Below are 72,089 nucleotides of genomic sequence, written 5' to 3'. Positions count from 1 at the left end.
TCACCCCGAAAAATCGACCCAAAGTTTTGGGGTGGTCGAGTTTGCAACGCCAAATGACTCGTTATACCCCCTAGAACAATCCCCTAGAACATCATACCCACCTCAGAAGTCGATTTCCTACCTAAAAAATCACCCCCCAACATCACCCCAAAAAGTCCGAAAAACCCCCTGAAAATGATCGCCTCACTAAAATCCGACCCCCCCAACACCACCCGTACCCCACACTGCTTGCATGCAAGCTGCCGCACCCAGGAAAAAAAAGTGTTGAATTCGCCCAAACTTGCGCGAAACATGCATGTTTTAACATTGTCATTTTTCACCCACTTCCGTAAGTCCCCGCGCTTTGGGGTCTTCAGAGCTTTTGTTCGTCTCGACCAGACGCAACTTTTCTTCTTTGACACCAACTCTCCAGGACCTTCATTTCACCCCGAAAAATCGACCCAAAGTTTTGGGGTGATCGAGTGCGCAACGCCAAATTACTCGTTATACCCCCTAGAACAATCCCCTAGAACATCATACCCACCTCAGAAGTCGATTTCCTACCTCAAAATTCACCCCCAAAACTTACCCCAAAAACTCCGAAAAACCCCCGGAAAATGATCGCCTCACTAAAATCCGACCCCCCCCAACACCACCCAAGTACCCCACACTGCTTGCATGCAAGCTGCCGCACCCAGGAAAAAAAAGTGTTGAATTCGCCCAAACTTGCGCGAAACATGCATGTTTTAACATTGTCATTTTTCACCCACTTCCGTAAGTCCCCGCGCTTTGGGGTCTTCAGAGCTTTTGTTCGTCTCGACCAGACGCAACTTTTCTTCTTTGACACCAACTCTCCAGGACCTTCATTTCACCCCGAAAAATCGACCCAAAGTTTTGGGGTGATCGAGTGCGCAACGCCAAATTACTCGTTATACCCCCTAGAACAATCCCCTAGAACATCATACCCACCTCAGAAGTCGATTTCCTACCTAAAAAATCACCCCCCAACATCACCCCAAAAAGTCCGAAAAACTACCGGAAAATGATCGCCTCACTAAAATCCGACCCCCCCAACACCACCCGTACCCCACACTGCTTGCATGCAAGCTGCCGCACCCAGGAAAAAATGTGTTGAATTCGCCCAAACTTGCGCGAAACATGCATGTTTTAACATTGTCATTTTTCACCCACTTCCGTAAGTCCCCGCGCTTTGGGGTCTTCAGAGCTTTTGTTCGTCTCGACCAGACGCAACTTTTCTTCTTTGACACCAACTCTCCAGGACCTTCATTTCACCCCGAAAAATCGACCCAAAGTTTTGGGGTGATCGAGTGCGCAACGCCAAATTACTCGTTATACCCCCTAGAACAATCCCCTAGAACATCATACCCACCTCAGAAGTCGATTTCCTACCTAAAAAATCACCCCCAAAACTTACCCCAAAAAGTCCGAAAAACCCCCGGAAAATGATCGCCTCACTAAAATCCGACCCCCCCAACACCACCCGTACCCCACACTGCTTGCATGCAAGCTGCCGCACCCAGGAAAAAAAAGTGTTGAATTCGCCCAAACTTGCGCGAAACATGCATGTTTTAACATTGTCATTTTTCACCCACTTCCGTAAGTCCCCGCGCTTTGGGGTCTTCAGAGCTTTTGTTCGTCTCGACCAGACGCAACTTTTCTTCTTTGACACCAACTCTCCAGGACCTTCATTTCACCCCGAAAAATCGACCCAAAGTTTTGGGGTGATCGAGTGCGCAACGCCAAATTACTCGTTATACCCCCTAGAACAATCCCCTAGAACATCATACCCACCTCAGAAGTCGATTTCCTACCTCAAAAATCACCCCCCAACATCACCCCAAAAAGTCCGAAAAACTACCGGAAAATGATCGCCTCACTAAAATCCGACCCCCCCAACACCACCCGTACCCCACACTGCTTGCATGCAAGCCGCGGTACCCAGGAAAAAATGTGTTGAATTCGCCCAAACTTGCGCGAAACATGCATGTTTTAACATTGTCATTTTTCACCCACTTCCGTAAGTCCCCGCGCTTTGGGGTCTTCAGAGCTTTTGTTCGTCTCGACCAGACGCAACTTTTCTTCTTTGACACCAACTCTCCAGGACCTTCATTTCACCCCGAAAAATCGACCCAAAGTTTTGGGGTGATCGAGTGCGCAACGCCAAATTACTCGTTATACCCCCTAGAACAATCCCCTAGAACATCATACCCACCTCAGAAGTCGATTTCCTACCTCAAAATTCACCCCCAAAACTTACCCCAAAAAGTCCGAAAAACCCCCGGAAAATGATCGCCTCACTAAAATCCGACCCCCCCAACACCACCCGTACCCCACACTGCTTGCATGCAAGCTGCCGCACCCAGGAAAAAAAAGTGTTGAATTCGCCCAAACTTGCGCGAAACATGCATGTTTTAACATTGTCATTTTTCACCCACTTCCGTAAGTCCCCGCGCTTTGGGGTCTTCAGAGCTTTTGTTCGTCTCGACCAGACGCAACTTTTCTTCTTTGACACCAACTCTCCAGGACCTTCATTTCACCCCGAAAAATCGACCCCAAGTTTTGGGGGTGGTCGAGTTTGCAACGCCAAATGACTCGTTATACCCCCTAGAACAATCCCCTAGAACATCATACCCACCTCAGAAGTCGATTTCCTACCTAAAAAATCACCCCCCAACATCACCCCAAAAAGTCCGAAAAACTACCGGAAAATGATCGCCTCACTAAAATCCGACCCCCCCCACACCACCCACGTGACCCCCCCCCCCTACCCCACACTGCTTGCATGCAAGCTGCCGCACCCAGGAAAAAAAGTGTTGAATTCGCCCAAACTTGCGCGAAACGTGTTCGGTTTTTCTTTCCCATTTTTGACCCACTTCCGTAAGTCCCCGCGCTTTGGGGTCTTCAGAGCTTTTGTTCGTCTCGACGAGACGCAACTTTTCTTCTTTGACACCAACTCTCCAGGACCTTCAGAACACCCCGAAAAATCGACCCCAAGTTTTGGGGTGATCGAGTTTATAACGCCAAATGACTCGTTATACCCCCTAGAACAATCCCCTAGAACATCATACCCACCTCAGAAGTCGATTTCCTACCTAAAAAATCACCCCCCAACATCACCCCAAAAAGTCCGAAAAACTACCGGAAAATGATCGCCTCACTAAAATCCGACCCCCCCCAACACCACCCAAGTACCCTACACTGCTTGCATGCAAGCTGCCGCACCCAGGAAAAAAAAAGTGTTGAATTCGCCCAAACTTGCGCGAAACATGCATGTTTTAACATTGTCATTTTTGACCCACTTCCGTAAGTCCCCGCGCTTTGGGGTCTTCAGAGCTTTTGTTCGTCTCGACGAGACGCAACTTTTCTTCTTTGACACCAACTCTCCAGGACCTTCAGAACACCCCGAAAAATCGACCCCAAGTTTTGGGGTGATCGAGTTTATAACGCCAAATGACTCGTTATACCCCCTAGAACAATCCCCTAGAACATCATACCCACCTCAGAAGTCGATTTCCTACCTAAAAAATCACCCCCAAAACTTACCCCAAAAAGTCCGAAAAACCCCCGGAAAATGATCGCCTCACTAAAATCCGACCCCCCCAACACCACCCAAGTACCCTACACTGCTTGCATGCAAGCCGCGGCACCCAGGAAAAAATGTGTTGAATTCGCCCAAACTTGCGCGAAACATGCATGTTTTAACATTGTCATTTTTCACCCACTTCCGTAAGTCCCCGCGCTTTGGGGTCTTCAGAGCTTTTGTTCGTCTCGACCAGACGCAACTTTTCTTCTTTGACACCAACTCTCCAGGACCTTCATTTCACCCCGAAAAATCGACCCAAAGTTTTGGGGTGATCGAGTGCGCAACGCCAAATTACTCGTTATACCCCCTAGAACAATCCCCTAGAACATCATACCCACCTCAGAAGTCGATTTCCTACCTCAAAATTCACCCCCAAAACTTACCCCAAAAAGTCCGAAAAACCCCCGGAAAATGATCGCCTCACTAAAATCCGACCCCCCCAACACCACCCGTACCCCACACTGCTTGCATGCAAGCTGCCGCACCCAGGAAAAAAAAGTGTTGAATTCGCCCAAACTTGCGCGAAACATGCATGTTTTAACATTGTCATTTTTCACCCACTTCCGTAAGTCCCCGCGCTTTGGGGTCTTCAGAGCTTTTGTTCGTCTCGACCAGACGCAACTTTTCTTCTTTGACACCAACTCTCCAGGACCTTCAGAACACCCCGAAAAATCGACCCCAAGTTTTGGGGTGATCGAGTTTATAACGCCAAATGACTCGTTATACCCCCTAGAACAATCCCCTAGAACATCATACCCACCTCAGAAGTCGATTTCCTACCTAAAAAATCACCCCCCAACATCACCCCAAAAAGTCCGAAAACCCCCCGGAAAATGATCGCCTCACTAAAATCCGACCCCCCCAACACCACCCGTACCCCACACTGCTTGCATGCAAGCTGCCGCACCCAGGAAAAAATGTGTTGAATTCGCCCAAACTTGCGCGAAACGTGTTCGGTTTTTCTTTCCCATTTTTGACCCACTTCCGTAAGTCCCCGCGCTTTGGGGTCTTCAGAGCTTTTGTTCGTCTCGACCAGACGCAACTTTTCTTCTTTGACACCAACTCTCCAGGACCTTCATTTCACCCCGAAAAATCGACCCAAAGTTTTGGGGTGATCGAGTGCGCAACGCCAAATTACTCGTTATACCCCCTAGAACAATCCCCTAGAACATCATACCCACCTCAGAAGTCGATTTCCTACCTCAAAATTCACCCCCAAAACTTACCCCAAAAAGTCCGAAAAACCCCCGGAAAATGATCGCCTCACTAAAATCCGACCCCCCCAACACCACCCGTACCCCACACTGCTTGCATGCAAGCTGCCGCACCCAGGAAAAAAAAGTGTTGAATTCGCCCAAACTTGCGCGAAACATGCATGTTTTAACATTGTCATTTTTCACCCACTTCCGTAAGTCCCCGCGCTTTGGGGTCTTCAGAGCTTTTGTTCGTCTCGACGAGACGCAACTTTTCTTCTTTGACACCAACTCTCCAGGACCTTCAGAACACCCCGAAAAATCGACCCCAAGTTTTGGGGTGATCGAGTTTATAACGCCAAATGACTCGTTATACCCCCTAGAACAATCCCCTAGAACATCATACCCACCTCAGAAGTCGATTTCCTACCTAAAAAATCACCCCCCAACATCACCCCAAAAAGTCCGAAAAACTACCGGAAAATGATCGCCTCACTAAAATCCGACCCCCCCCAACACCACCCAAGTACCCTACACTGCTTGCATGCAAGCTGCCGCACCCAGGAAAAAAAAAGTGTTGAATTCGCCCAAACTTGCGCGAAACATGCATGTTTTAACATTGTCATTTTTCACCCACTTCCGTAAGTCCCCGCGCTTTGGGGTCTTCAGAGCTTTTGTTCGTCTCGACCAGACGCAACTTTTCTTCTTTGACACCAACTCTCCAGGACCTTCATTTCACCCCGAAAAATCGACCCAAAGTTTTGGGGGTGGTCGAGTTTGCAACGCCAAATGACTCGTTATACCCCCTAGAACAATCCCCTAGAACATCATACCCACCTCAGAAGTCGATTTCCTACCTCAAAATTCACCCCCAAAACTTACCCCAAAAACTCCGAAAAACCCCCGGAAAATGATCGCCTCACTAAAATCCGACCCCCCCAACACCACCCCTACCCCACACTGCTTGCATGCAAGCTGCCGCACCCAGGAAAAAAAAGTGTTGAATTCGCCCAAACTTGCGCGAAACATGCATGTTTTAACATTGTCATTTTTCACCCACTTCCGTAAGTCCCCGCGCTTTGGGGTCTTCAGAGCTTTTGTTCGTCTCGACCAGACGCAACTTTTCTTCTTTGACACCAACTCTCCAGGACCTTCATTTCACCCCGAAAAATCGACCCAAAGTTTTGGGGTGATCGAGTGCGCAACGCCAAATGACTCGTTATACCCCCTAGAACAATCCCCTAGAACATCATACCCACCTCAGAAGTCGATTTCCTACCTCAAAATTCACCCCCAAAACTTACCCCAAAAAGTCCGAAAAACCCCCGGAAAATGATCGCCTCACTAAAATCCGACCCCCCCAACACCACCCGTACCCCACACTGCTTGCATGCAAGCTGCCGCACCCAGGAAAAAAAAGTGTTGAATTCGCCCAAACTTGCGCGAAACATGCATGTTTTAACATTGTCATTTTTCACCCACTTCCGTAAGTCCCCGCGCTTTGGGGTCTTCAGAGCTTTTGTTCGTCTCGACCAGACGCAACTTTTCTTCTTTGACACCAACTCTCCAGGACCTTCATTTCACCCCGAAAAATCGACCCAAAGTTTTGGGGTGATCGAGTGCGCAACGCCAAATTACTCGTTATACCCCCTAGAACAATCCCCTAGAACATCATACCCACCTCAGAAGTCGATTTCCTACCTCAAAATTCACCCCCAAAACTTACCCCAAAAAGTCCGAAAAACCCCCGGAAAATGATCGCCTCACTAAAATCCGACCCCCCCAACACCACCCAAGTGACCCCCCACCCGTACCCCACACTGCTTGCATGCAAGCTGCCGCACCCAGGAAAAAAAAGTGTTGAATTCGCCCAAACTTGCGCGAAACATGCATGTTTTAACATTGTCATTTTTCACCCACTTCCGTAAGTCCCCGCGCTTTGGGGTCTTCAGAGCTTTTGTTCGTCTCGACCAGACGCAACTTTTCTTCTTTGACACCAACTCTCCAGGACCTTCATTTCACCCCGAAAAATCGACCCAAAGTTTTGGGGTGATCGAGTGCGCAACGCCAAATTACTCGTTATACCCCCTAGAACAATCCCCTAGAACATCATACCCACCTCAGAAGTCGATTTCCTACCTCAAAATTCACCCCCAAAACTTACCCCAAAAAGTCCGAAAAACCCCCGGAAAATGATCGCCTCACTAAAATCCGACCCCCCCAACACCACCCGTACCCCACACTGCTTGCATGCAAGCTGCCGCACCCAGGAAAAAAAAGTGTTGAATTCGCCCAAACTTGCGCGAAACATGCATGTTTTAACATTGTCATTTTTCACCCACTTCCGTAAGTCCCCGCGCTTTGGGGTCTTCAGAGCTTTTGTTCGTCTCGACCAGACGCAACTTTTCTTCTTTGACACCAACTCTCCAGGACCTTCATTTCACCCCGAAAAATCGACCCAAAGTTTTGGGGTGATCGAGTGCGCAACGCCAAATTACTCGTTATACCCCCTAGAACAATCCCCTAGAACATCATACCCACCTCAGAAGTCGATTTCCTACCTCAAAATTCACCCCCAAAACTTACCCCAAAAAGTCCGAAAAACCCCCGGAAAATGATCGCCTCACTAAAATCCGACCCCCCCAACACCACCCAAGTGACCCCCCACCCGTACCCCACACTGCTTGCATGCAAGCTGCCGCACCCAGGAAAAAAAAGTGTTGAATTCGCCCAAACTTGCGCGAAACATGCATGTTTTAACATTGTCATTTTTCACCCACTTCCGTAAGTCCCCGCGCTTTGGGGTCTTCAGAGCTTTTGTTCGTCTCGACCAGACGCAACTTTTCTTCTTTGACACCAACTCTCCAGGACCTTCATTTCACCCCGAAAAATCGACCCAAAGTTTTGGGGTGATCGAGTGCGCAACGCCAAATTACTCGTTATACCCCCTAGAACAATCCCCTAGAACATCATACCCACCTCAGAAGTCGATTTCCTACCTCAAAATTCACCCCCAAAACTTACCCCAAAAAGTCCGAAAAACCCCCGGAAAATGATCGCCTCACTAAAATCCGACCCCCCCAACACCACCCAAGTGACCCCCCACCCGTACCCCACACTGCTTGCATGCAAGCTGCCGCACCCAGGAAAAAAAAGTGTTGAATTCGCCCAAACTTGCGCGAAACATGCATGTTTTAACATTGTCATTTTTCACCCACTTCCGTAAGTCCCCGCGCTTTGGGGTCTTCAGAGCTTTTGTTCGTCTCGACCAGACGCAACTTTTCTTCTTTGACACCAACTCTCCAGGACCTTCATTTCACCCCGAAAAATCGACCCAAAGTTTTGGGGTGATCGAGTGCGCAACGCCAAATTACTCGTTATACCCCCTAGAACAATCCCCTAGAACATCATACCCACCTCAGAAGTCGATTTCCTACCTCAAAATTCACCCCCAAAACTTACCCCAAAAAGTCCGAAAAACCCCCGGAAAATGATCGCCTCACTAAAATCCGACCCCCCCAACACCACCCAAGTGACCCCCCACCCGTACCCCACACTGCTTGCATGCAAGCTGCCGCACCCAGGAAAAAAAAGTGTTGAATTCGCCCAAACTTGCGCGAAACATGCATGTTTTAACATTGTCATTTTTCACCCACTTCCGTAAGTCCCCGCGCTTTGGGGTCTTCAGAGCTTTTGTTCGTCTCGACCAGACGCAACTTTTCTTCTTTGACACCAACTCTCCAGGACCTTCATTTCACCCCGAAAAATCGACCCAAAGTTTTGGGGTGATCGAGTGCGCAACGCCAAATTACTCGTTATACCCCCTAGAACAATCCCCTAGAACATCATACCCACCTCAGAAGTCGATTTCCTACCTCAAAATTCACCCCCAAAACTTACCCCAAAAAGTCCGAAAAACCCCCGGAAAATGATCGCCTCACTAAAATCCGACCCCCCCAACACCACCCAAGTGACCCCCCACCCGTACCCCACACTGCTTGCATGCAAGCTGCCGCACCCAGGAAAAAAAAGTGTTGAATTCGCCCAAACTTGCGCGAAACATGCATGTTTTAACATTGTCATTTTTCACCCACTTCCGTAAGTCCCCGCGCTTTGGGGTCTTCAGAGCTTTTGTTCGTCTCGACCAGACGCAACTTTTCTTCTTTGACACCAACTCTCCAGGACCTTCATTTCACCCCGAAAAATCGACCCAAAGTTTTGGGGTGATCGAGTGCGCAACGCCAAATTACTCGTTATACCCCCTAGAACAATCCCCTAGAACATCATACCCACCTCAGAAGTCGATTTCCTACCTCAAAATTCACCCCCAAAACTTACCCCAAAAAGTCCGAAAAACCCCCGGAAAATGATCGCCTCACTAAAATCCGACCCCCCCAACACCACCCAAGTGACCCCCCACCCGTACCCCACACTGCTTGCATGCAAGCTGCCGCACCCAGGAAAAAAAAGTGTTGAATTCGCCCAAACTTGCGCGAAACATGCATGTTTTAACATTGTCATTTTTCACCCACTTCCGTAAGTCCCCGCGCTTTGGGTCTTCAGAGCTTTTGTTCGTCTCGACCAGACGCAACTTTTCTTCTTTGACACCAACTCTCCAGGACCTTCATTTCACCCCGAAAAATCGACCCAAAGTTTTGGGGTGATCGAGTGCGCAACGCCAAATTACTCGTTATACCCCCTAGAACAATCCCCTAGAACATCATACCCACCTCAGAAGTCGATTTCCTACCTCAAAATTCACCCCCAAAACTTACCCCAAAAAGTCCGAAAAACCCCCGGAAAATGATCGCCTCACTAAAATCCGACCCCCCCAACACCACCCAAGTGACCCCCCACCCGTACCCCACACTGCTTGCATGCAAGCTGCCGCACCCAGGAAAAAAAAGTGTTGAATTCGCCCAAACTTGCGCGAAACATGCATGTTTTAACATTGTCATTTTTCACCCACTTCCGTAAGTCCCCGCGCTTTGGGGTCTTCAGAGCTTTTGTTCGTCTCGACCAGACGCAACTTTTCTTCTTTGACACCAACTCTCCAGGACCTTCATTTCACCCCGAAAAATCGACCCAAAGTTTTGGGGTGATCGAGTGCGCAACGCCAAATTACTCGTTATAACCCCCTAGAACAATCCCCTAGAACATCATACCCACCTCAGAAGTCGATTTCCTACCTCAAAATTCACCCCCAAAACTTACCCCAAAAACTCCGAAAAACCCCCGGAAAATGATCGCCTCACTAAAATCCGACCCCCCCAACACCACCCAAGTGACCCCCCACCCGTACCCCACACTGCTTGCATGCAAGCTGCCGCACCCAGGAAAAAAAAGTGTTGAATTCGCCCAAACTTGCGCGAAACATGCATGTTTTAACATTGTCATTTTTCACCCACTTCCGTAAGTCCCCGCGCTTTGGGGTCTTCAGAGCTTTTGTTCGTCTCGACCAGACGCAACTTTTCTTCTTTGACACCAACTCTCCAGGACCTTCATTTCACCCCGAAAAATCGACCCAAAGTTTTGGGGTGATCGAGTGCGCAACGCCAAATTACTCGTTATACCCCCTAGAACAATCCCCTAGAACATCATACCCACCTCAGAAGTCGATTTCCTACCTCAAAATTCACCCCCAAAACTTACCCCAAAAAGTCCGAAAAACCCCCGGAAAATGATCGCCTCACTAAAATCCGACCCCCCCAACACCACCCAAGTGACCCCCCACCCGTACCCCACACTGCTTGCATGCAAGCTGCCGCACCCAGGAAAAAAAAGTGTTGAATTCGCCCAAACTTGCGCGAAACATGCATGTTTTAACATTGTCATTTTTCACCCACTTCCGTAAGTCCCCGCGCTTTGGGTCTTCAGAGCTTTTGTTCGTCTCGACCAGACGCAACTTTTCTTCTTTGACACCAACTCTCCAGGACCTTCATTTCACCCCGAAAAATCGACCCAAAGTTTTGGGGTGATCGAGTGCGCAACGCCAAATTACTCGTTATACCCCCTAGAACAATCCCCTAGAACATCATACCCACCTCAGAAGTCGATTTCCTACCTCAAAATTCACCCCCAAAACTTACCCCAAAAAGTCCGAAAAACCCCCGGAAAATGATCGCCTCACTAAAATCCGACCCCCCCAACACCACCCAAGTGACCCCCCACCCGTACCCCACACTGCTTGCATGCAAGCTGCCGCACCCAGGAAAAAAAAGTGTTGAATTCGCCCAAACTTGCGCGAAACATGCATGTTTTAACATTGTCATTTTTCACCCACTTCCGTAAGTCCCCGCGCTTTGGGGTCTTCAGAGCTTTTGTTCGTCTCGACCAGACGCAACTTTTCTTCTTTGACACCAACTCTCCAGGACCTTCATTTCACCCCGAAAAATCGACCCAAAGTTTTGGGGTGATCGAGTGCGCAACGCCAAATTACTCGTTATACCCCCTAGAACAATCCCCTAGAACATCATACCCACCTCAGAAGTCGATTTCCTACCTCAAAATTCACCCCCAAAACTTACCCCAAAAAGTCCGAAAAACCCCCGGAAAATGATCGCCTCACTAAAATCCGACCCCCCCAACACCACCCAAGTGACCCCCCACCCGTACCCCACACTGCTTGCATGCAAGCTGCCGCACCCAGGAAAAAAAAGTGTTGAATTCGCCCAAACTTGCGCGAAACATGCATGTTTTAACATTGTCATTTTTCACCCACTTCCGTAAGTCCCCGCGCTTTGGGGTCTTCAGAGCTTTTGTTCGTCTCGACCAGACGCAACTTTTCTTCTTTGACACCAACTCTCCAGGACCTTCATTTCACCCCGAAAAATCGACCCAAAGTTTTGGGGTGATCGAGTGCGCAACGCCAAATTACTCGTTATACCCCCTAGAACAATCCCCTAGAACATCATACCCACCTCAGAAGTCGATTTCCTACCTCAAAATTCACCCCCAAAACTTACCCCAAAAAGTCCGAAAAACCCCCGGAAAATGATCGCCTCACTAAAATCCGACCCCCCCAACACCACCCAAGTGACCCCCCACCCGTACCCCACACTGCTTGCATGCAAGCTGCCGCACCCAGGAAAAAAAAGTGTTGAATTCGCCCAAACTTGCGCGAAACATGCATGTTTTAACATTGTCATTTTTCACCCACTTCCGTAAGTCCCCGCGCTTTGGGGTCTTCAGAGCTTTTGTTCGTCTCGACCAGACGCAACTTTTCTTCTTTGACACCAACTCTCCAGGACCTTCATTTCACCCCGAAAAATCGACCCAAAGTTTTGGGGTGATCGAGTGCGCAACGCCAAATTACTCGTTATACCCCCTAGAACAATCCCCTAGAACATCATACCCACCTCAGAAGTCGATTTCCTACCTCAAAATTCACCCCCAAAACTTACCCCAAACAGTCCGAAAAACCCCCGAAAAATGATCGCCTCACTAAAATCCGACCCCCCCAACACCACCCAAGTGACCCCCCACCCGTACCCCACACTGCTTGCATGCAAGCTGCCGCACCCAGGAAAAAAAAGTGTTGAATTCGCCCAAACTTGCGCGAAACATGCATGTTTTAACATTGTCATTTTTCACCCACTTCCGTAAGTCCCCGCGCTTTGGGGTCTTCAGAGCTTTTGTTCGTCTCGACCAGACGCAACTTTTCTTCTTTGACACCAACTCTCCAGGACCTTCATTTCACCCCGAAAAATCGACCCAAAGTTTTGGGGTGATCGAGTGCGCAACGCCAAATTACTCGTTATACCCCCTAGAACAATCCCCTAGAACATCATACCCACCTCAGAAGTCGATTTCCTACCTCAAAATTCACCCCCAAAACTTACCCCAAAAAGTCCGAAAAACCCCCGGAAAATGATCGCCTCACTAAAATCCGACCCCCCCAACACCACCCAAGTGACCCCCCACCCGTACCCCACACTGCTTGCATGCAAGCTGCCGCACCCAGGAAAAAAAAGTGTTGAATTCGCCCAAACTTGCGCGAAACATGCATGTTTTAACATTGTCATTTTTCACCCACTTCCGTAAGTCCCCGCGCTTTGGGGTCTTCAGAGCTTTTGTTCGTCTCGACCAGACGCAACTTTTCTTCTTTGACACCAACTCTCCAGGACCTTCATTTCACCCCGAAAAATCGACCCAAAGTTTTGGGGTGATCGAGTGCGCAACGCCAAATTACTCGTTATACCCCCTAGAACAATCCCCTAGAACATCATACCCACCTCAGAAGTCGATTTCCTACCTCAAAATTCACCCCCAAAACTTACCCCAAACAGTCCGAAAAACCCCCGAAAAATGATCGCCTCACTAAAATCCGACCCCCCCAACACCACCCAAGTGACCCCCCACCCGTACCCCACACTGCTTGCATGCAAGCTGCCGCACCCAGGAAAAAAAAGTGTTGAATTCGCCCAAACTTGCGCGAAACATGCATGTTTTAACATTGTCATTTTTCACCCACTTCCGTAAGTCCCCGCGCTTTGGGGTCTTCAGAGCTTTTGTTCGTCTCGACCAGACGCAACTTTTCTTCTTTGACACCAACTCTCCAGGACCTTCATTTCACCCCGAAAAATCGACCCAAAGTTTTGGGGTGATCGAGTGCGCAACGCCAAATTACTCGTTATACCCCCTAGAACAATCCCCTAGAACATCATACCCACCTCAGAAGTCGATTTCCTACCTCAAAATTCACCCCCAAAACTTACCCCAAAAAGTCCGAAAAACCCCCGGAAAATGATCGCCTCACTAAAATCCGACCCCCCCAACACCACCCAAGTGACCCCCCACCCGTACCCCACACTGCTTGCATGCAAGCTGCCGCACCCAGGAAAAAAAAGTGTTGAATTCGCCCAAACTTGCGCGAAACATGCATGTTTTAACATTGTCATTTTTCACCCACTTCCGTAAGTCCCCGCGCTTTGGGGTCTTCAGAGCTTTTGTTCGTCTCGACCAGACGCAACTTTTCTTCTTTGACACCAACTCTCCAGGACCTTCATTTCACCCCGAAAAATCGACCCAAAGTTTTGGGGTGATCGAGTGCGCAACGCCAAATTACTCGTTATACCCCCTAGAACAATCCCCTAGAACATCATACCCACCTCAGAAGTCGATTTCCTACCTCAAAATTCACCCCCAAAACTTACCCCAAAAAGTCCGAAAAACCCCCGGAAAATGATCGCCTCACTAAAATCCGACCCCCCCAACACCACCCAAGTGACCCCCCACCCGTACCCCACACTGCTTGCATGCAAGCTGCCGCACCCAGGAAAAAAAAGTGTTGAATTCGCCCAAACTTGCGCGAAACATGCATGTTTTAACATTGTCATTTTTCACCCACTTCCGTAAGTCCCCGCGCTTTGGGGTCTTCAGAGCTTTTGTTCGTCTCGACCAGACGCAACTTTTCTTCTTTGACACCAACTCTCCAGGACCTTCATTTCACCCCGAAAAATCGACCCAAAGTTTTGGGGTGATCGAGTGCGCAACGCCAAATTACTCGTTATACCCCCTAGAACAATCCCCTAGAACATCATACCCACCTCAGAAGTCGATTTCCTACCTCAAAATTCACCCCCAAAACTTACCCCAAAAAGTCCGAAAAACCCCCGGAAAATGATCGCCTCACTAAAATCCGACCCCCCCAACACCACCCAAGTGACCCCCCACCCGTACCCCACACTGCTTGCATGCAAGCTGCCGCACCCAGGAAAAAAAAGTGTTGAATTCGCCCAAACTTGCGCGAAACATGCATGTTTTAACATTGTCATTTTTCACCCACTTCCGTAAGTCCCCGCGCTTTGGGGTCTTCAGAGCTTTTGTTCGTCTCGACCAGACGCAACTTTTCTTCTTTGACACCAACTCTCCAGGACCTTCATTTCACCCCGAAAAATCGACCCAAAGTTTTGGGGTGATCGAGTGCGCAACGCCAAATTACTCGTTATACCCCCTAGAACAATCCCCTAGAACATCATACCCACCTCAGAAGTCGATTTCCTACCTCAAAATTCACCCCCAAAACTTACCCCAAACAGTCCGAAAAACCCCCGAAAAATGATCGCCTCACTAAAATCCGACCCCCCCAACACCACCCAAGTGACCCCCCACCCGTACCCCACACTGCTTGCATGCAAGCTGCCGCACCCAGGAAAAAAAAGTGTTGAATTCGCCCAAACTTGCGCGAAACATGCATGTTTTAACATTGTCATTTTTCACCCACTTCCGTAAGTCCCCGCGCTTTGGGGTCTTCAGAGCTTTTGTTCGTCTCGACCAGACGCAACTTTTCTTCTTTGACACCAACTCTCCAGGACCTTCATTTCACCCCGAAAAATCGACCCAAAGTTTTGGGGTGATCGAGTGCGCAACGCCAAATTACTCGTTATACCCCCTAGAACAATCCCCTAGAACATCATACCCACCTCAGAAGTCGATTTCCTACCTCAAAATTCACCCCCAAAACTTACCCCAAACAGTCCGAAAAACCCCCGAAAAATGATCGCCTCACTAAAATCCGACCCCCCCAACACCACCCAAGTGACCCCCCACCCGTACCCCACACTGCTTGCATGCAAGCTGCCGCACCCAGGAAAAAAAAGTGTTGAATTCGCCCAAACTTGCGCGAAACATGCATGTTTTAACATTGTCATTTTTCACCCACTTCCGTAAGTCCCCGCGCTTTGGGGTCTTCAGAGCTTTTGTTCGTCTCGACCAGACGCAACTTTTCTTCTTTGACACCAACTCTCCAGGACCTTCATTTCACCCCGAAAAATCGACCCAAAGTTTTGGGGTGATCGAGTGCGCAACGCCAAATTACTCGTTATACCCCCTAGAACAATCCCCTAGAACATCATACCCACCTCAGAAGTCGATTTCCTACCTCAAAATTCACCCCCAAAACTTACCCCAAAAACTCCGAAAAACCCCCGGAAAATGATCGCCTCACTAAAATCCGACCCCCCCAACACCACCCAAGTGACCCCCCACCCGTACCCCACACTGCTTGCATGCAAGCTGCCGCACCCAGGAAAAAAAAGTGTTGAATTCGCCCAAACTTGCGCGAAACATGCATGTTTTAACATTGTCATTTTTCACCCACTTCCGTAAGTCCCCGCGCTTTGGGGTCTTCAGAGCTTTTGTTCGTCTCGACCAGACGCAACTTTTCTTCTTTGACACCAACTCTCCAGGACCTTCATTTCACCCCGAAAAATCGACCCAAAGTTTTGGGGTGATCGAGTGCGCAACGCCAAATTACTCGTTATACCCCCTAGAACAATCCCCTAGAACATCATACCCACCTCAGAAGTCGATTTCCTACCTCAAAATTCACCCCCAAAACTTACCCCAAACAGTCCGAAAAACCCCCGAAAAATGATCGCCTCACTAAAATCCGACCCCCCCAACACCACCCAAGTGACCCCCCACCCGTACCCCACACTGCTTGCATGCAAGCTGCCGCACCCAGGAAAAAAAAGTGTTGAATTCGCCCAAACTTGCGCGAAACATGCATGTTTTAACATTGTCATTTTTCACCCACTTCCGTAAGTCCCCGCGCTTTGGGGTCTTCAGAGCTTTTGTTCGTCTCGACCAGACGCAACTTTTCTTCTTTGACACCAACTCTCCAGGACCTTCATTTCACCCCGAAAAATCGACCCAAAGTTTTGGGGTGATCGAGTGCGCAACGCCAAATTACTCGTTATACCCCCTAGAACAATCCCCTAGAACATCATACCCACCTCAGAAGTCGATTTCCTACCTCAAAATTCACCCCCAAAACTTACCCCAAAAAGTCCGAAAAACCCCCGGAAAATGATCGCCTCACTAAAATCCGACCCCCCCAACACCACCCAAGTGACCCCCCACCCGTACCCCACACTGCTTGCATGCAAGCTGCCGCACCCAGGAAAAAAAAGTGTTGAATTCGCCCAAACTTGCGCGAAACATGCATGTTTTAACATTGTCATTTTTCACCCACTTCCGTAAGTCCCCGCGCTTTGGGGTCTTCAGAGCTTTTGTTCGTCTCGACCAGACGCAACTTTTCTTCTTTGACACCAACTCTCCAGGACCTTCATTTCACCCCGAAAAATCGACCCAAAGTTTTGGGGTGATCGAGTGCGCAACGCCAAATTACTCGTTATACCCCCTAGAACAATCCCCTAGAACATCATACCCACCTCAGAAGTCGATTTCCTACCTCAAAATTCACCCCCAAAACTTACCCCAAAAAGTCCGAAAAACCCCCGGAAAATGATCGCCTCACTAAAATCCGACCCCCCCAACACCACCCAAGTGACCCCCCACCCGTACCCCACACTGCTTGCATGCAAGCTGCCGCACCCAGGAAAAAAAAGTGTTGAATTCGCCCAAACTTGCGCGAAACATGCATGTTTTAACATTGTCATTTTTCACCCACTTCCGTAAGTCCCCGCGCTTTGGGGTCTTCAGAGCTTTTGTTCGTCTCGACCAGACGCAACTTTTCTTCTTTGACACCAACTCTCCAGGACCTTCATTTCACCCCGAAAAATCGACCCAAAGTTTTGGGGTGATCGAGTGCGCAACGCCAAATTACTCGTTATACCCCCTAGAACAATCCCCTAGAACATCATACCCACCTCAGAAGTCGATTTCCTACCTCAAAATTCACCCCCAAAACTTACCCCAAAAAGTCCGAAAAACCCCCGAAAATGATCGCCTCACTAAAATCCGACCCCCCCAACACCACCCAAGTGACCCCCCACCCGTACCCCACACTGCTTGCATGCAAGCTGCCGCACCCAGGAAAAAAAAGTGTTGAATTCGCCCAAACTTGCGCGAAACATGCATGTTTTAACATTGTCATTTTTCACCCACTTCCGTAAGTCCCCGCGCTTTGGGGTCTTCAGAGCTTTTGTTCGTCTCGACCAGACGCAACTTTTCTTCTTTGACACCAACTCTCCAGGACCTTCATTTCACCCCGAAAAATCGACCCAAAGTTTTGGGGTGATCGAGTGCGCAACGCCAAATTACTCGTTATACCCCCTAGAACAATCCCCTAGAACATCATACCCACCTCAGAAGTCGATTTCCTACCTCAAAATTCACCCCCAAAACTTACCCCAAAAAGTCCGAAAAACCCCCGGAAAATGATCGCCTCACTAAAATCCGACCCCCCCAACACCACCCAAGTGACCCCCCACCCGTACCCCACACTGCTTGCATGCAAGCTGCCGCACCCAGGAAAAAAAAGTGTTGAATTCGCCCAAACTTGCGCGAAACATGCATGTTTTAACATTGTCATTTTTCACCCACTTCCGTAAGTCCCCGCGCTTTGGGGTCTTCAGAGCTTTTGTTCGTCTCGACCAGACGCAACTTTTCTTCTTTGACACCAACTCTCCAGGACCTTCATTTCACCCCGAAAAATCGACCCAAAGTTTTGGGGTGATCGAGTGCGCAACGCCAAATTACTCGTTATACCCCCTAGAACAATCCCCTAGAACATCATACCCACCTCAGAAGTCGATTTCCTACCTCAAAATTCACCCCCAAAACTTACCCCAAAAAGTCCGAAAAACCCCCGGAAAATGATCGCCTCACTAAAATCCGACCCCCCCAACACCACCCAAGTGACCCCCCACCCGTACCCCACACTGCTTGCATGCAAGCTGCCGCACCCAGGAAAAAAAAGTGTTGAATTCGCCCAAACTTGCGCGAAACATGCATGTTTTAACATTGTCATTTTTCACCCACTTCCGTAAGTCCCCGCGCTTTGGGGTCTTCAGAGCTTTTGTTCGTCTCGACCAGACGCAACTTTTCTTCTTTGACACCAACTCTCCAGGACCTTCATTTCACCCCGAAAAATCGACCCAAAGTTTTGGGGTGATCGAGTGCGCAACGCCAAATTACTCGTTATACCCCCTAGAACAATCCCCTAGAACATCATACCCACCTCAGAAGTCGATTTCCTACCTCAAAATTCACCCCCAAAACTTACCCCAAAAAGTCCGAAAAACCCCCGGAAAATGATCGCCTCACTAAAATCCGACCCCCCCAACACCACCCAAGTGACCCCCCACCCGTACCCCACACTGCTTGCATGCAAGCTGCCGCACCCAGGAAAAAAAAGTGTTGAATTCGCCCAAACTTGCGCGAAACATGCATGTTTTAACATTGTCATTTTTCACCCACTTCCGTAAGTCCCCGCGCTTTGGGGTCTTCAGAGCTTTTGTTCGTCTCGACCAGACGCAACTTTTCTTCTTTGACACCAACTCTCCAGGACCTTCATTTCACCCCGAAAAATCGACCCAAAGTTTTGGGGTGATCGAGTGCGCAACGCCAAATTACTCGTTATACCCCCTAGAACAATCCCCTAGAACATCATACCCACCTCAGAAGTCGATTTCCTACCTCAAAATTCACCCCCAAAACTTACCCCAAAAAGTCCGAAAAACCCCCGGAAAATGATCGCCTCACTAAAATCCGACCCCCCCAACACCACCCAAGTGACCCCCCACCCGTACCCCACACTGCTTGCATGCAAGCTGCCGCACCCAGGAAAAAAAAGTGTTGAATTCGCCCAAACTTGCGCGAAACATGCATGTTTTAACATTGTCATTTTTCACCCACTTCCGTAAGTCCCCGCGCTTTGGGGTCTTCAGAGCTTTTGTTCGTCTCGACCAGACGCAACTTTTCTTCTTTGACACCAACTCTCCAGGACCTTCATTTCACCCCGAAAAATCGACCCAAAGTTTTGGGGTGATCGAGTGCGCAACGCCAAATTACTCGTTATACCCCCTAGAACAATCCCCTAGAACATCATACCCACCTCAGAAGTCGATTTCCTACCTCAAAATTCACCCCCAAAACTTACCCCAAACAGTCCGAAAAACCCCCGAAAAATGATCGCCTCACTAAAATCCGACCCCCCCAACACCACCCAAGTGACCCCCCACCCGTACCCCACACTGCTTGCATGCAAGCTGCCGCACCCAGGAAAAAAAAGTGTTGAATTCGCCCAAACTTGCGCGAAACATGCATGTTTTAACATTGTCATTTTTCACCCACTTCCGTAAGTCCCCGCGCTTTGGGGTCTTCAGAGCTTTTGTTCGTCTCGACCAGACGCAACTTTTCTTCTTTGACACCAACTCTCCAGGACCTTCATTTCACCCCGAAAAATCGACCCAAAGTTTTGGGGTGATCGAGTGCGCAACGCCAAATTACTCGTTATACCCCCTAGAACAATCCCCTAGAACATCATACCCACCTCAGAAGTCGATTTCCTACCTCAAAATTCACCCCCAAAACTTACCCCAAAAAGTCCGAAAAACCCCCGGAAAATGATCGCCTCACTAAAATCCGACCCCCCCAACACCACCCAAGTGACCCCCCACCCGTACCCCACACTGCTTGCATGCAAGCTGCCGCACCCAGGAAAAAAAAGTGTTGAATTCGCCCAAACTTGCGCGAAACATGCATGTTTTAACATTGTCATTTTTCACCCACTTCCGTAAGTCCCCGCGCTTTGGGGTCTTCAGAGCTTTTGTTCGTCTCGACCAGACGCAACTTTTCTTCTTTGACACCAACTCTCCAGGACCTTCATTTCACCCCGAAAAATCGACCCAAAGTTTTGGGGTGATCGAGTGCGCAACGCCAAATTACTCGTTATACCCCCTAGAACAATCCCCTAGAACATCATACCCACCTCAGAAGTCGATTTCCTACCTCAAAATTCACCCCCAAAACTTACCCCAAAAAGTCCGAAAAACCCCCGGAAAATGATCGCCTCACTAAAATCCGACCCCCCCAACACCACCCAAGTGACCCCCCACCCGTACCCCACACTGCTTGCATGCAAGCTGCCGCACCCAGGAAAAAAAAGTGTTGAATTCGCCCAAACTTGCGCGAAACATGCATGTTTTAACATTGTCATTTTTCACCCACTTCCGTAAGTCCCCGCGCTTTGGGGTCTTCAGAGCTTTTGTTCGTCTCGACCAGACGCAACTTTTCTTCTTTGACACCAACTCTCCAGGACCTTCATTTCACCCCGAAAAATCGACCCAAAGTTTTGGGGTGATCGAGTGCGCAACGCCAAATTACTCGTTATACCCCCTAGAACAATCCCCTAGAACATCATACCCACCTCAGAAGTCGATTTCCTACCTCAAAATTCACCCCCAAAACTTACCCCAAAAAGTCCGAAAAACCCCCGGAAAATGATCGCCTCACTAAAATCCGACCCCCCCAACACCACCCAAGTGACCCCCCACCCGTACCCCACACTGCTTGCATGCAAGCTGCCGCACCCAGGAAAAAAAAGTGTTGAATTCGCCCAAACTTGCGCGAAACATGCATGTTTTAACATTGTCATTTTTCACCCACTTCCGTAAGTCCCCGCGCTTTGGGGTCTTCAGAGCTTTTGTTCGTCTCGACCAGACGCAACTTTTCTTCTTTGACACCAACTCTCCAGGACCTTCATTTCACCCCGAAAAATCGACCCAAAGTTTTGGGGTGATCGAGTGCGCAACGCCAAATTACTCGTTATACCCCCTAGAACAATCCCCTAGAACATCATACCCACCTCAGAAGTCGATTTCCTACCTCAAAATTCACCCCCAAAACTTACCCCAAAAAGTCCGAAAAACCCCCGGAAAATGATCGCCTCACTAAAATCCGACCCCCCCAACACCACCCAAGTGACCCCCCACCCGTACCCCACACTGCTTGCATGCAAGCTGCCGCACCCAGGAAAAAAAAGTGTTGAATTCGCCCAAACTTGCGCGAAACATGCATGTTTTAACATTGTCATTTTTCACCCACTTCCGTAAGTCCCCGCGCTTTGGGGTCTTCAGAGCTTTTGTTCGTCTCGACCAGACGCAACTTTTCTTCTTTGACACCAACTCTCCAGGACCTTCATTTCACCCCGAAAAATCGACCCAAAGTTTTGGGGTGATCGAGTGCGCAACGCCAAATTACTCGTTATACCCCCTAGAACAATCCCCTAGAACATCATACCCACCTCAGAAGTCGATTTCCTACCTCAAAATTCACCCCCAAAACTTACCCCAAAAAGTCCGAAAAACCCCCGGAAAATGATCGCCTCACTAAAATCCGACCCCCCCAACACCACCCAAGTGACCCCCCACCCGTACCCCACACTGCTTGCATGCAAGCTGCCGCACCCAGGAAAAAAAAGTGTTGAATTCGCCCAAACTTGCGCGAAACATGCATGTTTTAACATTGTCATTTTTCACCCACTTCCGTAAGTCCCCGCGCTTTGGGGTCTTCAGAGCTTTTGTTCGTCTCGACCAGACGCAACTTTTCTTCTTTGACACCAACTCTCCAGGACCTTCATTTCACCCCGAAAAATCGACCCAAAGTTTTGGGGTGATCGAGTGCGCAACGCCAAATTACTCGTTATACCCCCTAGAACAATCCCCTAGAACATCATACCCACCTCAGAAGTCGATTTCCTACCTCAAAATTCACCCCCAAAACTTACCCCAAAAAGTCCGAAAAACCCCCGGAAAATGATCGCCTCACTAAAATCCGACCCCCCCAACACCACCCAAGTGACCCCCCACCCGTACCCCACACTGCTTGCATGCAAGCTGCCGCACCCAGGAAAAAAAAGTGTTGAATTCGCCCAAACTTGCGCGAAACATGCATGTTTTAACATTGTCATTTTTCACCCACTTCCGTAAGTCCCCGCGCTTTGGGGTCTTCAGAGCTTTTGTTCGTCTCGACCAGACGCAACTTTTCTTCTTTGACACCAACTCTCCAGGACCTTCATTTCACCCCGAAAAATCGACCCAAAGTTTTGGGGTGATCGAGTGCGCAACGCCAAATTACTCGTTATACCCCCTAGAACAATCCCCTAGAACATCATACCCACCTCAGAAGTCGATTTCCTACCTCAAAATTCACCCCCAAAACTTACCCCAAAAAGTCCGAAAAACCCCCGGAAAATGATCGCCTCACTAAAATCCGACCCCCCCAACACCACCCAAGTGACCCCCCACCCGTACCCCACACTGCTTGCATGCAAGCTGCCGCACCCAGGAAAAAAAAGTGTTGAATTCGCCCAAACTTGCGCGAAACATGCATGTTTTAACATTGTCATTTTTCACCCACTTCCGTAAGTCCCCGCGCTTTGGGGTCTTCAGAGCTTTTGTTCGTCTCGACCAGACGCAACTTTTCTTCTTTGACACCAACTCTCCAGGACCTTCATTTCACCCCGAAAAATCGACCCAAAGTTTTGGGGTGATCGAGTGCGCAACGCCAAATTACTCGTTATACCCCCTAGAACAATCCCCTAGAACATCATACCCACCTCAGAAGTCGATTTCCTACCTCAAAATTCACCCCCAAAACTTACCCCAAACAGTCCGAAAAACCCCCGAAAAATGATCGCCTCACTAAAATCCGACCCCCCCAACACCACCCAAGTGACCCCCCACCCGTACCCCACACTGCTTGCATGCAAGCTGCCGCACCCAGGAAAAAAAAGTGTTGAATTCGCCCAAACTTGCGCGAAACATGCATGTTTTAACATTGTCATTTTTCACCCACTTCCGTAAGTCCCCGCGCTTTGGGGTCTTCAGAGCTTTTGTTCGTCTCGACCAGACGCAACTTTTCTTCTTTGACACCAACTCTCCAGGACCTTCATTTCACCCCGAAAAATCGACCCAAAGTTTTGGGGTGATCGAGTGCGCAACGCCAAATTACTCGTTATACCCCCTAGAACAATCCCCTAGAACATCATACCCACCTCAGAAGTCGATTTCCTACCTCAAAATTCACCCCCAAAACTTACCCCAAAAAGTCCGAAAAACCCCCGGAAAATGATCGCCTCACTAAAATCCGACCCCCCCAACACCACCCAAGTGACCCCCCACCCGTACCCCACACTGCTTGCATGCAAGCTGCCGCACCCAGGAAAAAAAAGTGTTGAATTCGCCCAAACTTGCGCGAAACATGCATGTTTTAACATTGTCATTTTTCACCCACTTCCGTAAGTCCCCGCGCTTTGGGGTCTTCAGAGCTTTTGTTCGTCTCGACCAGACGCAACTTTTCTTCTTTGACACCAACTCTCCAGGACCTTCATTTCACCCCGAAAAATCGACCCAAAGTTTTGGGGTGATCGAGTGCGCAACGCCAAATTACTCGTTATACCCCCTAGAACAATCCCCTAGAACATCATACCCACCTCAGAAGTCGATTTCCTACCTCAAAATTCACCCCCAAAACTTACCCCAAAAAGTCCGAAAAACCCCCGGAAAATGATCGCCTCACTAAAATCCGACCCCCCCAACACCACCCAAGTGACCCCCCACCCGTACCCCACACTGCTTGCATGCAAGCTGCCGCACCCAGGAAAAAAAAGTGTTGAATTCGCCCAAACTTGCGCGAAACATGCATGTTTTAACATTGTCATTTTTCACCCACTTCCGTAAGTCCCCGCGCTTTGGGGTCTTCAGAGCTTTTGTTCGTCTCGACCAGACGCAACTTTTCTTCTTTGACACCAACTCTCCAGGACCTTCATTTCACCCCGAAAAATCGACCCAAAGTTTTGGGGTGATCGAGTGCGCAACGCCAAATTACTCGTTATACCCCCTAGAACAATCCCCTAGAACATCATACCCACCTCAGAAGTCGATTTCCTACCTCAAAATTCACCCCCAAAACTTACCCCAAAAAGTCCGAAAAACCCCCGGAAAATGATCGCCTCACTAAAATCCGACCCCCCCAACACCACCCAAGTGACCCCCCACCCGTACCCCACACTGCTTGCATGCAAGCTGCCGCACCCAGGAAAAAAAAGTGTTGAATTCGCCCAAACTTGCGCGAAACATGCATGTTTTAACATTGTCATTTTTCACCCACTTCCGTAAGTCCCCGCGCTTTGGGTCTTCAGAGCTTTTGTTCGTCTCGACCAGACGCAACTTTTCTTCTTTGACACCAACTCTCCAGGACCTTCATTTCACCCCGAAAAATCGACCCAAAGTTTTGGGGTGATCGAGTGCGCAACGCCAAATTACTCGTTATACCCCCTAGAACAATCCCCTAGAACATCATACCCACCTCAGAAGTCGATTTCCTACCTCAAAATTCACCCCCAAAACTTACCCCAAAAAGTCCGAAAAACCCCCGGAAAATGATCGCCTCACTAAAATCCGACCCCCCCAACACCACCCAAGTGACCCCCCACCCGTACCCCACACTGCTTGCATGCAAGCTGCCGCACCCAGGAAAAAAAAGTGTTGAATTCGCCCAAACTTGCGCGAAACATGCATGTTTTAACATTGTCATTTTTCACCCACTTCCGTAAGTCCCCGCGCTTTGGGGTCTTCAGAGCTTTTGTTCGTCTCGACCAGACGCAACTTTTCTTCTTTGACACCAACTCTCCAGGACCTTCATTTCACCCCGAAAAATCGACCCAAAGTTTTGGGGTGATCGAGTGCGCAACGCCAAATTACTCGTTATACCCCCTAGAACAATCCCCTAGAACATCATACCCACCTCAGAAGTCGATTTCCTACCTCAAAATTCACCCCCAAAACTTACCCCAAAAAGTCCGAAAAACCCCCGGAAAATGATCGCCTCACTAAAATCCGACCCCCCCAACACCACCCAAGTGACCCCCCACCCGTACCCCACACTGCTTGCATGCAAGCTGCCGCACCCAGGAAAAAAAAGTGTTGAATTCGCCCAAACTTGCGCGAAACATGCATGTTTTAACATTGTCATTTTTCACCCACTTCCGTAAGTCCCCGCGCTTTGGGGTCTTCAGAGCTTTTGTTCGTCTCGACCAGACGCAACTTTTCTTCTTTGACACCAACTCTCCAGGACCTTCATTTCACCCCGAAAAATCGACCCAAAGTTTTGGGGTGATCGAGTGCGCAACGCCAAATTACTCGTTATACCCCCTAGAACAATCCCCTAGAACATCATACCCACCTCAGAAGTCGATTTCCTACCTCAAAATTCACCCCCAAAACTTACCCCAAAAAGTCCGAAAAACCCCCGAACAATGATCGCCTCACTAAAATCCGACCCCCCCAACACCACCCAAGTGACCCCCCACCCGTACCCCACACTGCTTGCATGCAAGCTGCCGCACCCAGGAAAAAAAAGTGTTGAATTCGCCCAAACTTGCGCGAAACATGCATGTTTTAACATTGTCATTTTTCACCCACTTCCGTAAGTCCCCGCGCTTTGGGGTCTTCAGAGCTTTTGTTCGTCTCGACCAGACGCAACTTTTCTTCTTTGACACCAACTCTCCAGGACCTTCATTTCACCCCGAAAAATCGACCCAAAGTTTTGGGGTGATCGAGTGCGCAACGCCAAATTACTCGTTATACCCCCTAGAACAATCCCCTAGAACATCATACCCACCTCAGAAGTCGATTTCCTACCTCAAAATTCACCCCCAAAACTTACCCCAAAAAGTCCGAAAAACCCCCGGAAAATGATCGCCTCACTAAAATCCGACCCCCCCAACACCACCCAAGTGACCCCCCACCCGTACCCCACACTGCTTGCATGCAAGCTGCCGCACCCAGGAAAAAAAAGTGTTGAATTCGCCCAAACTTGCGCGAAACATGCATGTTTTAACATTGTCATTTTTCACCCACTTCCGTAAGTCCCCGCGCTTTGGGGTCTTCAGAGCTTTTGTTCGTCTCGACCAGACGCAACTTTTCTTCTTTGACACCAACTCTCCAGGACCTTCATTTCACCCCGAAAAATCGACCCAAAGTTTTGGGGTGATCGAGTGCGCAACGCCAAATTACTCGTTATACCCCCTAGAACAATCCCCTAGAACATCATACCCACCTCAGAAGTCGATTTCCTACCTCAAAATTCACCCCCAAAACTTACCCCAAACAGTCCGAAAAACCCCCGAAAAATGATCGCCTCACTAAAATCCGACCCCCCCAACACCACCCAAGTGACCCCCCACCCGTACCCCACACTGCTTGCATGCAAGCTGCCGCACCCAGGAAAAAAAAGTGTTGAATTCGCCCAAACTTGCGCGAAACATGCATGTTTTAACATTGTCATTTTTCACCCACTTCCGTAAGTCCCCGCGCTTTGGGGTCTTCAGAGCTTTTGTTCGTCTCGACCAGACGCAACTTTTCTTCTTTGACACCAACTCTCCAGGACCTTCATTTCACCCCGAAAAATCGACCCAAAGTTTTGGGGTGATCGAGTGCGCAACGCCAAATTACTCGTTATACCCCCTAGAACAATCCCCTAGAACATCATACCCACCTCAGAAGTCGATTTCCTACCTCAAAATTCACCCCCAAAACTTACCCCAAACAGTCCGAAAAACCCCCGAAAAATGATCGCCTCACTAAAATCCGACCCCCCCAACACCACCCAAGTGACCCCCCACCCGTACCCCACACTGCTTGCATGCAAGCTGCCGCACCCAGGAAAAAAAAGTGTTGAATTCGCCCAAACTTGCGCGAAACATGCATGTTTTAACATTGTCATTTTTCACCCACTTCCGTAAGTCCCCGCGCTTTGGGGTCTTCAGAGCTTTTGTTCGTCTCGACCAGACGCAACTTTTCTTCTTTGACACCAACTCTCCAGGACCTTCATTTCACCCCGAAAAATCGACCCAAAGTTTTGGGGTGATCGAGTGCGCAACGCCAAATTACTCGTTATACCCCCTAGAACAATCCCCTAGAACATCATACCCACCTCAGAAGTCGATTTCCTACCTCAAAATTCACCCCCAAAACTTACCCCAAAAAGTCCGAAAAACCCCCGGAAAATGATCGCCTCACTAAAATCCGACCCCCCCAACACCACCCAAGTGACCCCCCACCCGTACCCCACACTGCTTGCATGCAAGCTGCCGCACCCAGGAAAAAAAAGTGTTGAATTCGCCCAAACTTGCGCGAAACATGCATGTTTTAACATTGTCATTTTTCACCCACTTCCGTAAGTCCCCGCGCTTTGGGGTCTTCAGAGCTTTTGTTCGTCTCGACCAGACGCAACTTTTCTTCTTTGACACCAACTCTCCAGGACCTTCATTTCACCCCGAAAAATCGACCCAAAGTTTTGGGGTGATCGAGTGCGCAACGCCAAATTACTCGTTATACCCCCTAGAACAATCCCCTAGAACATCATACCCACCTCAGAAGTCGATTTCCTACCTCAAAATTCACCCCCAAAACTTACCCCAAACAGTCCGAAAAACCCCCGAAAATGATCGCCTCACTAAAATCCGACCCCCCCAACACCACCCAAGTGACCCCCCACCCGTACCCCACACTGCTTGCATGCAAGCTGCCGCACCCAGGAAAAAAAAGTGTTGAATTCGCCCAAACTTGCGCGAAACATGCATGTTTTAACATTGTCATTTTTCACCCACTTCCGTAAGTCCCCGCGCTTTGGGGTCTTCAGAGCTTTTGTTCGTCTCGACCAGACGCAACTTTTCTTCTTTGACACCAACTCTCCAGGACCTTCATTTCACCCCGAAAAATCGACCCAAAGTTTTGGGGTGATCGAGTGCGCAACGCCAAATTACTCGTTATACCCCCTAGAACAATCCCCTAGAACATCATACCCACCTCAGAAGTCGATTTCCTACCTCAAAATTCACCCCCAAAACTTACCCCAAACAGTCCGAAAAACCCCCGAAAAATGATCGCCTCACTAAAATCCGACCCCCCCAACACCACCCAAGTGACCCCCCACCCGTACCCCACACTGCTTGCATGCAAGCTGCCGCACCCAGGAAAAAAAAGTGTTGAATTCGCCCAAACTTGCGCGAAACATGCATGTTTTAACATTGTCATTTTTCACCCACTTCCGTAAGTCCCCGCGCTTTGGGGTCTTCAGAGCTTTTGTTCGTCTCGACCAGACGCAACTTTTCTTCTTTGACACCAACTCTCCAGGACCTTCATTTCACCCCGAAAAATCGACCCAAAGTTTTGGGGTGATCGAGTGCGCAACGCCAAATTACTCGTTATACCCCCTAGAACAATCCCCTAGAACATCATACCCACCTCAGAAGTCGATTTCCTACCTCAAAATTCACCCCCAAAACTTACCCCAAACAGTCCGAAAAACCCCCGAAAAATGATCGCCTCACTAAAATCCGACCCCCCCAACACCACCCAAGTGACCCCCCACCCGTACCCCACACTGCTTGCATGCAAGCTGCCGCACCCAGGAAAAAAAAGTGTTGAATTCGCCCAAACTTGCGCGAAACATGCATGTTTTAACATTGTCATTTTTCACCCACTTCCGTAAGTCCCCGCGCTTTGGGGTCTTCAGAGCTTTTGTTCGTCTCGACCAGACGCAACTTTTCTTCTTTGACACCAACTCTCCAGGACCTTCATTTCACCCCGAAAAATCGACCCAAAGTTTTGGGGTGATCGAGTGCGCAACGCCAAATTACTCGTTATACCCCCTAGAACAATCCCCTAGAACATCATACCCACCTCAGAAGTCGATTTCCTACCTCAAAATTCACCCCCAAAACTTACCCCAAACAGTCCGAAAAACCCCCGAAAAATGATCGCCTCACTAAAATCCGACCCCCCCAACACCACCCAAGTGACCCCCCACCCGTACCCCACACTGCTTGCATGCAAGCTGCCGCACCCAGGAAAAAAAAGTGTTGAATTCGCCCAAACTTGCGCGAAACATGCATGTTTTAACATTGTCATTTTTCACCCACTTCCGTAAGTCCCCGCGCTTTGGGGTCTTCAGAGCTTTTGTTCGTCTCGACCAGACGCAACTTTTCTTCTTTGACACCAACTCTCCAGGACCTTCATTTCACCCCGAAAAATCGACCCAAAGTTTTGGGGTGATCGAGTGCGCAACGCCAAATTACTCGTTATACCCCCTAGAACAATCCCCTAGAACATCATACCCACCTCAGAAGTCGATTTCCTACCTCAAAATTCACCCCCAAAACTTACCCCAAACAGTCCGAAAAACCCCCGAAAAATGATCGCCTCACTAAAATCCGACCCCCCCAACACCACCCAAGTGACCCCCCACCCGTACCCCACACTGCTTGCATGCAAGCTGCCGCACCCAGGAAAAAAAAGTGTTGAATTCGCCCAAACTTGCGCGAAACATGCATGTTTTAACATTGTCATTTTTCACCCACTTCCGTAAGTCCCCGCGCTTTGGGGTCTTCAGAGCTTTTGTTCGTCTCGACCAGACGCAACTTTTCTTCTTTGACACCAACTCTCCAGGACCTTCATTTCACCCCGAAAAATCGACCCAAAGTTTTGGGGTGATCGAGTGCGCAACGCCAAATTACTCGTTATACCCCCTAGAACAATCCCCTAGAACATCATACCCACCTCAGAAGTCGATTTCCTACCTCAAAATTCACCCCCAAAACTTACCCCAAACAGTCCGAAAAACCCCCGAAAAATGATCGCCTCACTAAAATCCGACCCCCCCAACACCACCCAAGTGACCCCCCACCCGTACCCCACACTGCTTGCATGCAAGCTGCCGCACCCAGGAAAAAAAAGTGTTGAATTCGCCCAAACTTGCGCGAAACATGCATGTTTTAACATTGTCATTTTTCACCCACTTCCGTAAGTCCCCGCGCTTTGGGGTCTTCAGAGCTTTTGTTCGTCTCGACCAGACGCAACTTTTCTTCTTTGACACCAACTCTCCAGGACCTTCATTTCACCCCGAAAAATCGACCCAAAGTTTTGGGGTGATCGAGTGCGCAACGCCAAATTACTCGTTATACCCCCTAGAACAATCCCCTAGAACATCATACCCACCTCAGAAGTCGATTTCCTACCTCAAAATTCACCCCCAAAACTTACCCCAAACAGTCCGAAAAACCCCCGAAAAATGATCGCCTCACTAAAATCCGACCCCCCCAACACCACCCAAGTGACCCCCCACCCGTACCCCACACTGCTTGCATGCAAGCTGCCGCACCCAGGAAAAAAAAGTGTTGAATTCGCCCAAACTTGCGCGAAACATGCATGTTTTAACATTGTCATTTTTCACCCACTTCCGTAAGTCCCCGCGCTTTGGGGTCTTCAGAGCTTTTGTTCGTCTCGACCAGACGCAACTTTTCTTCTTTGACACCAACTCTCCAGGACCTTCATTTCACCCCGAAAAATCGACCCAAAGTTTTGGGGTGATCGAGTGCGCAACGCCAAATTACTCGTTATACCCCCTAGAACAATCCCCTAGAACATCATACCCACCTCAGAAGTCGATTTCCTACCTCAAAATTCACCCCCAAAACTTACCCCAAACAGTCCGAAAAACCCCCGAAAAATGATCGCCTCACTAAAATCCGACCCCCCCAACACCACCCAAGTGACCCCCCACCCGTACCCCACACTGCTTGCATGCAAGCTGCCGCACCCAGGAAAAAAAAGTGTTGAATTCGCCCAAACTTGCGCGAAACATGCATGTTTTAACATTGTCATTTTTCACCCACTTCCGTAAGTCCCCGCGCTTTGGGGTCTTCAGAGCTTTTGTTCGTCTCGACCAGACGCAACTTTTCTTCTTTGACACCAACTCTCCAGGACCTTCATTTCACCCCGAAAAATCGACCCAAAGTTTTGGGGTGATCGAGTGCGCAACGCCAAATTACTCGTTATAACCCCCTAGAACAATCCCCTAGAACATCATACCCACCTCAGAAGTCGATTTCCTACCTCAAAATTCACCCCCAAAACTTACCCCAAACAGTCCGAAAAACCCCCGAAAAATGATCGCCTCACTAAAATCCGACCCCCCCAACACCACCCAAGTGACCCCCCACCCGTACCCCACACTGCTTGCATGCAAGCTGCCGCACCCAGGAAAAAAAAGTGTTGAATTCGCCCAAACTTGCGCGAAACATGCATGTTTTAACATTGTCATTTTTCACCCACTTCCGTAAGTCCCCGCGCTTTGGGGTCTTCAGAGCTTTTGTTCGTCTCGACCAGACGCAACTTTTCTTCTTTGACACCAACTCTCCAGGACCTTCATTTCACCCCGAAAAATCGACCCAAAGTTTTGGGGTGATCGAGTGCGCAACGCCAAATTACTCGTTATACCCCCTAGAACAATCCCCTAGAACATCATACCCACCTCAGAAGTCGATTTCCTACCTCAAAATTCACCCCCAAAACTTACCCCAAACAGTCCGAAAAACCCCCGAAAAATGATCGCCTCACTAAAATCCGACCCCCCCAACACCACCCAAGTGACCCCCCACCCGTACCCCACACTGCTTGCATGCAAGCTGCCGCACCCAGGAAAAAAAAGTGTTGAATTCGCCCAAACTTGCGCGAAACATGCATGTTTTAACATTGTCATTTTTCACCCACTTCCGTAAGTCCCCGCGCTTTGGGGTCTTCAGAGCTTTTGTTCGTCTCGACCAGACGCAACTTTTCTTCTTTGACACCAACTCTCCAGGACCTTCATTTCACCCCGAAAAATCGACCCAAAGTTTTGGGGTGATCGAGTGCGCAACGCCAAATTACTCGTTATACCCCCTAGAACAATCCCCTAGAACATCATACCCACCTCAGAAGTCGATTTCCTACCTCAAAATTCACCCCCAAAACTTACCCCAAACAGTCCGAAAAACCCCCGAAAAATGATCGCCTCACTAAAATCCGACCCCCCCAACACCACCCAAGTGACCCCCCACCCGTACCCCACACTGCTTGCATGCAAGCTGCCGCACCCAGGAAAAAAAAGTGTTGAATTCGCCCAAACTTGCGCGAAACATGCATGTTTTAACATTGTCATTTTTCACCCACTTCCGTAAGTCCCCGCGCTTTGGGGTCTTCAGAGCTTTTGTTCGTCTCGACCAGACGCAACTTTTCTTCTTTGACACCAACTCTCCAGGACCTTCATTTCACCCCGAAAAATCGACCCAAAGTTTTGGGGTGATCGAGTGCGCAACGCCAAATTACTCGTTATACCCCCTAGAACAATCCCCTAGAACATCATACCCACCTCAGAAGTCGATTTCCTACCTCAAAATTCACCCCCAAAACTTACCCCAAACAGTCCGAAAAACCCCCGAAAAATGATCGCCTCACTAAAATCCGACCCCCCCAACACCACCCAAGTGACCCCCCACCCGTACCCCACACTGCTTGCATGCAAGCTGCCGCACCCAGGAAAAAAAAGTGTTGAATTCGCCCAAACTTGCGCGAAACATGCATGTTTTAACATTGTCATTTTTCACCCACTTCCGTAAGTCCCCGCGCTTTGGGGTCTTCAGAGCTTTTGTTCGTCTCGACCAGACGCAACTTTTCTTCTTTGACACCAACTCTCCAGGACCTTCATTTCACCCCGAAAAATCGACCCAAAGTTTTGGGGTGATCGAGTGCGCAACGCCAAATTACTCGTTATACCCCCTAGAACAATCCCCTAGAACATCATACCCACCTCAGAAGTCGATTTCCTACCTCAAAATTCACCCCCAAAACTTACCCCAAACAGTCCGAAAAACCCCCGAAAAATGATCGCCTCACTAAAATCCGACCCCCCCAACACCACCCAAGTGACCCCCCACCCGTACCCCACACTGCTTGCATGCAAGCTGCCGCACCCAGGAAAAAAAAGTGTTGAATTCGCCCAAACTTGCGCGAAACATGCATGTTTTAACATTGTCATTTTTCACCCACTTCCGTAAGTCCCCGCGCTTTGGGGTCTTCAGAGCTTTTGTTCGTCTCGACCAGACGCAACTTTTCTTCTTTGACACCAACTCTCCAGGACCTTCATTTCACCCCGAAAAATCGACCCAAAGTTTTGGGGTGATCGAGTGCGCAACGCCAAATTACTCGTTATACCCCCTAGAACAATCCCCTAGAACATCATACCCACCTCAGAAGTCGATTTCCTACCTCAAAATTCACCCCCAAAACTTACCCCAAACAGTCCGAAAAACCCCCGAAAAATGATCGCCTCACTAAAATCCGACCCCCCCAACACCACCCAAGTGACCCCCCACCCGTACCCCACACTGCTTGCATGCAAGCTGCCGCACCCAGGAAAAAAAAGTGTTGAATTCGCCCAAACTTGCGCGAAACATGCATGTTTTAACATTGTCATTTTTCACCCACTTCCGTAAGTCCCCGCGCTTTGGGGTCTTCAGAGCTTTTGTTCGTCTCGACCAGACGCAACTTTTCTTCTTTGACACCAACTCTCCAGGACCTTCATTTCACCCCGAAAAATCGACCCAAAGTTTTGGGGTGATCGAGTGCGCAACGCCAAATTACTCGTTATACCCCCTAGAACAATCCCCTAGAACATCATACCCACCTCAGAAGTCGATTTCCTACCTCAAAATTCACCCCCAAAACTTACCCCAAAAACTCCGAAAAACCCCCGGAAAATGATCGCCTCACTAAAATCCGACCCCCCCAACACCACCCAAGTGACCCCCCACCCGTACCCCACACTGCTTGCATGCAAGCTGCCGCACCCAGGAAAAAAAAGTGTTGAATTCGCCCAAACTTGCGCGAAACATGCATGTTTTAACATTGTCATTTTTCACCCACTTCCGTAAGTCCCCGCGCTTTGGGGTCTTCAGAGCTTTTGTTCGTCTCGACCAGACGCAACTTTTCTTCTTTGACACCAACTCTCCAGGACCTTCATTTCACCCCGAAAAATCGACCCAAAGTTTTGGGGTGATCGAGTGCGCAACGCCAAATTACTCGTTATACCCCCTAGAACAATCCCCTAGAACATCATACCCACCTCAGAAGTCGATTTCCTACCTCAAAATTCACCCCCAAAACTTACCCCAAACAGTCCGAAAAACCCCCGAAAAATGATCGCCTCACTAAAATCCGACCCCCCCAACACCACCCAAGTGACCCCCCACCCGTACCCCACACTGCTTGCATGCAAGCTGCCGCACCCAGGAAAAAAAAGTGTTGAATTCGCCCAAACTTGCGCGAAACATGCATGTTTTAACATTGTCATTTTTCACCCACTTCCGTAAGTCCCCGCGCTTTGGGGTCTTCAGAGCTTTTGTTCGTCTCGACCAGACGCAACTTTTCTTCTTTGACACCAACTCTCCAGGACCTTCATTTCACCCCGAAAAATCGACCCAAAGTTTTGGGGTGATCGAGTGCGCAACGCCAAATTACTCGTTATACCCCCTAGAACAATCCCCTAGAACATCATACCCACCTCAGAAGTCGATTTCCTACCTCAAAATTCACCCCCAAAACTTACCCCAAACAGTCCGAAAAACCCCCGAAAAATGATCGCCTCACTAAAATCCGACCCCCCCAACACCACCCAAGTGACCCCCCACCCGTACCCCACACTGCTTGCATGCAAGCTGCCGCACCCAGGAAAAAAAAGTGTTGAATTCGCCCAAACTTGCGCGAAACATGCATGTTTTAACATTGTCATTTTTCACCCACTTCCGTAAGTCCCCGCGCTTTGGGGTCTTCAGAGCTTTTGTTCGTCTCGACCAGACGCAACTTTTCTTCTTTGACACCAACTCTCCAGGACCTTCATTTCACCCCGAAAAATCGACCCAAAGTTTTGGGGTGATCGAGTGCGCAACGCCAAATTACTCGTTATACCCCCTAGAACAATCCCCTAGAACATCATACCCACCTCAGAAGTCGATTTCCTACCTCAAAATTCACCCCCAAAACTTACCCCAAACAGTCCGAAAAACCCCCGAAAAATGATCGCCTCACTAAAATCCGACCCCCCCAACACCACCCAAGTGACCCCCCACCCGTACCCCACACTGCTTGCATGCAAGCTGCCGCACCCAGGAAAAAAAAGTGTTGAATTCGCCCAAACTTGCGCGAAACATGCATGTTTTAACATTGTCATTTTTCACCCACTTCCGTAAGTCCCCGCGCTTTGGGGTCTTCAGAGCTTTTGTTCGTCTCGACCAGACGCAACTTTTCTTCTTTGACACCAACTCTCCAGGACCTTCATTTCACCCCGAAAAATCGACCCAAAGTTTTGGGGTGATCGAGTGCGCAACGCCAAATTACTCGTTATACCCCCTAGAACAATCCCCTAGAACATCATACCCACCTCAGAAGTCGATTTCCTACCTCAAAATTCACCCCCAAAACTTACCCCAAACAGTCCGAAAAACCCCCGAAAAATGATCGCCTCACTAAAATCCGACCCCCCCAACACCACCCAAGTGACCCCCCACCCGTACCCCACACTGCTTGCATGCAAGCTGCCGCACCCAGGAAAAAAAAGTGTTGAATTCGCCCAAACTTGCGCGAAACATGCATGTTTTAACATTGTCATTTTTCACCCACTTCCGTAAGTCCCCGCGCTTTGGGGTCTTCAGAGCTTTTGTTCGTCTCGACCAGACGCAACTTTTCTTCTTTGACACCAACTCTCCAGGACCTTCATTTCACCCCGAAAAATCGACCCAAAGTTTTGGGGTGATCGAGTGCGCAACGCCAAATTACTCGTTATACCCCCTAGAACAATCCCCTAGAACATCATACCCACCTCAGAAGTCGATTTCCTACCTCAAAATTCACCCCCAAAACTTACCCCAAACAGTCCGAAAAACCCCCGAAAAATGATCGCCTCACTAAAATCCGACCCCCCCAACACCACCCAAGTGACCCCCCACCCGTACCCCACACTGCTTGCATGCAAGCTGCCGCACCCAGGAAAAAAAAGTGTTGAATTCGCCCAAACTTGCGCGAAACATGCATGTTTTAACATTGTCATTTTTCACCCACTTCCGTAAGTCCCCGCGCTTTGGGGTCTTCAGAGCTTTTGTTCGTCTCGACCAGACGCAACTTTTCTTCTTTGACACCAACTCTCCAGGACCTTCATTTCACCCCGAAAAATCGACCCAAAGTTTTGGGGTGATCGAGTGCGCAACGCCAAATTACTCGTTATACCCCCTAGAACAATCCCCTAGAACATCATACCCACCTCAGAAGTCGATTTCCTACCTCAAAATTCACCCCCAAAACTTACCCCAAACAGTCCGAAAAACCCCCGAAAAATGATCGCCTCACTAAAATCCGACCCCCCCAACACCACCCAAGTGACCCCCCACCCGTACCCCACACTGCTTGCATGCAAGCTGCCGCACCCAGGAAAAAAAAGTGTTGAATTCGCCCAAACTTGCGCGAAACATGCATGTTTTAACATTGTCATTTTTCACCCACTTCCGTAAGTCCCCGCGCTTTGGGGTCTTCAGAGCTTTTGTTCGTCTCGACCAGACGCAACTTTTCTTCTTTGACACCAACTCTCCAGGACCTTCATTTCACCCCGAAAAATCGACCCAAAGTTTTGGGGTGATCGAGTGCGCAACGCCAAATTACTCGTTATACCCCCTAGAACAATCCCCTAGAACATCATACCCACCTCAGAAGTCGATTTCCTACCTCAAAATTCACCCCCAAAACTTACCCCAAACAGTCCGAAAAACCCCCGAAAAATGATCGCCTCACTAAAATCCGACCCCCCCAACACCACCCAAGTGACCCCCCACCCGTACCCCACACTGCTTGCATGCAAGCTGCCGCACCCAGGAAAAAAAAGTGTTGAATTCGCCCAAACTTGCGCGAAACATGCATGTTTTAACATTGTCATTTTTCACCCACTTCCGTAAGTCCCCGCGCTTTGGGGTCTTCAGAGCTTTTGTTCGTCTCGACCAGACGCAACTTTTCTTCTTTGACACCAACTCTCCAGGACCTTCATTTCACCCCGAAAAATCGACCCAAAGTTTTGGGGTGATCGAGTGCGCAACGCCAAATTACTCGTTATACCCCCTAGAACAATCCCCTAGAACATCATACCCACCTCAGAAGTCGATTTCCTACCTCAAAATTCACCCCCAAAACTTACCCCAAACAGTCCGAAAAACCCCCGAAAAATGATCGCCTCACTAAAATCCGACCCCCCCAACACCACCCAAGTGACCCCCCACCCGTACCCCACACTGCTTGCATGCAAGCTGCCGCACCCAGGAAAAAAAAGTGTTGAATTCGCCCAAACTTGCGCGAAACATGCATGTTTTAACATTGTCATTTTTCACCCACTTCCGTAAGTCCCCGCGCTTTGGGGTCTTCAGAGCTTTTGTTCGTCTCGACCAGACGCAACTTTTCTTCTTTGACACCAACTCTCCAGGACCTTCATTTCACCCCGAAAAATCGACCCAAAGTTTTGGGGTGATCGAGTGCGCAACGCCAAATTACTCGTTATACCCCCTAGAACAATCCCCTAGAACATCATACCCACCTCAGAAGTCGATTTCCTACCTCAAAATTCACCCCCAAAACTTATCCCAAACAGTCCGAAAAACCCCCGAAAAATGATCGCCTCACTAAAATCCGACCCCCCCAACACCACCCAAGTGACCCCCCACCCGTACCCCACACTGCTTGCATGCAAGCTGCCGCACCCAGGAAAAAAAAGTGTTGAATTCGCCCAAACTTGCGCGAAACATGCATGTTTTAACATTGTCATTTTTCACCCACTTCCGTAAGTCCCCGCGCTTTGGGGTCTTCAGAGCTTTTGTTCGTCTCGACCAGACGCAACTTTTCTTCTTTGACACCAACTCTCCAGGACCTTCATTTCACCCCGAAAAATCGACCCAAAGTTTTGGGGTGATCGAGTGCGCAACGCCAAATTACTCGTTATACCCCCTAGAACAATCCCCTAGAACATCATACCCACCTCAGAAGTCGATTTCCTACCTCAAAATTCACCCCCAAAACTTACCCCAAACAGTCCGAAAAACCCCCGAAAAATGATCGCCTCACTAAAATCCGACCCCCCCAACACCACCCAAGTGACCCCCCACCCGTACCCCACACTGCTTGCATGCAAGCTGCCGCACCCAGGAAAAAAAAGTGTTGAATTCGCCCAAACTTGCGCGAAACATGCATGTTTTAACATTGTCATTTTTCACCCACTTCCGTAAGTCCCCGCGCTTTGGGGTCTTCAGAGCTTTTGTTCGTCTCGACCAGACGCAACTTTTCTTCTTTGACACCAACTCTCCAGGACCTTCATTTCACCCCGAAAAATCGACCCAAAGTTTTGGGGTGATCGAGTGCGCAACGCCAAATTACTCGTTATACCCCCTAGAACAATCCCCTAGAACATCATACCCACCTCAGAAGTCGATTTCCTACCTCAAAATTCACCCCCAAAACTTACCCCAAAAATGATCACTTCATCATATGTGAATCAGAACATCACTTCTCTCTCAGAACTTTATTTTCTTATTGACCCCTCTCTCCATTCCTCTTCCCAGGCGAGGTACAGAGAGAAACAAAAAGAAAGAGAAAGAAAGAAAAGTAAGTTGGTAAGTTGAGCGCAAATGCTAGCGCATTAGGTAAAGTTATCCTTTTTGTTTGTACACGGCGTGCTGTACTAGCATTGCATATCTTGGGTTACACGTAGGTTTAAATATTCTAAAAAGTCTTATGTGAATTGCGTTTTTCCAATACATGCAACTACACAAATGGCCTTATGAAATGTTACAATTGACGGCAGGGCTGGCTGAAATGTTTCATAAACTGTTATACTACGTAGCAATTTCTTGAAAAGCTTTTAAAGCTTTTATTCCTAAAAGCTTGATATTATCCGTGTACCACCATACCGAAGTGCGCAACACTTCTGTTGCGCGAAAAATTCTGGTGCGCCGAACAAAAATGTAGTGGTTTGTCGTTAGCGTGTACATCAGCCTGTGGCGCAACAGCTTTGACAGGTTGCGCTCGTATTTCGATTTTTGTCTGCTTTCACATGCAGTATAATTGCAGTCGTGTTTATGTTTCGAGAAATTAAAAGAAATGTCCGGGTGTGCGAAATGTTTCAGATATAATTGAGATTTCATGTTTTCAGAGTTTTATTGTAAATTTGATTTTAGTTAACGCGGTGGATTTTTCGAATTGTCAAAAATCCATAAAGCATCTACCACATTGATCACACAAAAAAACAGTTCAGTTCAAGAAAATACACCGCGGTTAACCAAATCAAATCAACAATTTTTTTTTAACCATTTGAAAATTTGTTTTAACAGTCTGGACCCGAAGCCTGATTTTTCTGTTACAATCTTATTTGAATTCCATATAAACTGTAACGGGGATTGCAGGCACCGGGTCCTGACTATTAATATCTAATTTTATAGCGTACTGATATTAGAGTCGACAAAATTCCGGATTTCTCTGTTGGCGAACATTTTTGCTTTTGCTATTCGTCTCTTTGCTATTATTTGATATTATATTGATAATAGCCAATAGTCAATAGCCAATCTTTCGAAGGGATCCTGGAGAGTGCCTTAGGTTAGATGACGCCTACACCCAAAGGAAAAATATATCTCAAAATCTGCAACATTGGATTTGCTGCAGAAAATGTCACATTTTTTGCAGCAAGCCCGTGGATCATTTCAGCGATCTGCAGTTCTCACCAACACATATAATGCTGGCCCGTCCCCGAGCAACACTCCAAAGAGAAGCATATGTTGGTGCTCTTTCAATCACTTTTCATCAAGCGTCCATGGCGCGGTGGTAGCGTGTCGGATCAATAACCAAGAAGTTGGTGGTTCAATCCTCGTTCTGCTAAGTGTTTTTTTTGTGAAATACAACCAAAAAGCCGTCGGTAATGTCGATAATTATCGGTAACGGGCAAAAATGTCATACTCCTATATCGCAAAAAATGCATGAGGACAGATTTCATGCAGATTCTGATATACTTTCATGCCGCCATGCATCACAATCATGCGACTGCCAGTTGGGTGTAGCATTTTCTTGTCATTTATTAACATTTGTAGTGCGCCATTGCATTAGAATGCATTCAATCTCGCCCAGCAAAATGAAGTCGATAAAGTAGTCGGTTTCGATGAGAAAAAGTGGAAAACGTGGTCTAAAAATAGCGACGCCATCCCCCTATTGGGTTGAGGTTGAGCACAGAGTGTTCGAACAACAACACCAAGTCGTCATGGCCTAGTAGTTAGCATTTTTGCTTACCAATCCAAAGGACGGAGGATCGAACCCCGCCTCGAGCGACTTTGATTTTTCGTTCATATTCATCATTTCAGATTTCTATGTTCTTAACTTTCTCGTTGGGAGCAGATGGGAATCGAACCCAGAACCATTCGCTAACAAAGCGAACACCGTAACCAGTCAGCCACGGCCGCTCCTTCTAATGTTAGTAATGAAATAATCGCTTATAAAACAAATTAACTGCACTGTATTTTATTTAACAAAGATCCGCCTGCAAATAAAAGGTAATAGTTTTAGTTGATTCTTAATCAATGTTTATTGTTTATTAGGTGCTGAAACATATTTTTCACTGATACAATACAATAAGATGTCTAAATTTACATTACAATTTCTCAAATATAGAAGCTGCTACAAAATCTTAAGTTATCATTTTCGATTGATACTATTTTATTTACAAAAATACATAGCCTTATTATTAAATATTAACTGTAACATAAAAACAGACAAATCCATTAACTTAATTGATAGTACTCAGGTGCAAAATCATTAGCTAAATTACTTAAAAAGTTGAAATCAGAAGAAGAGTTGGAATTTTCCATATGTGTTATGTTCGTGTTGGAATTGTTACCAACCAGATTTACATTGTTTGGTCCGTAATTTACAGGCATACTGCTGTGGGTTGCATACATATCGTGACCCAATTGTTGATGGTTTAGTTCTATAATATTTGTCGTATTGTTATTGTTTGCACCATGTGGAAACGATGTATTAATAGTAGGTGTATCGTAATATGACTGATGAAAATTGTAACTTTCTGAATTTTCTGTACTCGAAAAGCTGGAGTTTGGTTGGTACTCCATTGGTGGATGCAAATTTGCTGGCCCAATCGCATTGTGATGGTGATGGTGGTGATAAGATGCTCCTTCGTAATAATACGATTGGCTATAGCTGCTGTTCAGTTCAGCTTGAACTGAATCATACTCATTGTGATAACATTGGGCACTACTGAATGAAGCATTGGGCTGTGCTCCACCAAGTTCTCCAGCATAATAGTGTGGATTCTGATGAGTAAACCCATCGTGTTGTGGGTGACCTCTTGGTCCGTCAGAGTGCAATCTAGAGCAGAAGTTTTTAACATTTATAGAAGAAGTTAATTCATGTTTTTGACCTATTGCATTTTGAGTTACAAACTGATTAGAAGGTACTGATTTGGAGTACTGATTATATCCAAAATCAGCCTTGTTAAAGTATTCCGGCTTATGTATACCACTATAATAACCGTTCATGCTGACTGACGAAGCATTTTCAAAATTTGAATGCGTTTGTGATTTGGTCCTAGCTATGGCAAATGTCCCAATTGGTCCAGCTTGGTTGAATTGAGTCGGTATATTAGCGTTGGTGACTAACTCAGTTGAAGATATTACATTAGATGCAGCTGGACCTGATGCAGTACAGTTGCTTGGATCTTTACTCAGCACATCATGTTTCTTCATTTGACTTGTTGATCTTATTGGTAAGTGTGAATCCTTTTTCGGTGTCGTGGACTACAACAAAAAGAAAGATATAGTTAGTTTGCACATAGATTTGTGTCATACTCGTATTTACATTGTCTGCTTTCCTTTTAACTTTGATATGGATTTCTTCATCTTCATCAATACTACCAGAAGATGCTACACTCGAATCTGCATTTATGATATTTCCGGTAGGAGTACCTATTTCTACAGTCGAATTTGGCGTTGCAGCTGAAAGTAATAGTAACATTAATATTTGTATTTTCCTTGTTTACAAGATAACTGTTGAACCCATACCATTACTCGGAGTGCAATTGTTTAGACCTCTTGAATTTGAAGTAGAATCAGGAATATCATCTGATGGCAGTTCACAGCCTTGGCAGGATTTTTTCGAATTAGAGTCTATTTAATTTTAAGATTACAATTTAATTAAATTCATACAGTTTAATATGTTTTGTTTACTTTTACCTTTTAAATCATCTTTAGCAGAGTCTTCATCGTCAGTTTTTGATAAGGTTTGGCGCTTGTGTTTCATTCGTCTGTTTTGGAACCAAACCTTTACCTGTAATCATAAAATATATTGAAAATAATAATCAACTCATCCTTTTTTACTTTTTTTTAAACTACTATTGGTATTGACACAAAAACCGCTTCCTCGAGTTGCATAGCTGCAAGAAAGATCAGTTGTTATGCATCAATTTACCTGCCGTTCAGTGAGGTCCAAACTTGCTGCAATTTCAATTCGTCGAGGTCGGCACAGATATTTGTTGAAGTGAAATTCCTTCTCTAGTTCCAGTAGTTGTGTGTTTGTATATGCTGTCCTCAAGCGTCTTGGTAATCCATTTTCAGCAACAAATTCAGCTGTAAATTCATAAAACAAAGAAATCTGATTTGATTGCTTTTCTACAATGAAAAAATATTGTGCAATATAATATCTATTTTGGTGAAGTAATATTACACACATTCTTTAGGTAAATTTACATAATTACAGTTTATTTTACATATAGCTGAAATACTTGTTTTTTTATGCACAGCATTAAAAATTATTCCTAAACCACACATAAGAACCTACGGTGTTGTAGTAGAGTTAGAGTGTGACGATTCTCGAGATTTTCTATTTCCTGCACAGCAAAAAATCCGATGGTAAAATCGCATGCAAAAGCATGAACATCACCTTCGTCAAAAAAGACACGTTGCATGTACAATTTTTGTAAACACAAAAAAAAAGTTGCAACCGACGGAATTCAAACAACAGTAAGGACTGGCGCCTTAGCCCGCTCGGCCATCAGACCGATGAAGAATAGAAAGGATAACGCGGTCAAGTAGGTTTCCCATACTGATGGGCTACATATTTCACATAGAATTTATAAAATAATGCAACATTCATTTTACACCCAGACCTTTTACACGCAACTGGATTACTACTTTTTTTGCTGTGTGGCAATCAAGAGTTTAATGTTGCTATTACCCAGGTCTAGGGCATTAAAATGCATTGAAATATGTTCATTCGATGGCAATAATCAGAAGAACTGTGTATATCATTTGTCAGGACCGTGGTGTAGGGGTAAGCGTGATTGCCTCTCACCCAGTCGGCCTGGGTTGATTTTGTGAATATCATTTAAGGCATCAAGTATTTATATTTATCTGACACACCGGGCTAGTGTACCAGTGGGAAAATTTTAAAATTCGAATGCAACTAGGTCAGGGGTGACCAAAGTATGGCCCGCGGGCCAAACGTGGCGAGTGTTTTTTGTGGCCCGCGGAATCCACTGTTGCAGATTTTGAGCTATATATTTCCTTTGGGTGTATGTTAATGAAAGTTTAAATGTGATTGAAAAAAGTAATTCCATCAAAATTTTCATGAAACTTCTTTTAGACATCTTATCTATCTTATCTTCTATTTATATCTATCTATCCATCTATATAAAAAATTTCGATGGTTTTGTTCGAACGCGCTTTTTGTTGTGTTAGGTTCGTGTAAGTCCAAGGAAGGTTCTTACGCCAAAAATTTACAACTTTGGCCACTCTGGAGCGGATTCCGGAAAATCTGCAGATTGTATGGGAAAAGCTGCGTAAAATCAAATTTTGATCACAGGAGGCTGAATAAGCAAACAAGCAAGAAACGTCAGGAAACCAAAAAAGGGCAGGACGAAGTTTGCCGGGAAGAGCTTTTTAGTTATAAAACATTCAAATTGTAGTGAAGCAGACAACTGTAAAGATAGCAAAAATTCTTTATGTAAACTAATGTCAAAAACAAAAACAATGACTTTTATATCCCGCCGTTTGACATGGAGGTTTTTAAAACCCGCCAAACAAATCGCAGCAAACTGGGGATAAATCAGAAAAGTTATTGTCAAAAAGTTTCTGTTTTCTTTTGAAAAGGAAGTATTTTTTGGAGATCAGGTTTGATTGAGCCACAAACAAGTGTGGAAAATCTAGAATTTTAAATCCTGTAGATTTCATCAGTGATCTGACATGCTAAAGAAACACAGGTTGAGGTTCCGAAAGGTGTGTGCGAGTTTAATAAAATGCATGGCCTTGATCGATTCTGGTGGACCATAGTGGAAACGAAACCCAAGAATTCGTTAAGTTTTCTGAAGCGCAACTGAAGCAGAAGATGAAACATTTTCTAAATTTGTTACTTTTGACTAGATTTTTAAGTGAAATAAACATGTTTTAGAGGGAAAGGGCTTGTTTTAAAGAATTATTCGAAATGCTTTTCATATTTGATACCGTCAGTAGGTATGCGGGTGAACTGAGCCAGGATTATTTCCTTACGAATTTTTCAATTTGCCAGGTTATTTTCAAAGAAACCTAATTATGTTGAAAAGGCTTTGTAAGGGACATTTTAAGGACTTTGCTGAAAAAATCACTTCTATAGAAAATGGAAGCTGTCTAAGATTGGGGTACTTTTTTGGCCAACCTTTAAAAATATTTAAAATTGATCAAAGTGTATCAAACAGCTTAAAAACACACATCGACCCGACAATATTCACAAATATTTGGACCAACCGCTAAAAGTTTTGAATCTAATAAGGTTGGTACATTCCATGGGTTCAACGATTTTAACACCCAGCACCACAAAACGCACTTTTTTTACGGACGGATCATCAGATTTAGAAATCTACGATATCGGAATCGCTGTAATAAATATGGTAACTTGTTTCCCTTTCAACCAAGTCTGATTAAAAGCAGATCTTCGGAAAACCACTTCCTTTTCAAAAGAAAACAAAAATTTTGTGACAATGACTTTTCTGAGTTTTCCTCAGCAACCCCCAGTTTGCTGCGATTTGTTTGGCGGGTTTTAAAAAACTCCATGTCAATCGGCGGGATATAAAAGTCATTGTTTTTGTTTTTGACATTAGTTTACATAAAGAATATAGGTTTCCCATTTTAACCCACCGGCAGTAGCATACGTGTACTTTGTACACACTTTGTAAGAAAGGCGAAAACACGCGACTTCCCGAAAGTTAATTTAAAATCATAACGGGGCTCATTTTACGAGCTACAGTGAGTCAAATATTTGTCCGTACCCCCCCCCCCCCCCCCCGTAAAATGTTTGTGATATAAAAGTACATAAAATTCGACTAAAGTGCCATGTTTTGTACATCTATCGACGCGGCAGAATGTCCTCTTTAAGACACTGTCATTGGATTTGCAAAAAACTTTTTCTTAAAAAATACAAAAATAGTTTACTGAAAAAAGTAAAAAAGAGGTCAAATAATTGTCCGTACCCCTAGTAAAAGTACAAAAGCTGATCGATTCAAGTGAATTTATTTATGAAATGTTGTTTCTGTGTCAAATACTAGTACCTCTAGCCAGTTTGTGACAACTTTGAACTTCTGATAACTTTGTTTAGTTAGTTTATATTAAAAATTGGTTTAAATTTAGTTTTTTAAGTAAAACTTATCAAAACATTAGTTTATAAACAACTATTTTTATAAAATTGCTATTTTATGTTGTAAGAGTCTCTATTGAACAAGTTTCAACAATATTTGTTCAAAATATACATTGTTTTCATCTTTTTTTATTATTGACATTTTTCGATCAAAAATACTGTTTCGGAACAATACCGTTAAACAATTCGGATTGTCCCGGAACCGGTACAACCCCTCGGTGGGAAATTTTGTGGTGGTCAGATAGGGGACAAAAAAACCCACCTCTTAAACTTATTTTGCATTTTTTTTTTTTTTTTATTGTTTATTCGTCAAGCTTATGTAGACTACTTACAATTTTCTTACATACTAGATATTATTTCTATTGTACAGATTTTTTCGTAGTTCCGGTTTAGACATGTCGAAATGTATGTACTGTGAATTTTCATTATAAAAGCGCATCATTTGATTTAATGGCGAATTTTTTAAATAATTTGTCGTGTATGCAGTTATTCTAAAAAGTGGTGAATTTCTAAGAGTACGGCTGGGTGAATTTCTAAGAGTACGGCATTTGAAACCCTTCAGGCTCGGGATTCAAACTCCTGACATTTGGGTTACTTATCTGAGTGAATAACATCTGATTCTAGCAGATAAAAAATCTATAAATTTAAATTTTACAGATATATAAGTGCATTCAATAAAAAAAAATATTTTCATAATATTTGTGATATTACGCTTGTCACTCACAAAAGGTTCAACCAACCCTCGACCAGACCGATGAATATAAACTTCGTCGTTCTAACAGATTTTTGGCTGCTTGGGAGATTTTGCAGTGCGCGGTCCATTTTCATTGTGCGTTCTATTTACTATGATTTTAATTATATTTAAAATTTTCGTAATGTTTCAAAGTGCACTTTTTGATAAAAAATATATATTAAATTGAGGCCCACATGTTTTTCCATAAAAGCCTTTCTTAAACATTCTTTTGGAAAGTGTAGCACTAAAATTGGTTCAGCCGTTCCGGAGTTATGATTTTTTTTTAAATGTGCTCTTTGCGAAAATGGAAAAATGCAATTTTTTGGACCATCCTATTTTGGATAGGAGCACCCTAGTCGGCAAACAAAAAAATACGGGTATAATTATTTCGGTCAAAGAACCACCCTCTAAATTTGAGCACTTTTGATTTGTAGACTTCCAAGTTTGACGTGGAATGGCTGTATAAATATATATTATATATATTTACACGAACGTTCCTATTCGTCCATAATCATCAAACTTCCAAACTAAATCATAGCATGGAACGTACAATGAAAATGCTTAGCGCACGCAAAATCTCCAAAGCAGCCAAAATTCCGTTGAAACAACTTTCCATCAAACGCATTTGCCGAATACATTCAAAGATCTCTTACGGCGCACGAGTGTTAGTATGCGTATGCGCTCAAACTGCGTTAAGCTGACACAGAAACGGGCGGTGAGCGCCACCCCCACAAGAGCCACAAGAGAACAAAATGGCGGTCGAGTCGCCGCCAGAAAAAAGCTTCGCTCTCTCTATTCGCGTTCTCTCTCTTCGTGTTCTCTCTCTGTAAGCATTCTGTATGCGCCTGAATGCATGCAAATGAAGGCCTTTAAAGTTGTAAAGAAAGTGGTGAAATATTTCCGAGCCAGAACTGTTATACTGTCTAAAATTAACAAATAATTGTGTACAGCTTTTCTTAGTAAGAAAAGCAAAACATAAAAAAATGATAACAAAAATCTACAAAAGAATAATTTAGAAAAAAAATTACTTAGTAGTCAGGACCCGGTGCCTGCAATCCCCGTTACAGTTTATATGGAATTCAAATAAGAATGTAACAGAAAAATCAGGCTTCGGGTCCAGACTGTTAACTATCTGGACCTGGTGCCTGCAGTTCCCGTTACAGTTTATATGGAATTCCAATAAGAATGTAACGGAAAAATTAGGCTTCGATTTCAGACTGTTAATGCCTTCCTCACATTTATTGAACATTTTTATAATAATTATTTAGCAGCATTTGAATCATTTTCAAGCAATCAATGCTTGGAATTGATTCTGGAAGAGCTTCAAGAACAGGTTCAACCTGCATCGGTACCGGAAGGTGTATGCTGGACGATTCTGTTGATTCAAGAAGTGCAGAATCGAATCTACTTTTTCGACAATAAAGGTGCAGCAATTTTGGAAACTCACACAGTACCTGCTCTCACAGCAGCGGATCATCTGAATCCGTTGCACCGAAGAACACCCCCACATCGCCCGGCGGCCTCAAATCGATACCAACCAGTTCTAGCAAAGGCACAGGCTTAGCTTTCTCCATTAATAACTCGCCATCGTCTGAGATTGGTCCGAGACATGATCAAAATGCTTCAGCGAAATTTCCAGCTCCTAAACTTGAATAATTATTGTACGCGATGTTCACGAGACACCTCTATCGCGTTCTCAATGTTCTCCAGCACCAAAGTACCACGAAACTTCCTGTGGAACTGCTGGGTACAATGTTTGACACCGACAATAGTAAAAATGTATGTTCAAACTTACGTCAAAAAACAAATCTTGAGAGAATAAAAATTGTGTCTTATTGCTTAATATTCTACAAAATACGATTAAAATACCAGCTCGACATTGAGACTATGGAAATTTGAGACGAAATGAAAAAAATCCGTTTATCTTTACCAATTACAATCAACTGGGGTTAATCGGGACTACAATCTGGACATGGATAGCAAAAGATTTAAAATCGGAAGTCGATCTACTAATTTTGTATATGTGTTCTGGGGTTTTGATTAAGTGATTAAGCGTTAAATATCGTTCAATTATCCAAAGTGATTTTTTTTCCAAAACTTAGAACTACAAAACTAAGCCTTCTATAAAACTATTTTTATTACATAACTCTGGTTTATTAAAAGGCAAGAGTTCCCATAAAACGCACCCAAAAAATCCTTTGAATGCCCTCTCATGTGAACACGGTATGAATGTGTGAAATTTTGGATGTCCAAAAAAGCTCTGAGGCAGGCGGCGAAAATGCACGCGACCAAGGAGAGAGCAATACACGGAAATTCTCTCTTCTCTTTCAACTTTGCGCTCTCTCTGCTCACGTCTCAGCCCACGTGCCTTTATCCGATGAAAGCCGAACAGGTGGCTGCTTGGAAAATTTCTCAGCGCCCGGAGAAATTTCAATAAGCGATCTATGATATGATTCCATTTGGCTGTTATATGATTCTCAACGAGGTGACAACAACTCTATATTCAATGAAACATTTGTGTAGCACTCAAAAACTCGGATAGTCCAAATTGCACACTTTAGTTGCCAATAGATCTAGATTTTTTAATTGCATGTATTTTCAACTGTAGAAGAGTTCCAATTTTTAATAAAACGTACCCACATATTTGGAACACCCACATATTCGGAACACCCACATATTCGCAACACTTTTGTGATAATTTGTTGATAGCATGCCAAATGCAGCTTTTCTCTCGACCCTACTATTTTTAAGACCTTTATTTGGACATTTTCTTGCTATTTCACTAGTAATAGTAGTACTTTTTGAACAAAAAAACATCATTTCAAGACTATTTTATCGTGAGTAGCAAAACACTCCATCCAAATTTCCATGATTGTGGGATGTTATTGTGCCTCCCACAATTGTGGAACACCTGAATTTAACTGATATTTTCACAAAAAAAAAGTTTACAGACCATGGATAAAACATCACTAAGCTTGAGTTTCACTGGTTGCAGTGTGTCAAGTCATTATTTTGTTACAAATATGTACCCCGGGAGAGATCTAAAGTTTGTTTACATCCGTAAGAAAAAAGTGTTCCGAATTTGTGGATTTCAAGGGTCAAAGTTTTTCTTCTAAAACTTGGTATAGTAGTTAAAATTTGCAGTTGTTCGATACAGCATTCGAAAAATCGCAAGAAAAGCTTTAAAATTAAGGTAAAAGCGAATCATTAAGTTCAATTATCGATTTGCTATGATTTTTTGAACATTGGCCGATCTGTAAACTGTTCCGAATATGAGGGATGGCTGTACTGTGAACAATATTTTTGATTACTTATTCAAAACAACTAATGCGCCAGGGGTTTCAGTGACTACAAATTATTTGGTTGAGATTAGCTTTGGATCTTGATTATTGATTTGCTAGAAAAAAGCCTAATTCTACAAAAGTTTAATTGTACATTTTCTGAATTAGAATGTACTACACATGCATGCATTGCTACAACCGAACTAAAAGATGGTTCTTGAATAATGTCTCTGGCTTCATAACTATCAAAACTCCCGGGAGTCTCGAACAAATCGAGAGGTCCTTAAGTGGTCGATTTTCCATGAAACTTTCTTCGTCATTTTTAGAGTGTAATTAAACTACACTCAATTTTTAAACCAAAGATGTTTATTTAAGATTTAAGATTATAAATTGGTATTCAAACGATGATTTGAACTATTAAGACCAATAAGTGGTATACACTAATCAATTTCATAGTTAAAAGCAAACATTTTTTAAGCGTAAAGCGGGGTTATCACAAAAGTCAGCATCAATCAAATCGTGCTTTCAATTTAACAAGAGTGTATCCCTCTAACACTTTATGTAAACTGTCATTTGAGTGAAAGGGATACACTCTTGTTTACAAAAGTTATGTGCCCTTTAGAAATATTGTCTATAGGTCTGAAAAAATGGATAACGAAATCAAAACTTTAAAGTTTATCAGAGTGCAGGCAAAAAAAAAATTGCCTAGCATTGATGTTTGTTGTTTGAAGATTTCATTCTACCACCTTGACGTATTAAATTGCGGTAAGTAACCCTAAAAATGCTTGAAAAGTTTTGAACAAAATTCATTGAAAAAAAATTAGCACATACGTTTCATTAAACTTGGTTTGCAGTAATAGACTTCATTTTCTAGGTCCTCGAATTCATACAAATGCATGTATGACGTTTCACATCATCATTCTTCGCGTAACCTGTTATTTTTGTTCATTTTTCATGAATGTATCCCGACCATCGTCACATTCTGCTTCTTTCAGGTTCTGCCTTTTCCGTTAATATTTAATAGTTTTTTTCCTTGCCTCAGGCTCAACCTTTCGTGTTCAGCAGGAAAATTAATGTTGGTAAAAAATGATGTTTGCAAGTGCGGCTGCTTTTAACATCCACCTTCCTTACGATCGCAGCTCTCTACAATTAAAGTTATTTTCTGAGGTTACACGACATGCGATGATCGCAAGAGATGAATACTATGTGAAGAAAAGTTACATTTTACTTTAGCATTAAACATATATTTAAATTTATATTGTGATGTTTACTCTTATATAGTTTTATCATATTAAATTACAGTTTTAAAAGTAAATTTTGAAGTAATTTTGCTTAATGCATTTTCTCTTAACCTAGCCTTGTAAATAACGTCCATACCTCCTGGATGCATGTATGTATGTGAAATAGGTAAACTGTCCTCGCTAGTTAGGGCAGTAAATGCCACTTTGGTATGCCGAACTACTTATGATTTGTGGGAATGCTGGCACATTCTAGTTCTAGCTCCTACATGTTTACAATGTTCTACTAGAAAAAAAAATGCGTCGAGTTGCTGTAATAATATGTCTGCCAGTTTCCAAGTTTTTTTAAATGTTTATCCTGAAACGAATCTAAACACGTTTTTTGTGCTAAAGCGCTACTCGATTATCCGAAGGTCTCGGATTAATTTCACTTCGGATAATCGAATCTATGAAAGCAATGACATTAAAAAAAAAAACAAAACCATTTGCAAATAAACTCAAAGGTCTCGTCAGTTTTTTTTTTAAAGATTCCTACTCAGAGTGAAGAGAGCACCTAACCTTATTTTTACTCCATGGACCCTACCACCTTGGGATACGAACCGACGATCTTTTATTTATCGAACCACCAACCAGCGACTTAACCGACTGACATTTGTTCCCCACATCGATGGAAGGCGTTATGAAACCTTTCTCGTTCTCATCCAGTGTCGACTGGGATACAACTTAGGCTAGCTGGGGTGAGAGAAAACCACGCTAACCAATACAGCTCTGACTTCGGAAGGACATGGCTCACCTTAATATTGATGCCATTATTTGGCAAAGGTTCTTGCTTTTAATAGATATTCTACTCAGCATATAAAATACTTAGTACATTTTCACCAAGACATGTCATGATTCCAGCAAGCTATCACTGTCTGCCTATGTGGATTAATTGGGCTAACAATCCACAGGTCGCCCTCCCCCGGGCCATACATAGTAAAACATCATAGTAATATTTCATCGGGGAATGTTAATGGAAATGTGCAACCTCTGAAAATTGATAAATTTACAGCTTTATGTGTCTAATCCTACAGTTCCTTCCTTGACTTGATGAAAAGTACACACTACAAGTTATCGTATCTAATAAAGCAACAAATTACAAATTACAGTTGAGGGAAAATTAAATCGAAAAAAAACAACCATCAAGCATTTCAAAGTTCCAAAATATTGTTTTTTCACACTCAGGGGAACCGAGAGACGAGGTCCGACGCAAAAGAAAGAAGGTTTGTTGGGTCTTGAAAAGATATATCCTTACTTGGTAAACGTTTGATAAATGTACGTCTCGTTCTGAAAAAAATCATCTATTGCTACTTTTGCATAATCTAGATACTTGGTATTTCGGGAAATTTCGAGGCTGACCCGAAAATCAACTTTATTTGCATCCTCAAAAATGTTTGTTACGTAACTATTAAAGTTCACAGTGAAAAAAATCAAGGTAATATTACATCAGAAAAAAATAGTAAATGCCTCATTATCCCAGTGTTTTTTTACTGTGTACTTCACCAGCTGAAATCCTTTTCAATAGCGACCATAGTGACCTAAATATGGATCTAATGAAACCAAATCCGTTCAGGCAGTTCCAAGAAAATCAACTGCAAAATTTTTAGATTCAGACATTCGTAAAATCCATTGTCTTATGATAAAGAAAAACGTAAAAAATCTTGATTTGTTTGGCTGGGAAGGGGTTAAAAAGGGATGTAATAGCCTTTCCTCAGTGAGGGAGGCTAAAACGGTGTCAGATGGACTGTTTGTAAAATATACTCATCGCATTTCAAAATATACTAATTTGCCTATCAGTACATTGACCCTAAAGTACAGCTTACATTAAGTGATAGCGTGCCTTTTGCATTGCATTTTAACTGAACTGACTATGCTACACACGGGCCCATAAATAGAATGATGGAAACTTATAACAAATACAATGACATAATCGACCTTGAAAAAACAGTTTTACGACCTTGTAATTAGTAATTTAGCAACGATCTTTGTAGTCTACGTATGTTTGACGAATGAATAAAAATAAATTATTCAAAAAAGGAAAAAAAATCATGCTTTTATTAATTGAGAGTTTGTGAAAGTTAAACATGTATTGGGTGTTCCAGTTCCACTATGTTTAAAAAAAAAACTTTTTTACAGTCCAAACTCGACTATCCGAGGACCTTGGAAAAATTTCGAACAATCGAATCACAAAAAGAAATATTTTGTTGTCTTATTTTTGATTGTTGAGTTTAAGTATGACTCCTTAACTACTTTAAATGATTCAGAACGGTTAATCCAACATGGCGATCAAATCGCAGTGATGCATTTTGTAATTTAATAGGCAATAAACTATTCAAATTGTACTAAAATGGGGTCGCAGAATTCTAATTTGATGTTTAAAAATAGAAAATAATAAAAACAAAAAAAAATGTTCGCAATTCCATACAAACCTTCGGATAATTGAGTCTGGACTGTATACTTATGATAACATCCTTGTCGGCCAGGACAGGTGGTGTAGTGATAAGCGTGGTTGCCTCTCACTCCAGCTGGCCTGGGTTCGATCCCAGACGGTCCCGGTGGCATTTTTCGAGACGAGATTTGTCTGATCACGCCTTCCGTCGGATGGGGAAGTGAATGTAGACCCCGGTCTAACCTAGAGGTTAGGTCGTAAGATCAGTCCAGGTCGTCTCTCTGGGTTCTGTCTCGGTAGAGTCACTGGTAGGCAGTTGAACTCACAATCCAAAGGACGTCAGTTCGAATCTCGGGGAGGTTGGAAGCTTAGGTGTAAAAAGAGATTTGCATTCGCCGCAAACATGTTTTCCCAAAAAAAAAAATTTGCCTTCCTCACCTTACTGAGGAAAGGCTATAAAATCACTCGAAAAAGGAACTTATTAATTTGACCTCGTAGACTCATATTCACGTGTACATATCGACTCAGAATCGTGTTCTGAGCAAATGTCTGTGTGGATGAGTGCAGGTGGATGGACAAAAAAATGTCACTCGATTATCTCCGGACTGGATGAACGGATTTTGACAGTACTAGTCTCATTCGATCCGACTTGGGGTCCCATAGGTCTCTATTTAAAATCAGCAAGTTTAGTTAAGTACTTCAAAAGTTATGCTAAAAAACGTTACTTAATCCACTTTTATGTTGTTGGTGCCTTCCTCTCATTTATAATGATTCCAACCCCCCTAAAGTGTCCACATGTTTATGGATCTCCACTAATAAAAATAAGTGATGAATAAAAAAATAGACTACCTACAGACTTATTGTCAAGATTATACAAACACGGCCTTTGAGGAAAATGGCATCCCTCTACACGGCTTTTTCGTGGTGATCAGACCCGACCAGTTGAGGTTACGTGAATTCAGAACATTTTTTAAACTGCTTGTAATTTAAGACAGGTAAGTCAGATGTTGAAAATTCTTACTCCACCTGAAAGGTCTTCTCATATGCTTTCTAAAAATATATAACAAAATATTGACATACATTTTTAAATACATGATAAAACTGCATGATTTTAAATAGCAACTTAGGGGACGTTAAGACGGATCGATTAAATCCATTCCGGCCAAAATCGATTGAGCCTGTGACGAGATATTCCAGTGACATTGATTTGGTACACATGTCTACATACAGCCAAACACACAGACATTTGCTCAGCTGATGATTCTGAGTCGATATGTACAAATGAAGGTAGGTCTAGGAGGTCTAATTAAAAAGTTCATTTTCCGAGTGATTTTATAGCCTTTCCTCAGTAAGGTGAGGAAGGCAAAAACGATTTTGGCGTATGTCCGGAAGATTGTAAAAAGGCTGTTTTTTTTTGCAAGAAAACCTATCATGTTATACATTTTCAGAAATGTATTAAAAAGAGCTTTCCAATGAACCCAAAACGTTGAAGATCTGACAACCCTATCAAAAGTCAATAGCACTTAAGTGTTATTTATACACTTTCTGAAGGCCAGATCTTACATATTTAAATGAAAATGATGTCCGGGACCCTTATGCAACCCATCGTTAGTTAGATAATTAAAAGACCTTATAAATGAGCCTAAAACATCGAAGATCTGGCAACTCTTTCAAAAGTTATTAGCACTTAAGTGTTATTTATGCACTTTTTGGAGGCGGGATTTCAGATATTGTGATAGAAATATTGTCTGAATCTTCCATGCGAACTATCGTTGGATAGGTTTTTTATCAGACCTTGCGGATGAACCAGAAATATTGAAGGTCTGCGAACACTTTCAAAAGAAATGAGTAATAAAGTTGATTTGTTAAACATGTTTAGGGAGAATGTTGCTATTTTTATTGAGTGTTTTGACTTTATGAATGTGAGGAAGGCACCAACCACCTAAAGGTGGATTAAGTATTTTTTTGTTAAAACTTAGATTTTTTGCACTGCTGTATCAAACATGTTCCATGCCTTTTACATTGAATTGTAACAATTCTGGCTTGTTATTGTTGAAAAAACAGATATTAATCAAATTCAAACGTGTGAAATTGTTTTATCATGATAGATTTTTAAACTAAATATTTGTTTAGTATAATCGGGATCAAAGTATGGATAAGTTCGGAAGATTGTAAAAAAGTGGTATGAAAAAACTAACGAGCCCAAAAGATTGAAGATCTGATAACCCTATCAAAAGTTATGAACACTTATGTGATAATTTTACACTTTTCGGAGGCCAGAATTATAAATACGAGGAAGGCACTAGCACTTAAAGGTGAATTGAGTACCGTCAACTGGGGCGAATCGGGACTACATTCTGAGGAGGTACAGCACGTTTTAGAGCAGATGAAATCTTTAAATTTGGAAATGGATATACACATTTTGTTGCTCTGAATAACATCTAGCCGAAACCATAAAAAAATATCAAGTTTTGGGCTGCAACGTTGTTAAAACAGCTGTCTCAATTTGACCCAGATGACGGTATTTTTTTTGTAATAGGAAAATCATTGGCGTAAGTGTAAATTTATTTTTATTAGATCTCAAGAGTGTTGAGTGAAGTTACATGCATAGTCATTACATTCTTGAGCATAGTTATTGTAAATGATCTATATGATTGAAATAGATGTAATTTACTTTGTTTTGTTAGTTGTAAAAATCTCAAGGCGCTTTTTCAGATTATTGTTATTTTAAGTCGTACTCATCTTGTTACTTTCTGTCACTAGCAATCAACTAATAGCTTGACATGTGAGATATTGTAGGAGATGCTATCTTTAAATAAGTTATTATACTTTATTTAATTGTTATTAGCACCCGATGAATGTTATTGTAAAAGGAGGAAGGTTTTTTTTATAAATCGTTCTAAAATTAATGATTAAATTGTTTCACCATGTTTTATACAAATTTCAAAAATGCATAGTGTGAACGATACGCCTATACATGAGAGTTTATTTCATCATTAAGGATTGATAATATATTTTCGTTAGCTCCAGTACGTCAAAAGAAAGTCTTTTTAACTAATAGTTATTTTTAAGTTGAATAACATATTTAATGCTTTAGAGACTATAGATCGAACACAATCATTTGATTGTTATGAAGAAAATCGCAAAAGATTTTCTTTAACTTACCTTGAGTTTGACTTTTCCTAGCAGTCTTTTTTTCTTTCATCCACGGATATTCAGGCACAGCATCCACGTTTTCGCTAACTCCTACTGTATATCCTTGTGAAATTAACTTGGGACTTTCGGAGTCGATGTGGGTTAAGAATTCAGCCATTGACGGTTGAGAATTGATAAATCCACTTTCATTTTGCATCCAATAGGATGAGTCTGGATGCACTTGGGTTTGTGGAGTTAAATCCGTATTCGAAGAAATATGAACACCACTTCTGTTGGGTTTTTCACAAACTGTAGATTTTCGATTTAAGTGTGTCACTGGTTGATGTAATGGAGAGTGGGGCTGTGAAGGTGCTGTATCTGGTTCTGCTAGAATATTTCCCGGTATGGAGGAGACCGACGGGGTTTCCGACTTTACCGGAGCTCCCAAATGATCCACTGAACTGCATACTTCTTGCATTTTCGATATTTGAATCAAATATGGCTTACACAATTTTAATCCCACTTGAATTCCACACGAATTTTCACTTATTACATTCAGTTGAATTTCAGCTAATTAATCTGCTTTGCATCTGACACTTATCATCTCATTTATGCATCAATCAACACTTATTATTATTACACTGATTTGTGCACTTGTTAACAACTGCGACGGTACTGAACTTCTTCCCTGTTAATGCAGTGGTTTCCTTTTTAGGGTAACGCTGTTTCGTTCTTCATTTTTTAGCAATTAATCCTTAAAGTGCGATGTATTACTCTGCAGTGGTTTCACCCCACTTTATTCACAAGATAGATCTGTTACACATTTAAAATCATATTGATTTTACAGTATACTTAGGATGAACAATTATTCCAAAGCTTTCCAGCAACGCTTGAAGAACACGACTGAACTGACCAACGCTACGATGACTACTAACATGATGGCTAACATGTGTAAAACTTACGAGATGCTCCTTCAGCACAGACAGTGTACGCTATTTTCTTCTTTTTTTTCTCTCACGAAAGAGGGCGGTGCCGAGTGATGTTGATGTTTCTTCAGAGTACTGATTATACATGTTTCTGGAAGCACAACAAAAACACAAACAATTTGAGCAAACATTTCATTCATGCTTGGTCGACTTCTACTTTGGCACTTGCCATCCACTCGGCGAGATTGGGCGGAGCTTACACTGAGAGGGAGAGAACTTAGAGAGCAATATTTTTTTGGTGAGCATTGGAAGGTACGATCTCGACAACTAGGAATACCAACGGAGTTTAATTGTGTTTTGGAATCCCAGGAATCCAAGAATTCCAACAAGCATAGTAAATGGTTTTCACAAGCACTTTTTTAAGTACCGTTTGAACTAATTCATTTCCAATTATCTGCTATGGGTTTACAATGCAAATAGGGTGAAGTGAAAAAGTAAGCGATAATTTCTTTCTTGGAAGACTAGAAAGTTTAGAGTTTTACCGAATTAGGTAGATATTTTTAACATGCCATAAGGCCATTTTATTTCAAGTTTTTGACCCTCCTTCAAATTTTGCTTAAAAAAGGGGAAAAAAATGATGGCCAAAATGTAAATGACAAAAAACTTAATAAAATGTTTGACCCAGCCTTATAAGTATCAAACATTAAAATGCAATTTAAATTGCTTTAGCGGTTATTCGAAGTTCTTGATAGAAACATGTAATAATTGAAATAATTAGTTTTAGTTTTATTTTTTTTTATGTTTATACATTGAATTCTAGCTACACCAAATAAGGCAAATGTGATCGATTGCCAGTATGCGAACTTTTGAAGTTTAATTTCCAAAATCAAGTACATAGGGAGCGTTCTTTTATTACGTAACGCAAAAAATCGGATTTTAAGACCCCCTCCCCCCCCCTACCCGTAAAAAAATTTCCATACAAAAAAATTTGTATAGAGCATAACACGGCCTCCGACCCCCCCTCCCTCGAACTGCGTTACGTAATAAAAGAACGCTCCCATTGTAGCTACATAGCTCAGTAAAAAGTGAGTAAGCAAGTGCAATCGTAAAGAGCAACTCAACAGTCGTGAATGTTGTTAAAAGCTCTCAAGCTACAGCAGAAAAAAAAACTATCTAAGACACACACCCTTGCTTGAAACTTTTCAAAACTGTTCTTGAGCATCTAAGCTCAGTCGAGATACGCATCACTCTAGGCGAGCGGGTGGGAGAGAGAAAGAGCACAGTTTCGGGAGTGACAGATTGCACAGCTCTCTGAGGCTGCTCTCGCCCCCAGCATCTCTCCCTCCCCCTCATTCTGCTACCAAACATTTATTCGGTTCGCAAAAATATAAAAATTGAAATAACAGGCTACCATTTCAATGAAAAAAAGTTTTGAAGTGCATTTTACACCTGCCAAGTTGTTTTGCAAACATTAATTTTAAAAATATCCAATTATTGAAGAGATTTTCTTTTCGCCGAAAGAAAACTTTTTGCGGTGCTGTACCTTGGAATTCCACAAAAAAATATTTTTGATCGATCCCAGATATGCTAAATATGATTTTAAACGCAGGAAAATGCATTTCGAATTATCTTCATTTGGTTAGACTTCTATTTCCATTAAAATTTCGATGTTTTTCGAATAAATATTTTTTTGCCCCCCGATTTTTCGAACCGATTTTGAAAAGGTGGGGGAAGGGTCGCCATAAAAAAATTGCAACGGCCTAATTAACTTCAAGCTATCAAGTGATCACACATTGCCACAACAACAGTGCTAACATAATCAAAAGTTATAAAAAAAGTAAAATGAAAATAAAATAAAAAAATGGGTACACTAAAATATAAAAAAGTACCAAATTCCTAAATTCTAGAAATTTTGCCTCCTTTTCTTATTAAGGCCGATGCAAATATTTAAAAAGTTTTTGTCCCTCGGCCCTGGCCGAGGTCAAGGGGGGGGCAAAAAAATAAAAAAATATAAAAATTTAAATAACAAGCCATAGTCTTCACATTTAAATGAAAAAAGTGTTTTAAAATGCATTTTACACTAGTTCAGTTGTTTTGCAATCATTAGGTTTCAAAAAATCTAAGATCTGACAAAAACAAAAATTGTATCGAAAAAAAAGATTTTGCATCGAAAATTTTCAAAAAATATTAAGATTTTTTAATAAACCCAAACATGCTAAAAATGATTTTAAACGCAGAAGAATGTATTTTAATTTGATTTCAGTTGGTTGCACTTGAATGTTCATTGAAATTTTAAAGTTTATTGTAAAAATATTTTTTTTGCCCCCTGATTTTTCGGGCCAATTTTGAAGGGGGGGGGGGGGGGGGGTGACAAAAACTTTTAAAAATATTTGTACCAGCCTAAGTAATCAAAAAACCCCGATTACTAAATAAGGAAAGGAGCCAAAATTTCTAGAATTTAGGAATTTGGTACTTTTTTTTATTTCAGTGTAGATTTAAACATGAATAAATGCCACCCATTTGAATTACGAGTGAGATTTGAGAAAGCGTCCAATGTTACATTTGTTTGAACAGTACTGTATGAAGATAACTTTGAATTACTCGGCTATTGTAAGGTAGTCCACATGTTAGCTTAGGATAATAACTATACACAAGTAATTATTAAACAACGAAATAAATCAAGTGCAATGAAATATTCATGTGATACTACATAAATTATTCTTGATTCTTGAAAATGATTCCATTAGTTAAGTGATTATTAAAATTAACTCGATAAACGTTTGTATCTTTTTATTACGTGCAGACATACATTGGAGATTTTAACGCCTGACTATGGCAGCGATTACAATGTTTTCCCCTACTCACATGTTGTTGGCCGAACTCAGATATAGAATACACTTGCATGTACATCTGAATCTCTCATTTCTTTTCCTTTGTGAACGCGCTTCGAACATCAATGATTGCAGCGAAATATATTTTTATTTCAGTTCGGTGGTGGATTTCGAAAGAGCATATTGGTGCGCATTATCGAGTTTAATTTGTATTGCGAAACAGTGAATATTGCAAAATAGATTTTTTAAAACTCAGTAAAATAGAATTTAGCACGAGTGTCTATCTAACATACGATACGAATTTTTATACGATATATTGATATCCTGGAACATTTATTAGTGATTTTTTATGTGATCGTGGCAAGGTGTTTAGGAAAATGTTTTGATAATTTTATATTTGTTTCAAAATTTTATAATAAAAGCGTTTATCAATATGTGGTCTCAAATACTTTAGCAGCCGTACTTCATTTTCATTACAATATCTTCAATCAATGTCATGAAATATGATGACATTCGATGAAAAATCAATTGTCCTCGAAAATTCTGTCGTAAAATAAGATTATTCAAGACACCTGAGGCAAAAGTGCTGGCGCTGTTGCATTCGGTTATAGCTTGTAAATGGCGTTTCAAGTGCATCCAGGTAACGAGGACCTACGGATTTATCGGATTTGGTAAATTCCTATCTAATTAGCTGATAACACCGTGTAACATAAATTATCGCAATCATGACGCCTCATGTGCCATGGGTCACCGTAGCCGCCGAGGCAGACCGTTGGATTTTTATACTCCCTTCATCTGAATTTTGTGTAATAAATAACAATTTTATACTAGGAACAAGAAGATTTCTTCACTTGTCTTTTGTTCATGCAAGGCTCATAGTATTATATTCGGTGGCGAATAACCATATTTTGGTTAAAGTTACAACAACATCGAGTCATAATTGTATCAATCAAAAATTATATTATTTGATTTTTTATGTCATAATTGTGTGTGAATAATTATAGGCCGGTACCAGTGATGTAGTGGTAACCGTGAGTGCCTCTTACCCCAGATGTCATGGGTTCAATGCCGGCACATATTTCACATAGACTCTGAAAGAAAGTGTTTTTTCTTGCAATATGTTTTCAACAGAAACGTTATTAATAACCCAGCGATGAGAAGTAGTTGTTGTTAATTCCATTCGCTGCCCTGATGAAAAGTAGGGGATCAGCATCTAATTCCAGCGTGCCTTTAATGTTGCCATATCAGCACTTTGACGTTCAATTACAGCTCATAAAACGCGTTTTCAACTGAAATCGGGTCATAAATAGTTCAATGGGAAATGAGCAAGTAAGTTTCCATAAACAATTGTCCAAAATAAGTTGTTTAAATAGTGAAAATCAGCAAATTGGATGGAGTTAGGAGCGAGTGCTTAACCTGCCAAACATACGAAAATTGCACAAATATGTGACTGAATAAAGCGTAATAGTAATAATAAAACCATGTTTAAAGCCGAATTCGAAGACCCTCCTGTCACGTGATGGCTGATCGCCAAGTGGTGTCCTCTAATCGAGGCAGCCTTCTTAGTTGCTGGGACAACAAGAATGAACCGACTTCAAGACAAGACCATATATGGGACTTTTTCTCAGAACCCAACTTTTTTACGATTTGGTCTCCACGGCACGCTACTTCCATCCGAATATTCCCAAATATGAGATTATCATTGGAAATTTAAAGCTCTACAACTGTTGCGACGTAGTCCGCCGTCAATTAAATCGCGACGCTGCAAGGTACCCCAGATGCCGATGGTCCCACGGACCCGAAGCTTCAGCTGTCACGTGATCGACGATCAGAAGCCGAGCGAAAGTAAACATAAAAAGTTTATTCATAAGTCGATCACTAGTTCTACGGTAGACATTGACCCACGTTCCAAATCGCCCCTACGGTGCACTTAAACTGTAAGAATTAAATTTATTGTACTAACCTTGAATTCATCTTATAAAACTACTTCCTACAGCTTGAAGCTGGCACTATCAAAACACCTGCTGTCGAGACTTGGTGACTCCGAAACCTCTTTCCCATCGTAACAACAACTTTGTAAAACATACTAAAGCTGTAAAACTTGATCTTGGAAAGTTATTAGCTGGGTGCTGAAAAGACAGAATGCGTAACGTGATTTTCGAAAGCTCCCCACTGCTCCCCACTAATACAACAGCACTACAGCTGTAAACATAAACAAAGTAGAAGGCTATGTTCAAGCTCAATCGTGACATATTTTTTGCTGCTGAAGTGAATTGTTTTGAAACATTTTGAATCTGTTGATGTTGATGTTTTCGATGAAAAATTAAGTGCATCGCACTTTTTTCTTCGTATACTAAACAATGGGTGGCCAAAAGAGGCCTTTTTTGTTTTCCTCGTGATGACAATTTTTCATCACGAAGTGGGTGGAATTTCGTGAACCAGAAGAGCAACCGAATAAAAGTTCCGAGATTATGTATCTTTGATGTGCAGTGATAATATCGGAGTAAGATTATCCAATATTATTTGGCAGGTACCATTCATAGTCATTGATAATTCGTCGCTAACATTTCAAAAATCGTCATAAACATAAGTTTTGCGTGAGACATAGCGATTTTGAAATGTTAGCAACGAATCATGCCAATCTCGGTTTCAACCCTCTTCTTAAGATGTTTTGACTTCGAATATCTTAATAGCTCGACGCAATCGACTTTTTTTTATTCCTGACAAAATAAATTATAGATCGATCACAATACTTGCCACTTCATGGTATTATTTTGCGAACAGTAAATTGGTTCCGCTTTGACAGTTCTAAATTGAGGCCGCTTTGCGGACAACTATTCTGCACCCAGGTTATTAGCGAATTAAAAAAATCATGTTGAATGTAAAAGATTTTTTTCACCAGCTTTAGGCTTGGGTATCAATGGGTTAAGCTCAACTAATTTCGCTCACAATTTACACAGATGCTTAAAAAAACTCAAAAAACCGTTTTCCGCTTGTGGAGCAGAGATTAATTTTTTTTCTGGGCACTTTATCCATAGTGTAAACATGTCAGTGATCTGCAGTTCTCACCAATACATATACACTCAAAACCCGATGGTTTGACACCAACTGTTGTCAAACGAACGGGGTCACTTTTTAGTTTGACACTCCTTTTACACGGAGTTCACACACACTATCATACGTTTGTTTTGATAGTGTGCGTGAGCGCCGTGTAAAAAGTGACAGTTGGTCACTTTTTAGTTTGACTTTGACCAACCAACGGGGTACAAACTAAAACAGTGTCAAACGAAAAAGTGACCAACCACCGGGGGTTGAGTGTATTATATTTGCTGGAGCATCCCCGAGAAACTGCTCAAAGTGAAGAGTCCGAACTCTTTGAATACTCCATTTCATAACAAAAAAAAAAAAGACAAATGATTAGCGAATTATTCCTTCAGGAGGTATTATTGTTCTCACACAAAATGTCTGGCGACAAAACTCGGCGACACCAACAACAAAAGCTCGCGAATCTTGAGACGCAGAAAATAGGGTAAATGGGGGTGAATGGCTCATTGAAAATATTTTGTTAGCTAAATTTTGTCAATAATTGATTAATCTTAGCATGAGCATGAATGCACTTTTCCACCCCCGTGTGCCTCATCTTTTGAGGTTTCGCATGTCGCGAGTCCTTTGTGTTTGTGTCGCCTAGTTTAACCCGAGCAGGGATAAATAACACGGGAATACCAAATGTTGGTATTACTTGGGCAAATAACAGGGACCAAAATGTGCCCTTGTTTGTCCAGTAATAGATGGTAAAATACCATGAAATCATACCAAAGTCTTGTAGGTGGAAGGGCACAACAATACCAAACCATGTTATTCCAAGGGTAAAATAATAACACAAAATAAAAGCATTGCAATACCAAGTTGAGGTCTTCTGGATTTTTTAACATTGATTGAATACCAAAACTTGGTATTACCATGGTTTTATTTTTAAGTACTCCCGCGCCCTTGGAAAATCAGATTATGTTATTCCTGTGGTCTTCCACATACATGATTTTGGAATGATTTCATGGTATTTTATCATCTATTACTGGGCAACCAAGAGCACATTTTTATCGTTGGTATTTGCACAAGTAATACAAAAATTTGGAATTTTCATACCATTTTTAAGTGCAGCAGTTGCAGTTAATGAAAAAACGGAAATGATCAATATGCAACAGCCAAATCTACTCACCTGATGATTCCATGTTGTTCTTAATGATGTTCTTCACCAGATCGAATGTATTTGTCATTGATGAACAGCCTGTGCTTGATGTTCTAGAAGATTCTGAAAAATAACAAGATTGAAAAATAAGTGCTATTAAAATTAAACTGGTTTGAAATTCAGCAAAATTCAATAATCTGTCGAATACTCGTTTTTCAAAGTATTTAGTTATCCCAACTTAGAGAAATTTCAACGTTCCACAATTTCAAGCCTTTTCTTTAGGGGGTTTATCAAAAATGTTTAAAATCAAGTTTGAAATTTCCGGTTTTCAATGAAAGCATTCGCTTTGAGACATTATTTTAGCGCAAAATTAATTATTTTGTCAAAATTGGTCAACATTTTCCCATAGTTCCAGAGGAATTTGATAAAACACTTTAATACCAAAATAATACCAAAATGTGCCATCCTGACTTAGACATTTTTCCACAATTTCAAGTCATTTCTTCAGGGGGTATATCAAAATTGTTTAAAATCAAGTTTGAAATTTCCGGTTTTCAATGAAAGCATTCGCTTTGAGACATTATTTTAGCGCAAAATTAATTATTTTGTCAAAATTGGTCAACATTTTCCCATAGTTCCAGAGGAATTTGATAAAACACTTTAATACCAAAATAATACCAAAATGTGCCATCCTGACTTAGAAATTTTTCCACAATTTCAAGTCATTTCTTCAGGGGGTATATCAAAAATGTTTAAAATCAAGTTTGAAATTTCCGGTTTTCAATGAAAGCATTCGCTTTGAGACATTATTTTAGCGCAAAATTAATTATTTTGTCAAAATTGGTCAACATTTTCCCATAGTTCCAGAGGAATTTGATAAAACACTTTAATACCAAAATAATACCAAAATGTACCATCCTTACTTAGAATTTTTTACACAATTTCAAGTCATTTCTTCAGGGGGTATATCAAAATTGTTTAAAATCAAGTTTGAAATTTCCGGTTTTCAATGAAAGCATTCGCTTTGAGACATTATTTTAGCGCAAAATTAATTATTTTGTCAAAATTGGTCAACATTTTCCCATAGTTCCAGAGGAATTTGATAAAACACTTTAATACCAAAATAATACCAAAATGTGCCATCCTGACTTAGACATTTTTCCACAATTTCAAGTCATTTCTTCAGGGGGTATATCAAAAATGTTTAAAATCAAGTTTGAAATTTCCGGTTTTCAATGAAAGCATTCGCTTTGAGACATTATTTTAGCGCAAAATTAATTATTTTGTCAAAATTGGTCAACATTTTCCCATAGTTCCAGAGGAATTTGATAAAACACTTTAATACCAAAATAATACCAAAATGTACCATCCTGACTTAGACATTTTTCCACAATTTCAAGTCATTTCTTCAGGGGGTATATCAAAATTGTTTAAAATCAAGTTTGAAATTTCCGGTTTTCAATGAAAGCATTCGCTTTGAGACATCATTTTAGCGCAAAATTAATTATTTTGTCAAAATTGGTCAACATTTTCCCATAGTTCCAGAGGAATTTGATAAAACACTTTAATACCAAAATAATACCAAAATGTGCCATCCTGACTTAGAATTTTTTCCACAATTTCAAGTCATTTCTTCAGGGGGTATATCAAAAATGTTTAAAATCAAGTTTGAAATTTCCGGTTTTCAATGAAAGCATTCGCTTTGAGACATTATTTTAGCGCAAAATTAATTATTTTGTCAAAATTGGTCAACATTTTCCCATAGTTCCAGAGGAATTTGATAAAACACTTTAATACCAAAATAATACCAAAATGTGCCATCCTGACTTAGAAATTTTTCCACAATTTCAAGTCATTTCTTCAGGGGGTATATCAAAATTGTTTAAAATCAAGTTTGAAATTTCCGGTTTTCAATGAAAGCATTCGCTTTGAGACATCATTTTAAGCATAAGCATAAGCATAGGTGCCCACCCGCAGTTGCTACTCCGTTATTGACCAGGACCTCCAGAAGTTACATCCACGAGCCGTGGAAGATAAGTGGGTGCTATCTTTCCTCGCTTCGCAACTTCTCAAAGGCCCCTATCATGCTGATCAATACCGGCGCCGGCCACGACCAGTGGTAGGGTCACGGGGAAGTGGATGGGAATGTTAGTCCGATACTTGAGTGATAGAGACCGCCCAATCGACTGCTTCTCCGACAAAGTATCACATGAGTTGTGAGGGGGTTAGTAGATGGGTATGAGGTCAGGATTCACGAGTGGCAGTGATGTGACCATGAGCATTTTGTTTATCGGTTGAAATTTTAAATCTTAGGCAGCCGGCTGCGGAAAGATAAATAATTGATTATTTAAAAAGTTTGTTTTAATCGAACGCGTGCCAACCGAGCGGTAGTGCTATGGGCTGGACTTATCAGTATATTTTTACTGTTGGTACAATTAAGATAACGCGAGCAAATGTCAAAAATAGTAGATGAGTTAATACTAAAGCTGCCAGTTGGAATAAATTATTGCGATCAACGAATATAAACGAAAAGAAAACAGGACACCACGTAACCGATTGTAATGAAGTTAAAACAATAACTTAAACGAACTTAACCGGCGGCGTGCCTTCCTATCAACGATGATAAAAGAAGGACTTATAAATTTAAAATATAAAAAGACTCCAAAAAATACGTTGCATAGTAACCGCGAAGTCCCGCTACTCACAATCGAATCCGAAAGATAGCTATCTAGAATTTTAAATATAGTATTAATTCGACCGCGATCCTCCAGAAATTCTTCGTCGGCGTGCCTTCCAATCAACGGTGATGTAAGAAGGGCTTTATTCATTAAAATGATTTTATATCATAAGCCTTAAAACATATTCGTCGGCGTGCCTTCCGATCATCGATGATATAGAAAGGACTTAATCCAGCAATACGACTTGCTTGTCTCGAAAAAAAAAGAATTCAGATCGTTTCTATCGAAAACTATGTAAAGAGAACAAAAATAAACTCATTGGCCAACGAACGCGCGAACAAAAAATAAAGAAAAAAGAAGAAGAAGAAGACCAATCACCCCATGCACACAAACAACGACACAAAAGAGATGAAAACAACACGAATCAGAAGAAATCCAATCACCCCATGTACACAAATAGCGACACAAAAGAGATGGAAAATAACACGAAAAAACAGGACTGCGCGTCCACACAGGCACCGCACTACTGATGCCATTATTTATTTATAATGACCAATCACCCCATGCACTCGAACAGCGACATAAAAGAGACGGAAAATAACACGAAAAAACAGGACTGCGCGTCCACACAGGCACCGCACTACTGATGCCATTATTTAATTATAATGACCAATCACCCCATGCACTCGAACAGCGACATAAAAGAGACGGAAAATAACACGAAAAAACAGGACTGAGCGTCCACACAGGCACCGCACTACTGATGCCATTATTTAATTATAATGACCAATCACCCCATGCACTCGAACAGCGACATAAAAGAGACGGAAAATAACACGAAAAAACAGGACTGCGCGTCCACACAGGCACCGCACTACTGATGCCATTATTTAATTATAATGACCAATCAACCCATGCACTCGAACAGCGACATAAAAGAGACGGAAAATAACACGAAAAAACAGGACTGAGCGTCCACACAGGCACCGCACTACTGATGCCATTATTTAATTATAATGACCAATCACCCCATGCACTCGAACAGCGACATAAAAGAGACGGAAAATAACACGAAAAAACAGGACTGAGCGTCCACACAGGCACCGCACTACTGATGCCATTATTTAATTATAATGACCAATCACCCCATGCACTCGAACAGCGACATAAAAGAGACGGAAAATAACACGAAAAAACAGGACTGAGCGTCCACGCAGGCACCGCACTACTGATGCCATTATTTAATTATAATGACCAATCACCCCATGCACTCGAACAGCGACATAAAAGAGACGGAAAATAACACGAAAAAACAGGACTGAGCGTCCACACAGGCACCGCACTACTCCATTCGCTTTGAGACATCATTTTAGCGCAAAATTAATTATTTTGTCAAAATTGGTCAACATTTTCCCATAGTTCCAGAGGAATTTGATAAAACACTTTAATACCAAAATAATACCAAAATGTGCCATCCTGACTAAGAAATTTTTCCACAATTTCAAGTCATTTCTTCAGGGGGTATATCAAAAATGTTTAAAATCAAGTTTGAAATTTCCGGTTTTCAATGAAAGCATTCGCTTTGAGACATCATTTTAGCGCAAAATTAATTATTTTGTCAAAATTGGTCAAAATTTTTCCATAGTTTACGAGAGATTTGATAAAACTCTTTAATACCAAAATAATACCAAAATGTGCGATCCCGACTAAGAAATTTTTCCACAATTTCTAGTCATTTCTTCAGGGGGTATATCAAAAATGTTTAAAATCAAGTTTGAAATTTCCGGTTTTCAATGAAAGCATTCGCTTTGAGACATTATTTAAGCGCAAAATTAATTATTTTGTCAAAATTGGTCAACATTTTCCCATAGTTCCAGAGGAATTTGATAAAACACTTGAATTCCAAAATAATACCAAAAAGTGCCATCCTGACTAAGAAATTTTTCCACAATTTCTGTTCATTTCTTCAGGGGGTATATCAAAAATGTTTAAAATCAAGTTTGAAATTTCCGGTTTTCAATGAAAGCATTCGCTTTGAGACATCATTTTAGCGCAAAATTAATTATTTTGTCAAAATTGGTCAACATTTTTCCATAGTTTACGAGGGATTTGATAAAACTCTTTAATACCAAAATAATACCAAAATGTGCCATCCCGACTAAGAAATTTTTCCACAATTTCAAGTCATTTCTTCAGGGGGTATATCAAAAATGTTTAAAATCAAGTTTGAAATTTCCGGTTTTCAATGAAAGCATTCGCTTTGAGACATTATTTTAGCGCTAAATTAATTATTTTGTCAAAATTGGTCAACATTTTCCCATCGTTCCAGAGGAATTTGATAAAACACTTGAATTCCAAAATAATACCAAAAAGTGCCATCCCGACTTAGAAATTTTTCCACAATTTCTGTTCATTTCTTCAGGGGGTATATCAAAAATGTTTAAAATCAAGTTTGAAATTTCCGGTTTTCAATGAAAGAATTCGCTTTGAGACATTATTTTAGCGCAAAATTAATTATTTTGTCAAAATTCGTCAACATTTTCCCATAGTTCCAGAGGAATTTGATAAAACACTTTAATACCAAAATAATACCAAAAAGTGCCATCCCGACTAAGAAATTTTTCCACAATTTCAAGTCATTTCTTCAGGGGGTATATCAAAAATGTTTAAAATCAAGTTTGAAATTTCCGGTTTTCAATGAAAGCATTCGCTTTGAGACATCATTTTAGCGCAAAATTAATTATTTTGTCAAAATTGGTCAAAATTTTTCCATAGTTTACGAGGGATTTGATAAAACTCTTTAATACCAAAATAATACCAAAATGTGCGATCCCGACTAAGAAATTTTTCCACAATTTCAAGTCATTTCTTCAGGGGGTATATCAAAAATGTTTAAAATCAAGTTTGAAATTTCCGGTTTTCAATGAAAGCATTCGCTTTGAGACATTATTTTAGCGCAAAATTAATTATTTTGTCAAAATTGGTCAACATTTTCCCATAGTTCCAGAGGAATTTGATAAAACACTTGAATTCCAAAATAATACCAAAAAGTGCCATCCCGACTTAGAAATTTTTCCACAATTTCTGTTCATTTCTTCAGGGGGTATATCAAAAATGTTTAAAATCAAGTTTGAAATTTCCGGTTTTCAATGAAAGCATTCGCTTTGAGACATTATTTTAGCGCAAAATTAATTATTTTGTCAAAATTGGTCAACATTTTCCCATAGTTCCAGAGGAATTTGATAAAACACTTGAATTCCAAAATAATACCAAAAAGTGCTATCCCGACTTATAAATTTTTCCACAATTTCAAGTCATTTCTTCAGGGGGTATATCAAAAATGTTTAAAATCAAGTTTGAAATTTCCGGTTTTCAATGAAAGCATTCGCTTTGAGACATCATTTTAGCGCAAAATTAATTATTTTGTCAAAATTGGTCAACATTTTCCCATAGTTTACGAGGAATTTGATAAAACTCTTTAATACCAAAATAATACCAAAATGTGCCATCCCGACTTAGAAATTTTTCCACAATTTCAAGTCATTTCTTCAGGGGGTATATCAAAAATGTTTAAAATCAAGTTTGAAATTTCCGGTTTTCAATGAAAGCATTCGCTTTGAGACATTATTTTAGCGCAAAATTAATTATTTTGTCAAAATTGGTCAACATTTTCCCATAGTTCCAGAGGAATTTGATAAAACACTTTAATACCAAAATAATACCAAAATGTGCCATCCCGACTTAGAAATTTTTCCACAATTTCTGTTCATTTCTTCAGGGGGTATATCAAAAATGTTTAAAATCAAGTTTGAAATTTCCGGTTTTCAATGAAAGCATTCGCTTTGAGACATCATTTTAGCGCAAAATTAATTATTTTGTCAAAATTGGTCAACATTTTCCCATAGTTCCAGAGGAATTTGATAAAACACTTTAATACCAAAATAATACCAAAATGTGCCATCCTGACTTAGAAATTTTTCCACAATTTCAAGTCATTTCTTCAGGGGGTATATCAAAAATGTTTAAAATCAAGTTTGAAATTTCCGGTTTTCAATGAAAGCATTCGCTTTGAGACATTATTTTAGCGCAAAATTAATTATTTTGTCAAAATTGGAGGAATTTGATAAAACTCTTTAATACCAAAATAATACCAAAATGTGCCATCCCGACTTAGAAATCTTTCCACAATTTCTGTTCATTTCTTCAGGGGGTATATCAAAAATGTTTAAAATCAAGTTTGAAATTTCCGGTTTTCAATGAAAGCATTCGCTTTGAGACATTATTTTAGCGCAAAATTAATTATTTTGTCAAAATTGGTCAACATTTTCCCATAGTTCCAGAGGAATTTGATAAAACTCTTTAATTCTAAAATTTTACCAAAATGTGCTATCCTGACTTAAAATTTTTTCCACAATTTCTGTTCATTTCTTCAGGGGGTATATCAAAAATGTTTAAAATCAAGTTTGAAATTTCCGGTTTTCAATGAAAGCATTCGCTTTGAGACATCATTTTAGCGCAAAATTAATTATTTTGTCAAAATTGGTCAACATTTTCCCATAGTT

The 72,089-nt window shown here is 42.8% G+C and overlaps 1 protein-coding gene across 1 annotated transcript; it reads right to left on the bottom strand.

Annotated features, from left to right (window-relative positions):
* Window positions 1-40,535: 40,535 nt before the first annotated feature.
* On the bottom strand, window positions 40,536-57,923 carry LOC120427724 (homeotic protein proboscipedia). The gene is made up of 6 exons (XM_039592627.2): window positions 56,937-57,923; window positions 42,897-43,054; window positions 42,662-42,755; window positions 42,491-42,595; window positions 42,288-42,424; window positions 40,536-42,226 (listed from the first exon to the last, which is right to left on the bottom strand). The coding sequence occupies exons 1-6, from the start codon at window positions 57,382-57,384 to the stop codon at window positions 41,195-41,197; spliced, it is 1,974 nt and encodes a 657-aa protein (XP_039448561.1). The 5' UTR covers window positions 57,385-57,923; the 3' UTR covers window positions 40,536-41,194.
* Between the last annotated feature and the right edge of the window lie 14,166 nt (window positions 57,924-72,089).

This window comes from Culex pipiens, chromosome 1 (assembly GCF_016801865.2).
Source record: "Culex pipiens pallens isolate TS chromosome 1, TS_CPP_V2, whole genome shotgun sequence".
Lineage (NCBI taxonomy): Eukaryota > Metazoa > Arthropoda > Insecta > Diptera > Culicidae > Culex > Culex pipiens.
The sequence above is the reverse complement of the archived record's forward strand: the minus strand, read 5'-3'. Positions and strand labels throughout refer to the sequence as shown.

Coding starts and splice junctions, on each gene's coding strand:
- LOC120427724 (XM_039592627.2), bottom strand. CDS start 57,384: ATGCAAGAAGTATGCAGTTCAGTGGATCATTTGGGAGCTCCGGTAAAG. Junction 43,055..56,936: donor TAGGAAAAGTCAAACTCAAG/GTAAGTTAAAGA, acceptor ATGAATTTACAG/CTGAATTTGTTGCTGAAAAT. Junction 42,596..42,661: donor TGCTAAAGATGATTTAAAAG/GTAAAAGTAAAC, acceptor AAAATTAAATAG/ACTCTAATTCGAAAAAATCC.